This window comes from Globicephala melas, chromosome 2, assembly GCF_963455315.2.
Source record: "Globicephala melas chromosome 2, mGloMel1.2, whole genome shotgun sequence".
Classification (NCBI taxonomy): domain Eukaryota; kingdom Metazoa; phylum Chordata; class Mammalia; order Artiodactyla; family Delphinidae; genus Globicephala; species Globicephala melas.
In genome coordinates this window covers 118714539-118786627 of record NC_083315.2, presented here as the reverse complement: position 1 = coordinate 118786627, position 72089 = coordinate 118714539, and positions in this window count along the sequence as shown.

Genomic DNA, 72089 nt, shown 5'->3' with positions numbered 1-72089 from the left:
TCTTTCTTTCTAATTTTTCTCCCTTTTATTCTGAGCTGTGGGGATGAAAGGCCCTTGGTGCTGCAGCCAGGAGTCAGTGCTGTGCCACTGAGGTGGGAGAGCCAACTTCAGCACACTGGTCCACAAGAGACCTCCCAGTTCCACGTAATATCAAATGGCGAAAATCTCCCAGAGATCTCCATCTCAACACCAACACCCAGCTTCACTCAACGACCAGCAAGCTACAGTGCTGGACACCCTATGCCAAACAACAAACAAGACAGGAACACAACCCCACCCATTAGCAGAGAGTCTGCCTAAAATCATAATAAGTCCACAGACACCCCAAAACACACCACCAGACGTGGACCTGCCCACCAGAAAGACAACATCCAGCCTCATCAACCAGAACACAGGCACTAGTCCCCTCCACCAGGAAGCCTACACAACCCACTGAAACAACTTTAGCCACTGGGAACAGACACCAAAAAAACCGGGAACTACGAACCTGCAGCCTGCAAAAAGGAGATGCCAAACACAGTAAGATAAGCAAAATGAGAAGATAGAAAAACACACAGCAGATGAAGGAGCAAGATAAAAACCTACCAGACCTAACAAATGAAGAGGAACTAGGCAGTCTACATGAAAAAGAATTCAGAATAATGATAGTAAACATGATCCAAAATCTTGGAAATAGAATAGAGAAAATGCAAGAAACCTTTAACAAGGATCTAGAAGAACTAAAGAGGAAACAAGCAAAGATGAACAACACAATAAACGAAATTAAAAATACTCTAGAAGGGATCAATAGCAGAATAACTGAGGCAGAAGAACGGATAAGTGACCTGGAAGATAAAATAGTGGAAATAACTACTGCAGAGCAGAATAAAGAAAAAAGGATGAAAAGAACTGAGGACAGTCTCAGAGACCTCTGGGACAACATTAAATGCACCAACATTCGAATTATAGGGGTTCCAGAAGAAGAAGAGAAAAAGAAAGGGACTGAGAAAATATTTGAAGAGATTATAGTTGAAAACTTCCCTAATATGGGAAAGGAAATAGTTAATCAAGTCCAGGAAGAACAGAGAGTCCAATACAGGATAAATCCAAGGAGAAACATGCCAAGACACATATTCATCAAACTGTCAAAAAGTAAATACAAAGAAAACATATTAAAAGCAGCAAGGGAAAAACAACAACACACAAGGGAATCCCCACAAGGTTAACAGCTGATTTCTCAGCAGAAACTCTGCAAGCCAGAAGGGAGTGGCAGGACATATTTATGGTGATGAAGGAGAAAAACCTACAACCAAGATTACTCTACCCAGCAAGGATCTCATTCAGATTTGATGGAGAAATTAAAACCTTTAGAGACAAGCAAAAGCTGAGAGAGTTCGGCACCACCAAACCAGCTTTACAACAAATGCTAAAGTATCTTCTCTAGGCAAGAAACACAAGAGAAAAAAAAAAAGACCTATAAAACAAACCCAAAACAATTAAGAAAATGGGAATAGGAACATACATATCGATAATTACCTTAAATGTAAATGGAGTAAATGCTCCCACCAAATAACACAGACTGGCTAAATGGATACAAAAATAAGACCCATATATATGCTGTCTACAAGAAACCCATTTCAGACCTAGGGACACATACAGACTGAAAGTGAGGGGATGGAAAAAGATATTCCATGCAAATGGAAATCAAAAGAAAGCCAGAGTAGCAATTCTCATATCAGAAAAAATACACTTTAAAGACTATTACAAGAGACAAAGAAGGCCACTTTATAATGATCAAGGGATTGATCCAAGAAGATATAACAATTGTAAATATTTATGCACCCAACTTAGGAGCACCTCAATACATAAGGCAAATACTAACAGCCATAAAAGGGGAAATCGACAGTAACACAATCATACTAGGGGACTTTAACACTCCACTTTCACCAATGGACATATCATCCAAAATGAAAATAAATAAGGTAAAAAAAGCTTTAAATGATACATTAAACAAGATGGACTTAATTGATAGTATAGGAAATTCCATCCAGAAACAACAGAATACACATTCTTCTCAAGTGCTCATGGAACATTCTCCAGGACAGATCATATTTTGGTTCACAAATCAAGCCTTGGTAAATTTAAGAAAATTGAAATTGTATCAAGTATCTTTTCTGGCCACAATGCTATGAGACTAGATATCAATTACATGAAAAGATCTGTAAAAAATACAAACACGTGGAGGCTAAAAAATACATACTTAATAACGAAGTGATCACTGAAGAAATCAAAGAGGAAATCAAAAAATACATGGAAACAAATGACTATGGAGACCCGATGACCTAAAACCTATGGGATGCAGCAAAAGCAGTTCTAAGAGAGACGTTTATAGCAATGCAATCCTACGTTAAGAAACAGGAAACATCTCGAATAAACAACCTAACCTTGCACCTAAAGCAATTAGAGAAAGAAGAACAAAAACACCCCAAAGTTAGCAGAAGGAAAAACTCATGAAGATCAGATCAGAAGTAAATGAAAAAGAAATGAAGGAAATGATAGCAATGATCAATAAAATTAAAAGCTTGTTTTTTGAGAAGAGAAAAAAAAATTAACAAACCATTAGCCAGACTCATGAAGAAAAAAAGGGAGAAGACTCAAATCAATAGAATTAGAAATGAAAAAGGAGAAGTAACCACTGACAATTCAGAAATACAAAAGATCATGAGAGATTACTACAAGCAACTCTATGACAATATAATGGACAAACTGGAAGAAATGAACAAATTCTTAGAAATGCCTAACCTGCTCAGCCTGAATCAGGAAGAAACAGAAAGTATGAAGAGACCAATCACAAGCACTGAAATTGAAATTGTGATTAAAAATCTTCCAACAAACAAAAGCCCAGGACCAAATGGCTTCACAGGCGAATTCTTTCAAACATTTACAGACGAGCTAACACCTATCCTTCTCAAACTCTTCCAGAATATAGCAGAGGGAGGAACACTCCCAAACTCATTCTACAAGGCCACCATCACCCTGATACCAAACCCAGAAAAGGATGTCACAAAGAAAGAAAACCACAGGCCAATATCACTGTTGAACATAGATGCAAAAATCCTAAACAAACTACTAATAAACAGAATACAACAGCACATTAAAAGGATCACACACCATGATCAAGTGCAGTTTATTCCAGGAATGCAAGGATTCTTCAATATACGTAAATCAATCAATGTGATACACCATATTAACAAATTGAAGGAGAAAAACCATATGGTCATCTCAATAGATGCAGAGAAAGCTTTCAACAAAATTCAACACCCATTTATGATAAAAACCCTGCAGAACGTAGGCATAGAGGGAATTTTCCTCAACATAATAAAGGCCATATATGACAAACCCACAGCCAACACCGTCCTCAATGGTGAAAAACTGAAAGCATTTCCACTAAGATCAGGAACAAGACAAGGTTGCCCACGCTCACCACTCTTATTCAACATAGTTTTGGAAGTTTTAGCCACAGCGATCAGAGGAGAAAAGGAAATAAAAGGAATCCAAATCGGAAAAGAAGAAGTAAAGCTGTCACTCTTTGCAGATGACATGACACTATACATAGAGAATCCTAAAGATGCTACCAGAAAACTGTTAGAGCTAATCAATGAATTTGGTAAAGTAGCAGGATACAAAATTAATGCACACAAATCTCTGGCATTCCTATACACTAATGATGAAATATCTGAAAGTGAAATCAAGAAAACACTCCCATTTGCTTTTGCAACAAAAAATAAAATATCTAGGAATAAACCTACCTAATGAGACAAAAGACCTGTATGCAGAAAATTATAAGACACTGATGAAAGAAATTAAAGATGATAAAAATAGATGGACAGATATACCATGTTCTTCGATTGGAAGAATCAACATTGTGAAAATGACTCTACTATCCAAAGCAATCTACAGATTCAGTGCAATCCCTATCAAACTACCACTGGCATTTTTCACAGAACTAGAACAAGAAATTTCACAATTTGTATGGAAACACAAAAGACCCCGAATAGCCAAAACAATCTTGAGAATGAAAAACGGAGCTGGAGGAATAAGCCTCCCTGACTTCAGACTATACTACAAAGCTACAGTAATCAAGACAGTATGGTACTGGCACAAAAACAGAAATATAGATCAATGGAACAGGATAGAAAGCCCAGAGGTAAACCCATGCACATATCATCACCTTATCTTTGATAAAGGAGGCAGGAATATACAGTGGAGAAAGGACAGCCTCTTCAATAAATGGTGCTGTGAAAACTGGACAGGTACATGTAAAAGTATGAGATTAGATCACTCCCTAACTCCATACAGAAAAATAAGCTCAAAATGGATTAAAGACCTCAATGTAAGGCCAGCAACTATCAAACTCTTAGAGGAAAACATAGGCAGAACACTCTATGACATAAATCACAGCAAGATCTTTTTTGACCCTCCTCCTAGAGAAATGGAAATAAAAACAAAAATAAACAAATGGGACCTAATGAAACTTCAAAGCTTTTGCACAGCAAAGGAAACCATAATCAAGACCAAAAGACAACCCTCAGAATGGGAGAAAATATTTTCAAATGAAGCAACTGAAAAAGGATTAATTTCCAAAATTTACAAGCAGCTCATGCAGCTCAATAAAAAAAAACAAACAACCCAATCCAAAAATGGGCAGAAGTCCTAAATAGACATTTACCCAAAGAAGATATACAGACTGCCAACAAACACATGAAAGAATGCTCAACATCATTAATCATTAGAAAAATGCAAATCATAACTACAATGAGATATTGTCTCACACCAGTCAGAATGGCCATCATCAAAAACTCTAGAAACAATAAATGCTGGAGATGGTGTGGAGAAAAGGGAACACTCTTGCACTGCTGATTGGAATGTGAATTGGTACAGCCACTTGGAGAACAGTATGGAGGTTCCTCAAGAAACTACAAATAGAATTACCATATAACCCAGCAATCCCACTACTGGGCATATACCCTGAGAAAACCATAATTCAAAAAGAGTCATGTACCAAAATGTTCATTGCAGCTCTATTTACAATAGCCCGGAGATGGAAACAACCTAAGTGCCCATCATCGGATGAATGGATAAAGAAGATGTGGCACATATATACAATGGAATATTACTCAGCCATAAAAAGAAATGAAATTGAGCTATTTGTAATGAGGTGGATGGACCTAGAATCTGTCATACAGAGTGAAGTAAGTCAGAAAGAGAAAGACAAATACCATAAGCTAACACATATATATGGAATTAAACAAAAGAAAATGTCATGAAGAACCTAGGGGTAAGACAGGAATAAATACACAGACCTACTAGAGAATGGACTTGAGGATATGGGGAGGGGGAAGGGTGAGCTGTGACAATGTGAGAGAGTAGCATGGACATATATACACTACCAAACATAAAATAGATAGCTAGTGGGAAGCAGCCGCATAGAACAGGGAGATTACTCGGTGCTTTGTGACCACCTAGAAGGGTGGGATAGGGAGGGTTGGAGGGAGGGAGATGCAAGAGGGAAGAGATATGGTAACATATGTATATGTATAACTGATTCAGTTTGCCATAAAGTAGAAACTAACACATCATTGTAAAGCAATTATACTCCAATAAAGCTGTCAAAAAAAAAAAAATGCCCTAACAGTATCAAATGGAACCTCTAAGTTTAGGGATTCAATTTGCATTGTACATTAGCTATGCAGAGGATTAGTATTTGTTTTTCCTAAATCTCTTATTAATTTCCAGCACAAACAAAATTTTCTTTGAAAGAAGGAAAATGTATTTGTGTCATCAGTTAATTCTATCACACATTTAAGGAAGAATTATTACCAATTTTAAACAAGCTTTGAAAACATGGAAAAGGTGATGTTTTTCAACCCATGTTAGAAGGCCAAAATAGCCTAGTCACGTAAGCATACCTAAGAAAGATAAGGGCATTACAAAAAGGAAAAAATAAGAATACAACATATCTCATAAGTATAAATACTAAATCCACAGATATATAGATAAGGACCATTTGGCACTACTATCTTGTCTTTATATTACATTTACAATGCTTTTTTTATATGAAACTCAAATTATGGAATTCACCACATTTAGAAAATAAGAAAAACTACAAGTTTCTTAATAGACATAGAAAAGGCATGTCTTGGAATTCAACATCTAAACTTCCATTCATGAATAAGCTAGAAAGCACAACAGCCAGAACACGGAAACAACCTAAATGTCCAACAATAGATGAATAGATAAAGATGATGTGGTACATATATACAATGGAATATTACTCAGCCATAAAAAGGAATGAAATTGGGTCATTTGTAGAGATGTGGATGGACCTAGAGTCTGTCACACAGAGTGAAGTAAGCCAGAAAGAGAAAAACAAATGTCGTATATTAACACATATATGTAGAATCTAGAAAAATGGTGCAGATGAACCTATTTGCAGGGCAGGAATAGAGACATAGACATAGAGAACAGACATGTGGACATGGTGGGGGGAAGGGGGAGTAGGACGAATTGGGTGATTAGGTTTGACATAAATACACTACCATGTGTAAAATAGATAAGTAGCAGGAAGATTCTGTATAACACAGGGAGCTCACCTCAGTGCTCTGTGATGACCTGGAGGGGTGGGTTGGGGGGAGGCTCAAGAGGGAAGGGATATAGGTATACATATAGCTGATTCACTTCATTGTATAGCAGAAACTAACACATTATTGTAAAGCAATTTTACTCCAATTTAAAGAAAATGAATAAGCTAGAAAGCTAGGAAGAGAGAAAAGTAAAGTTACTAAAAATAGTTGAATTATAATGTTTGAAATGTGTTAACTTTATGATATGTGAAATATACTTCAGTAAGATTGTTTATTTAAAAAGGAAAGAACGTAAACCTAGAAGGAAAATTTCTAATATGATAAATGATATCTATTCTAATAATTTACAACAATCATATTTAATGATAAAATATCAAGAATTGGTATTGCCATAATAATGATGCATGACACCCCTCTCCCCAACCTATTGGCTTAAAATAACAATTATTTATTTGTATTTGAACAACTGTGGATCATCACCAAAAGAACTTGCCTTCAATCTGGGGTTTTGTCTAGGTCTATTCAACATGACATACATACTTCAAAAACCAGGAAGCTGCTTGAGTCATTTTTTTCTCATGATGATGGTAGAAGTACAAGTGGACAAGTTCCACTGAGAAAGCTCTTCTAAAGCTTTTGCTTGTGTCACATCTACTAGTGTTGCATTTGTCAAAACAATTCATAGGACCAACCCCAACATTAATGGAGCAGAAAAGTATAATGAATCCATGGCGGAAAGAGAGTAAAGGTTTGCTTTAAAAAAACCCAGTGCTACATGTAATGCTACCTGTTCACAGCAGCATTAATCACAATAGCCAAAAAGGTGGAAATAACCAAAGGATCCATCAATAGGTAAGTGGATAAACAAAATGTGGTATATACATACAATGGAATATTATTCAGCCTTTAAAAAGAAGTAAATTCTGGACGCTCCTGCTGCCGCCGCTGCTGAAGGCTGTTGCCGGTGAGGGGAGCATTCTGTTCTGCACTGTGGGCTTGGCCCCCCTGCCTCAGCTCTGGGCAGTGTCCCCCGGCCGGGCCCATTCGCGGCTCAAGGCCCCTGGGGCTCATGGAGGGCTGGGCTGCTCAGTCTCTTCGTGGGACTTGCTAAGGAAAGTAGCATATGTGCTTTAAAAATATTAATCCTTTTGAAAAGAATTGAGAAGAGAAATGTATAATTTTATCCCATTTTTAATATTTTGGTCTAGCAACTTGTGATACATAGATGACAATTTTGTGAGTTTTTCAAATGTGTGTACAGATTTTTGTAAATATGACTCTTTTGTAATTAACTCATGTACAGCCTCATCCTGTATAGTTTAACAATGAATGTGCAGGGGACCTGCCCTGGGCGCCTGTGTGGTGCCTGGGCCTACAGCCAGGCTTGTGTGGCGTTCCCATGACTTTGTGACTGGTGTCTTCCCGTGTGGACTGTGGCCTGGCCAGAGACTCTCACACATCCCACTGTGGGGCAGCCAGGACTGTTCCCATCTTCCTAGCATGGGGGAACCTTCCTCATGCCCTGCCCATACCCCTCCTCCAATAAAGACCTATGCCCTCCACGACAGCTCCCCATGTGCTGTTGCTGGGATGTTTATACTAAAAAAAAAAAAAAAAAAAGAAGTAAATTCTGACACATGCTACAACATGCATGAACTTTGAATATATTATGCTAAGTGAAATAAATCAGTCACAAAAAGACAAATACTATTTGATTCCACTTATATAAGTAGGTCAAATTCATAGAGACAGAAAGTAGAATGGTGATTGCCAGGGGCTGAAGGGAGGAAGCAATGGAGAGTTATTGTTTTTTTTCTTTTCTTTTTTTTTTTTTCAGTATGTGGGCCTCTCACTGTTGTGGCCTCTCCCGTTGCAGAGCACAGGCTCCCGACGCGCAGGCTCAGTGGCCATGGCTTACGGGCCCAGCCACTCCACGGCATGTGGGAACCTCCCGGACCGGGGCACGAACCTGCGTCCCCTGCATCGGCAGGCGGACTCTCAACCACTGCGCCACCAGGGAAGCCCAAGAGTTATTGTTTAATGGGTACCGAATTTCAGTTTTGCAAGATGAAATAGTTCTGAAGATTGATGGTGGCGATGGCTGCACAACAACTTAAATGCATTTATCACTACTGTACACTTCAAAAATTATTAATATGGGGCTTCCCTGGTGGCGCAGTGGTTGAGAGTCTGCCTGCCGATGCAGGGGACACGGGTTCGTGTCCCAGTCTAGGAAGATCCCACATGCCATGGAGCGGCTGGGCCCGTGAGCCATGGCCGCTGAGCCTGCGCTCCGCAGCAGGAGAGGCCACAACAGTGAGAGGCCCGCGTACCACAAAAAAAAAAAAATTATTAATATGGTAAATTTTATGTTATGCATATTTCACTACAATTTTAAAAAACACCCAAGGTATCACAATCCATCTTCGCTACTTCTATTTAGGTACTACAGGTCTTTGCTAATGCAAACAGGCAAGAAAAACAGATTAAAGCCAAACAGTTAAGAAAAGAAGTCATAAAAACGTTACTCTAAGTAGAGCATATGATTTGTTCATATAGAAAGTCCAAAAGAATCTACAGATAAACATTAGAATTAGAGTGGATATTGGAAGATTGTTGAATCAAAGGTTGATATACAAAAACCAAATGAATTTCTATATATTAATGACAAAAGATAAAATTATAAAATATACCATTAAAAATAGCATCGATAAATAACAAATATGTAGGAATATAGCTAATAAAAGGTATATAAAACTTTTACATAGAAAATTATTAAGTGAGAGAAAAGTATAAAAAATTAAATAAATGAATGGATAAACTATTTTTATGGATTGAAGTCTCATTACTGTAAAGATGTCAATTCTCCCCCAAATAATTTATAAATTCAGTGCAACCCCCTACCAAATGCTAACAGTGTTTGTGTGTATATTTTTATGCATACATGTGTATGGAAATGGATAATCTGATTCTAAAATTCATATAGAAATGCAAAGCACCACAAAGAGAAAAACAAACAAACTTTGGATAAGAACAAAGTTAGGAGATCTGCCATATCACAAAACAAAATTTACTACAAAAGAACAATGATTAAGACTGTGATGTAGCCAAGGATAGAAATGAACAGAACAGAGAAGAGCATTCAGAAACAGACCCAAATCCATATATTCCCTTCAACTATAATAAAAGGGGTACGATAGAGAAAGTGGGAGAAGTGCAGTTTTTGCAAGAATTGGTGCTGGATCAATTTGAGGTCCACATAGGAAAAATGAAAATTTACTGCTACTTAATTTCACACAAAAATTAATTCCAGGTGGATTACAAATCCAAATGTAAAAGGTAAAATATACAGACTTTAAAAGTTAACACTCTAGAATAACTTCATGACCTTACAGTAGTAAAAGATTTATTAAACAGAACACTGGAAGCACTAAACAAAATGAAAAATATTAATAAATTAGAATATATTAAAATTTTGAACTTCCTGTGACTGACCTCTTTACAAAGAGAATGAAAAGGCAAGGATAAGTTTTTTAGAATAAATATAACTGCCAAAGGGCTTATATCAAGAATTTACAGCAAATTTTTTCAAATCGGTATGAAGAAGGAAAATGGACAAGAAAATTGAATAGAAATGTTTTAAGATTGTATGAACAGGTGACCACAAATTATGTAACTCATAAATTACATAATCCACTCTGATCAACCAACACTAATACAGCTATGGAAGGACAAATTCATGAGATACAATAGGTTTTACTCAGAACCCAAACCTCAAGAAAGAATACAAGACAACATGTACAGTAACAACATACAGGAGGCTTACAACTCCCAGGTATGATTCTTAAGGTCCCACTCCCCATTTGGGTTTCATGTAGTCAAGGGAGAAGAACAACTGGGCCTAGAGTACTTGTAAAGCTATCATTTCTAGACACATTGCTATCCCTTTAGCCCCTTTAGGAGTATATGACTAGCTGCCATTTTCCAGTTTTTCTTTACCTCATCAATTACATGTCACTTGTCAGTAATCTATTATTCAATGAATAGTCTCAACAATGAGGTACAGGTTGGTACATAATATTTATATTGGATGCTATATACACTCCCATAAACTCACTGAGTTCATGTTGCAAGGAGGATTCAATGAATAGTCAAATCCTCAGGTTATCCTTGAGGTGAGAGGAAAGGCTGTTAACATCACGTTCCATTAGTTATTAGGAAATGTAATTTAAACTACAATAAGATACTGTTACACACCCTTCAGAAGAGGTAATTAAAAAGTGTGGAAGATAAAAAACAAGGTCCTACTGTGTAGTAGAAGGAACTATATTCAATATCCTGTGAAAAACCATAATGGAAAAGAATATGAAAAAGAACATATATATGTATAACTGAATCACTCTGCTGTACAGCAGAAATTAACACAACATTGTAAATCAACTATACTTCAATAAAAAATTTTTTTAAAGTGTTGGAGAGGATATGGTACAACTGGAACTCTAACTACCAGTGGGATTTTAAATTTGTGCTAACATTTTGGAAAACTGTTTGGCAGTGTTCACTGAAGTTAAGCACACACATTCTCTATGAGACCTTATTTCCACTTCTAAAATATATTATCCAACAGAAACACATACCTAAGTATATGAGTGTTTATGCGAAATGGTACAGGTCTGGCATAATTCTGACAGAGGAGCTAAAAAAAGATACTGGCAGTCAGACTACAGAGCCATCCTTTTACTTATATATCCATGGTTATATAACCAACATATTCTGAAGAATCCTTAATCAACTGAAATTGGTTTCTTTGGTTATCATTTCAATGTCTAAAGACAGAAAAACATAACTGATCTCTTTACCTACTGCCGGATAAATCAGCATCTTACTGAAGGAAAGGAAAATAAATAAAGTGTGCTATTTTAATTGTAGTTTTTCCTTCTTCATTTCTCTTCTTTCTTATATATAAATTCTGTTTTTGCATTTATTAGGAGAAACCAGTCCAAAATTGTTTTTCTTGAATTAAAGGAAATAGCATGTAAATAATATATATGTATACCTTTGAGTTATTTGCTGACATAAACCAACAGACGTATACAGGAGGCAAAATTCAGGAGACGTTTCTTCTGGGAAGAGGATCAGAATTTATAATTTGGAAGAAACACATGGGATGCCTATGGGTGGTAGTAATGTTCTCTTTTTTTTTTTTGACCTGAGTAAAGATTACAAGAGTGTCAGTGTAGTGATAAATTATGGAGTTGTACATGCTTCTCTATATGTATGTTATATTAAAATTAAAAGATTATGAATACAGAAAAATGTTTTAAAAGATCAAGGAACTTTGTGGATATATTCATCATCTTAGTTAAAAAATTCAAGAAGTGTTTATCTTTTGAAAATGTGTTCCTTATATTTTTTCCTTCTCTTGCTAGAGAAAATTACCTCATTTACTAAATAAGTAGGCAGATTTTGGTATGCCTAATTCTAATATTAAAGGGTAACATTGACTATCAAAGGGATGCTTTTTAAAATGTGTTTTTAGAAACAACTGGAAACTACAGATTCCATGCAATCCCCTATCAAACTACCAATGGCATTCTTCACATAATTAGAACAAAATATTTTACAATTCATATGGAAACACAAAAGACCCCAAATAGCCAAAGCAACCTTGAGAAAGAAAAACAGAGCTGGAGGAATCAGGCTCCCCAACTTCAAAATATACTACAAAGCTATAGTAATCAAGACAGTATTGTACAGGCACGAAAACAGAAATACAGATCAATGGTACAGGATAGAAAACCCACAATTAAACCCATGCACATTTAGTCACCTAATTTATGACAAAGGAGGCACGAATATACAATGGAGAAAAGACAGCCTCTTCAATAAGTGGTGCTGGGAAAACTGGACACCTACATCTAAAAGAATGAAATTAGAAACTCCCTAAGACCATACACAAAAATAAACTCAAAATGAATTAAAGACCTAAATGTAAGACCAGACACTATAAAACTCTTAGAGGAAAACATAGGAAAAACACTCTTTGACATAAACAAGAGCAAGATCTTTTTTGACTCACCTCATAAAGTAATGAAAATAAAAAGAAAAATAAACAAATGGGACCTAATGAAACTTAAAAGCTTTTGCACAGCAAAGGAAACCATAAACAAGACGAAAAGACAACCCTCAGAATGGGAGAAAATATTTGCAAATGAAACAATGGACAAAGGATTAATCTCCAAAATATATAAACAGCTTATGGAGCTCAATATCAAAAAAACAAACAATCCAATTAAAAAATGGGTGGAAGACCTAAATAGACATTTTACCAAAGAAGACATATAGATGGCCAAGAGGTACATGAAAAGATGCTCAACATCACTAATTATTGGAGAAATGCAAATCAAAACTACAATGAGGTATCACCTCACACCAGTCAGAATGGCCATTATCAAAAAATCTAGAAACAATAAATGCTGGAAAGTGAGTGGTGAAAAGGGAACCCTCCTGCACTGTTGGTGGGAATGTAAGTTGATACAACCACTTTGGAGAACAGTATGGAGGTTCCTTAAAAAACTAAAAATAGAACTACCATATGACCCAGCAATCCCACTATTGGGCATACACCCTAAGAAAACCATAATTCAAAAAGAGACATGTATCACAATGTTCACTGCAGCACTATTTACAATAGCCAGGACATGGAAGCAATGTAAGTGTCCACTGACAGATGAATGGATAGAGAAGATGTGGCACATGTATACAATAGAATATTATGCAGCCATAAAAAGAAACGAAATTTAGTTAGTTGTAGTGAGGTGAATGGACCTAGAGTCTGTAATACAGAGTGAAGTAAGTCAGAAAGAGAAAAACAAATACTGTATGCTAACGTATATATATATATATATATATATATATATATATATACACACACACAGAATCTAAAAAAAAAAAAAAGAAGAAAAGAAATGGTACTGATGAACCTAATGGCAGGGCAGGAATAAAGACGTAGACATAGAGGATGGACTTGAGGACATAGAGGGGGAGGGGGAAGCTTGGGTGAAGTGAAAGTAGCATCGACATATATACACTACCAAATGTAAAATAGATATTTAGTGGGAAGCAGCAGCATAGCACAAGGAGATGAGCTCAGTGCTTTGTGACGACCTAGAGGGGTGGGATTGGGAGGGTGGCAGGAGGCTCAAGTGGGAGGGGATAAGGGGATATATGTATGCATGTGGCTGATTCATTTTGTTGTACAACAGAAACCAACACAGCATTGTGAAGCAATTATACTCCAATAAAGATGTATTAAAAAATAAACTGGAAAAATACAAGCACATTCTTGATAGAAATAATGGTTTGAGATGAGTGTCAAATAATTGGATTTACAGACAGAGAAATAAAGAAAGAAGTATTTTCTTACACTTGAAGATTATTAAAATGCCAAGAACAAAATTCATGCAATGTTAATAACGATAGGTTCACACCTTCTATATTTTAGACACACATTTATCTGATACAAATGAAATATCCATGTTCTGTATGCCTTGTTTGACTGCTTTTCATTACAAGTCCTTCACTTGTACAGAAACTTTGACTGCACAATTATATGGCTCAGTGGTGTAATGAAATGCTGTTACAGTACTATAGGAGCTGTATCACAATTTCATAGGTTATACTACAACTGAAAAAATTTATAACGATACACTTAATGGGCATAAAGTATGATATATCTTACTTGTAGTTATTGTCAGCTAATACCTTTCTCTAATTTAACACATATATATCCATGCTGTATACCTGAGATTTTTCTGTAAGATTTTTACATGTTACTGTTTGACAAGTAATGATGTATTCAATAAATACCCCTAACACAGTTTTACAGTACTGAGGAATTAATATATTAAAAAAAATAAGCATCTTTAAAATCCTGAAATAAAGTGATAAAATATCCCAGACATAAATATATGTATCTCTCTATATAAATATAGACCTTTTCAAGTTATGTTCCCCGAAAAATATACATGGAATTAATGCATAGATTTTTTTTCATATCACATTTTCCAGAAAACTTTGTATACTCTAAAAGAGTGATTTTCCCACTTTAATGTGCATAAGAATCTTTTGATGTTGCTTATTATAACACATATTCTTATGCCCTGCATGCAGAAATTCTCTTTCAGTTCATCAGCAGTTGGATCTAAAACTCCACCCTTTAATAAGCAGCTTAGGTCGTTGTGAACCATATTTTGAGAAACACTGTTCTAAGGATTCAGCCTGTATTCACAAGGAACAATGTCTCTTTAAAATATAATCCTAAAAATAAGAAGAAAACTTGAATTCTCATTAGCGTTTAGAAGAAGTGAAACAATATCACAAAAAGAAGCTCATTTTTCATTGGCCAGATTCTCAACCTGTGAAGCCAAATTAGAATTGGTTCATAATCATATATCCCTAAGAAAGATTCAAATAATTCTATGTAAATAAAAATACAGCTTACAAGAAAGTAAAGATTTTTCAAAAGTAAAGATTTAAATAAAACAGGATCATGAATGGAGCATTCTAATTTTTAAACTTGTCTTCAGTTAGCTCTTTGACTTAAAAGGAACATATAGATGACATAGAAATGAACAAAAAGGTATTTCTTCCTAGTTCTTCATTAGTTTTCCCTATGACTCTTAGAATATTCCTTACTGTATCGGGCTATTCTTAAAAAGCAAAACAAACAAACAAACAAAACAAAAAAACACAACGAAACAAACAAAAAAAAAACCACCACCACCTATGTCACTAGGATGCTAAAAGGCTTACCTAAGTTTTATATAGCCAAAAACCTTGTAATTTATAACGTATCATAAATGATAATCAAAAAGACATGTTTCACTAACCTTACGATATGATCTATATACTGCAACTAACAGAGGTCCTTCTCTTGACTCTCATCCATTATTCTGGGTATTCAGGTCAGTAAGGCTAGCACCTTATTCACCTAAGTTCAGGAGTTTAGAAGCATTGTTAATTTTATTTCACTTTATCCGCATATTTGGAAACTATCGCCTGCTTCTTTCAATTATATGTATAGGTTCATTCAGTGCAACTCCTGCGGGTCGTGTAATGCTGACAAGACTGCAAGAGTGCTAACTTCAGGTCCGTAGAGGAACTGTGATTATAGGCCATGACTGTTAAATAATATTTAGAAAATATATACATTGGTCTTTGCCCCTAGTTCCTGGCACAGAAATCCTAAAACCTGTGTAATTTCCTAAGTGATAAGAGCACTCAGAGCATCTTTTGTTCTAAAATTGGTCTTTGTCCCCAGGTGCTGACACAGAGCTCCTAAATTCCTCGGAATTTCCTGGGTAATAAGAGTGTGTTTTGTTCTAAAGAGGTGGTATGGGCTCCTGGATGGAACCAGAAATACCAAACCATGATTAGAAGCTTGGAACTTTCAAGCCCTACTCCCCATTCTCCAGGAAAGGGAGAGCTGGAAATTGAGTTAATGATGGATCATGCCTACAGGATGAAGCCTCCATAAAAAGTTCAATAGTATTGGAGTTTGTTGAGTCTCCAGGTTGGGGAATACATTCAAGTGCCAGGAGAGTGGTATACCTCAACTCCACGGGGACAGAAGCTCCTGTGCTTGGGACCCTCCCAGACCTCACCCTATGTAACTCTTCATCTGACTTTTCATCTGTATTCTTTATCATACCCTTTATTATATAATAAATTGGTAAACATAAGTAAGTGTTTCCCTGAGTTCATGAGCCATTATAGCAAATAATCAAATCTAAGGGGGAGGAGGTCATAGAAACTTCTGATTTATAGCCAAGTTGGAAGGCTGTGGGTAACCTGGGGATCTACTACTTGTAATTGGCATATGAAGTGGGAAGCAGTCTTGGGAGACTGAGCCCTTAACCTGTGGGATCTGACACTATCTACCTGGAGACAGTGTCAGAATTTAGTTAAATTGTAGGACACCCTGCTGCTATCAAAGAGAACTGCTTGATGTGGGGAAAAAAACCTAGGCATTTGGTGTCAGAAGTGTTGTGAGTGTGGTAACAGCGTGAGAATAAAGGAGAGACAAACAGGAGAAGTGGGGTTTTCCTACTTAATAACCTACATAAATATGCTATAAACTTAACAAGTCATATAACATGATTTGCAGCCTCTCAGCTTCTGCAAGTATTTATATACCATAACCACTTCAGATAAAGCTTTTAATATTACAGTAAGTAGCTACAAAATCAATTCTGATATTGTACTATAGATTTAGTCTACAAGAGAAAAGTACGGTTATGTTAAAAGCAGTAAGAAATGCTTACAAGAAAATAAAGGTTTTATTTCCATAAGTTTCCATAAAGTCTCTTTTAGACATCCCTTGTATTCTGAGTATTGATTTCTGGCTTGGCAATCTCCAAAATGAAAATACGCCACCAAGAATAAAAGAATTTTAGGATTAACCCAAATACGTATGTCAATTTATAAATCATTTACATAATACTACATTAATATATTAAGCTTATTTTAAAACATTCAAAGGTATTTTAATGATATGTTAAAAATACAGGCAGTTCTAATACCCCTCCAGCACAATATGCATCAGCACAGGCAAGAGCCACACCACTTTGGTGATCACCATTGTCACTACCATAAAGCTTCCTATTGAGCTTCCCAGGTTTTTCTTTCTTGCTGTCCTAATCTAACTCTAAGAGATATCTTCTTGAAGCTCAAATCTTTAAAAATTATTCCCACACTTTAGCATTGTCTATACTAGATGGTTCATGACAAACACTATGCATTTGGAAATATAAAATATTTCATGAATTTTAACATGCATTTATTGACCCTTCTCCAGTAATATTTAAGGTATATAATTTTTTGAAGTTTTTTCTAATTTAAGAGAGGTTTTTTTTAAATTATAAGTGTTACATCTCATTGCCTTGTGACTCTTTTAAAGAATGAGTTCTGGAAACTGTAAGTGAATCAAGTAAAGACATGAAAAAGAGGACATATAAACGTTGCTGAAATAATGACAGTAAGTTTCCTTTGGAAAAATAAAGAGAAGAATACAAATAAACACATTTAATATGGGGACCTCTGTGAACATACAAATGGAACAAGGAAAAATGATACAGCACTACATTCCATCCAGTGGAATCCCATCTCATACAGGGTAAATGTTCTAAAATCAGTTAATTCCTAAGTCGTATGTAATCAAATCATACACAAGGGAGTAATCCCTTTGACCATCCCATGAAAATTTTGTAATAAGAGATCATACTGCAATAATGCTACCAAAGCTAGCTTTTCCTCTAACAATGGATCAGACAGATGTTTTGTCAGCTGGCAACAGATGGAAGTTTTGACTGGCACTTAGAGTCATTAGTATCTCAATTTTGAGTCCTCAAACACTAAAATTACACTCAGGCTACAAGACACTTAAACAATGAGAGGGCTTCTGAAACTGACATTAAGCCCGCACTCATCCCAGCCCTCATCCCCAACAGCAAAAACCTCACTTTCTTCCTTAGGTTCACCTTGGGGCATAAGGGCCTTGAGTACAAAAGCAGTTGAATTTCTTTCATTATTTAATTTTCTCCACAACCTCTTCCCCTTCTCTTTCTCTCCCTCCAAGAACACATTGTTCATTCTGAAATTCAAAGAATGTAAATACATGCATGATGTAATTTCACACTCCATTGTGAGGTATGCAAAAGACAAGTGTTCCAGGGCAAATTTGGAATGGAAACTATAGAAATGATGAAATACAAGAAAGTATTTAATGATTACAATCTGTTGGGCATTCTGCTTATATTTCTTAGGGATGCCTAAATGTAGGTATATTTTTAAAATCTCTAAACAGCATTTAAATTTTTTATTTAATAAAGTTATTAATGCTAAAATCTTCACAATAATGTACACAGACCTGATTTTTTTTCAGTCACTTGCCTCCCTCTTCTGTACTTTAGTCCCTACAGCTTTTCATTTGTATAATGCATATAATTAGGGTATCAAGTTAGAATATTCAAATTTCGAGCATGATGCCCCAGTTTCTAACAAAACCCACTCTTTTTAGATGTTAACTTATTAAAGGAAAGAAAACTACCTCTTGTTTTATGCAATTTCAGGAATTCAGGGTGAATCATAACTATAATGACTAGTAATTTTGTATACCTAGAGTCACTAGAAGAATTCAAATAGATGTTCAAGGGAAAATAATTGTCATACTTGTGTCACAGGATGAGGGAGACATTTATGTTTCTTTTGCTATTTTTTTATAGTTCAAATTTTATTTTGTTTCCATATGCATGGAAACAAATAAGAAAAACTTTGTATGTGTATGATTTTCATCTTCTGCTCAGGTTATTTACTTGTCTTATATGTTTGCGTAGGAGGGATGGGGGAGTGGGGAGCAAAATAAGAGAGCAGAGATAAAACTGGAAAAATGTTTTGATCTTTTTCTCCCACTTTAATGAATGAGGAAAATGCAAGTTTTTGATTAGCTACATAGATTCCTGTCCCCTTATTTGCTATTAGTATTTTAGGAGTTATTTTTGGAAAATAGACCTCTATTAAATTAAAATTTTCTCCATATTAGGAATACTAAATATCAATGTAAATTTGTTATTCATATTTGTCTTTATGCAAAGCATGTTTTTTCTCAGTTCTGTCATAAACTGGATTTCTCTTATTTATTAAAAGATGTTCAGATAAATCTAGCAATATGCTTTATATCTACTTGGTTCATCATTTACAGAACTTAAACACTTAATAAATGATAATTTCTCAAACTTCCAACACCAAAAATAAATGAAGAAGATTACTTCCAAAAGGTTTATTTCACCATACTCCTATGTAGACAAAAATTATTATTTTCATACTGTATTCAATCAGTGTGTGAACTAGAATTAGGTAGTTTTAAAGCCCATAAGAGTTTACATTAGAAAATGTGGCAGAAACCTGCAAACTGTCTGTCTAACCTCTTATTTCCAGGCCCACAGCTAGACTAAATTTCCCCAACTCCTTTATAGTTAGCTGAGTTCAGGTCAACCATACAACAAAGCACTAGCCAACAAAATGTGAGAATAATGTATACCATTGCCTAAATAGTACCATTAAAATCTCCTTCATCTATGCTGCATGACCTTGACCTTCTGGCTAGCTTAATGATGACCAAAGTAATTTCAGAAGCTGCATGTTGATTGACAGATCCACAAGAGGTCATGAGCCTGGATCCCTGAATTACTGCATGAACTTTTCACAAATTAGAAATAAACTGTTTTTTTTTTTTCCCAGCTTCATTGGGAAATAATAGACAATACAATTGTATTTAAAGTGTACAACATGATATGATATGATACGATATACATTGTGGAATGATTGCCAAGATCAAGATAATTAATACATTCATCACCACCACACCACACACAGTTAATTCTCTTTATGTGTGTGGCGAGAACACTTAAGGTTTATTCTCAGCAAATTTCAAGTATACAATACCATATTGTTAATCATTTTCACCATGCTAGACATTAGAATCTCAGAACTTATTTATCTTACAACTGACAGTGTGTACACTTTGATGTACATCTCCCTATTTCCCACTCTTCCCAGCCCCAGGCAACCACTATTCTATTTACTATTTCTACAAAATCAGCTTTTTTTTTTTTTTTAAAGATTTTACATGTAGGCGATACCAGTCAGTATTTCCTCTTCTCTATCTGGCTCATTTCACTTAGCATAATGCCCTCCAGCTTCATCCATGTTGTTGCAAGTGGCAGGATTTCCTTCCTTTTTATGGCTGAATAATATTCTATTATTCTATTTTATATAAAAATTATATATATATAAAATTATATCTATCACATTTTCTTTATATATATATATCTCACATTTTGTTTACCCATTCATCCTTTAAAGGACATTTAAGTTGTTTCCATATCTTGGATATTGTGAATAATGCTGCAATTATCATGGGAGTACAGATATTTCTTAGAGATACTTATTTCATTTCTTTTAGATTTATAACCAGGAGTGGGATTGCTGGGTCATATGGTAGTTCTATTTTTAATTTTGTGAGGAATTTACACACTGCTTTCCATAGTGGCTGCACCAACTTACATTCCCACCAACAATACACAGGCTTCCCTTTTCTCTACAATCTCGTCAGCATTTATTATCTCTTATCTTTTGATAATAGACATTGTAACAAATATGAGGGGATCTCTTGCATTTCCCTGATGATGAGTAGTGTTGAGCAACTTTTCAGGTAACTACTGGCCATTCATATGTCTTCTTTGGAAAAATGTCTATTCAGGTCCTTTGCCCATTTTTAATTGAACTAGTTGCTTTTTTTCCATTTAGTTGTATGAGTTTTGTTTATATATTTTGGATATTAACCCCTTCTGAGATATACAGTGTACAAATAATTTCTCCTATTCTGTAGGCTGCCTTTTCAATTTATTGTTTCCTATGCAGAAGCTCTTTAGTTTGATGTAGTCCTAACTTACTTGTTTTAGATTTGGTTGCCTGTGCCTTTGGCATCTTAGCCAAGAAATTATTGCAAAGACCAATGTCAAGGGGCTTTTCCCCTGTGATTTCTTCTAGGAGTTTTATGGTTTTAGGTCTTACATTTAAGACTTTATATAATTTTTTGTGAGTGGTGTAAGATAGTGGTCTTGTTTCATTCTTTTGCATGTGGATATCCAGTTTTCCAAACATAATTTATTAGAGACTATCCTTAGCCTGTCATATATTCTTGGTCCCTTGTTGAAAAGTAGTTGATTGTTAACATGTCAGTTTACTTCTGGGCTCTCTATTCTGTTCCTAAGTATCTTAGTCTATGTGAATGTTTGTATGCCTGTAGCATATGGTTATGATAGCTTTGTAATGTAGTTTGAAGTCAGAAGTGTGATGTCTCCAACTTTGTTCTTCTTGCTCAGGATTACTTTAGCTAGTAAGGGTCTTCTGTGGTTCCACTTGAATTTTAGAGTTGTTTTTTCTATTTATGTGAGAAATGCCATTAGAATTTCAGTAGGGAATGCATTGAATCTATAGATCACTTTGAGTAGTATAGACATTAATTATTCTAATCCAAGAACATGGAGGGCTATCTTTCCATTTATCTGTATCCTCAATTTCTTTTATGAATATCTTATCAGTGTACAGGTCTTTCACCTCCTTGTTTAAATGTATTGCTAAGTATTTTGTTGTTTGCATTGCTATTATAAATAGAACTGATTTCTTGATTTTTCTTTCAGATAGCTTGTTGTCAGTATATAAAAGTGCAATATATTTTTATGTTGATTTCTTACCTACAACTTTACTGAAATAATTTGTCAGTTATAACCGTTTTTTAGTGGAGTCACTAGGGTTTTCTACATATAAGATGATGTCATCTACAAATAATCTTTCATCTTCCTTTCCAATTTTGATGCTTTTCTTTTTCTTGCCTAATCACTGTGGCTACCCCTACAGTACTATGTTGAATAGAAGTAGTGAGAATGGGCATTCTTATCTTATGCCCAATCTTAGAGAAAAGGTATACAATTTTTCATCAAGTATGATGTTAGTTGTGGGCTTATCATATATGGCCTTTGTTATATTGAGGTACATTCCTTCCACACCTAATTTGTTGAGAGTTTCTATTATGAAAGGATGTTGAATTTTGTTAAATGCTTGTCTGCATCTATTGAGATGACTCTATGATTTTTATCTTTCATTCTGTTAATGTGGTGTATCATATTGATTGACTTATGGATTTTGAAACATCCTTGCATCCCAAGAGTAAATCCCACTGAATCATTGTGTATGATTCTGTTAATTTGCTCTTGAATTTGGTTTGCTGGTATTTTTTTTTTTTTGAAGATTTTCACATCAATGTTCATCAAAATTATTGTCCTAGAATTTTCTTTTCTTGTAGTGTCCTTATCTGGCTTTGGTATTGGGGTAACATTGGCCTCATAAAATGAGTTTGGGAGTGTTCCTTTCTCTTTAATTTTTAAGAAAATTTTGAGAAGGATTGGTATTACCACAGGGGCAGTAAATCTATCTGGTACAGGGCTTTTATTTGTCAGGAGTTTTTTGATTACTGATTCAATTCCCTTGCTTGCTATTGCTGTGTCCAGATTGTCTATTAATTCATGATTCAGTCTTGGTAAGTTGTAAATGATTAAGAATTTATCCATTGCTTTTTTTAAAAATTTTTATTAGAGTTGATTTACCATGTTGTGTTAGTTTCTGCTGTACAGCAAAGTGAATCAGTTATATATATATATATCTCCACTCTTTTTTAGATTCTTTTCCCAAATAGGCCATTTCAGAGTACTGAGTAGAGGTCCCTGTGCTATACAGTAGGTTCTTATTAGTTATCTATTTTATATATAGTAGTGTGTATATGTCAATCCCAATCTCCCATTTTATCCCCCCTCCTGCTTATCCCCTGGTAACCATAAGTTTGTTATCTACATCTGTTACTCTACTTCTGTTTTGTAAATAAGTTTATTTGTACCCTCTTTTTAGATTCCACATATAAGCAATATATTATGATATTTGTCTTTCTCTGTCTTACTTCACTCAGTATAACAATCTCTAGATCCATCCATGTTGCTGCAAATGGCAGTATTTTGTTCTTTTTTACGGCTGAGTAATATTCCATGTATATATGTACCACATCTTCTTTATCCATTCCTCTGCTGATGGACATTTAGGTTGCTTCCATGTCCTGGCTATTGTAAATAGTGCCACAGTGAACACTGGGGTGCATGTATCATTTTGAATTATGGTTTTCTCCAGGAATATGCCTAAGAGTGGGATTGCTGGGTCATATGGTAGGTCTATTTTTAGTTTTTTAAGGAACCTCCATACTCTTCTCCATAGTGGCTGTACCAATTAACATTCCCACCAACAGTGTAGGAGGGTTCCCTTTTCTACACACCTTCACAAGCATTTATAGTTTGCAGATTTTTTGATGATGGCCATTCTGACCATCCATTTCTTCTAAGTTATCTAGTTTGTTGGTATATAATTGTTTATAGTTGTCTGTTAGTATCCTTTGTGTTTCTGTGGTATCACTTTACTGTCTCCTTTTTCATTTCTGGAGTTGTTGTTTTTCTTGTGTTTTTCTTTTTGATTCATCATTCTTTTCTCCTTAGTCTAGCTAAAGCTTTGCCCATTTTATCTTTAAAAATGCAACTCTTAATTTCATTGATTATTTCTATTGTCACTCTAGACTCTGTTTTATTTCTGCTCCAGTCTTTATTATTTTCTTCCTTCTGTTAAATTTTGACTTAGTTTGTTCTTTTTCTAGTTCTTTGAGGTTTAATGTTACATTGTTTATTTGAAGTCTTTATTTTTTTATGTAGGGCTTTATCATTATAAACTACCCTCCTAGAACTGTTTGTACTTCATGCCATAAATTTTGGTTTCAATTTTTGTCTCAAAATATTTTTAATTTCTTCTTTGACTCTGTTCATAAGTGTATTGTTTAATTTCTATATATTTGTGACTTTTCCAGTCTTCCTCCTGTTATGATTTCTGGTTTCATACCATTGTATTTGAAAATGATACTTAATAAAATTTTAATCATCATAAATTTGTTAAGACTTATTTTGTGAACTAACATATGATTTATCCTGGGAAATATTCCATGTGCAGTTGAGAAGAATGTGTATTCTGTTGAGGTTGGAGGGAATGTTCTATATGTCTGTTAGATCCAATTGGTCTAAGTTATAGCTTAATTTCATTATTTACTTATTGATTTTCTACTTGGACGATCTTTCCATTGTTAATAGTGGGATATTATAGTCCCCTACTATTATTGCATTGCTGTATATTTTTGCCTTAAGATCTGTTAATAATTGTTTAGTATATTAAGATGCTTTGGGTACATATATAATTTTATATCCTCTTGATGAATTGACCTCTTTATAATTATATAATGACCTTCTTTGTTGTTTGTTACCCTCCTTTTGACTTAAAGTATATTCTGTCTGACTTAAGTATAGCTACCCCTCTCCTTTTCTGGCCTCCAGTTGCATGGAATATCTTTTTCCATCCCTTCACTTTCAGTCTGTGAGTATCCTTAAACCTTAAATGAGTCTCTGTGTGTAGCATATAGTTGAGTCTTTTTTTCAATCCATTTACATTATATGTATTCTAATTGGAGAATTTAAACTCTATTTACATTTAGAGTATTTATTAATATGTAAAGCCTTGCTATTTTGATTTTAAAAATTGTTTTCTGATTGTTTTCTAGTTTCTTTGTTCCTTTCTTCCTCTCGTGTTGTCTTTCTTTGTGAACTGATGATCTTGAAGTGGTATGCTTTGAATTTTTCTCTTTATCATTTGTGCACCTATTATAGGATTTTGCTTTGTGATTACAATGAGGCTTTCATAATATATCTTATAGTTATAACAGTCTCTTTTAAGCTGGTAACAACTTAATTGAAAGTGCACATAAATGTTCTACACTTTTACTTGCCCCACACACATATTTTATGTTGCTGATGTCACAATTTATGTATTTTTATACTGTGTATCCATTAACAAAATATTGTAACTATAGTTATTTTTAACACTTTTATCAAGATTCCAACATATATACATTCAATTACCTAAAATTTATCCCTATTTAGATATTCTGCAAACACCTTAAACTCAAACCATTCATTTTAGAAAGGCATTAGTCAGAAGTGGGTGGTATAATGGCCTTTCTCAATGTTCTCAGTGTTCTAGAGCTATACCTATAGCAGGATAGAGCAAATGCATAGTTCCTCAGTAATCTTATTTTCCTTAACTACTGGCCTGAACAAGTCAGTGAAAATTATACTCTCCAAAGCCATATTGTCTTTGAATGACTTACATCTCTTTCCAGATGCCATGTACCTGCTTATCTAATATTGTTATATGTGGTATAAAGACCCTAACACCAACAGATCTTGCAAAGTTGGCATTTTCTTCACTTTTTAGAGTTTGATGATGGATGCTGAAGGTAAGATGACAAGACTTACCAAAAGAAAATAGGAATGAAATCCAAGGATAAACAGCAAAAAGTTATCCTTTTTCTCTAGTGAATCATCCCTCTACATCCCTTGTCACACAATATTGGTGGACTCAATATATGTTATACAAAGCTAAATTTGGGAGGGAACATTGTGTAATGTGGTATTAGGAGAGAAATGGTATAATGAGCTATGTAAGTCCTGGTATAAAATAGAGATATTTTGTAAAGTCTTGAAATTCAAAGTATTAGCTAATGAGATTAATAAAAACTCACCAATAACTTTCTGCCAAATTAATCTTTGTGTTATTTAAACTCACACCATAATCCCAATCAATGCATCTACTCAAAAAAAAAAAAAAAAGATCAGAAATAAATGGGTGTCATGTTGGACATAAAAATCTAAAGTGTAAGTCACCATCTCCTCACACAAATATATCCCTTGCATCTGTGCCATTATGGATAGACATCATCAGCATTAACACATTTATCTGAGCTATTCTTTGATAGGAACCACTATGAAACTTCTACACTAGATTATTATTATACCCAATATGGTATAATCTGCTGTATTAGTCTAACAAACAATGAATATTTCCTAAGTAATTATTGATACTATCAGAAAAGTCTTACTAGAGTAGCAATAAAAACAAAAAAAGAATGACCACTTTCCTATATTTTTAATATAGTTGAAAAAGTATTTGATGTATGGAGGTAGTTTATAAATAAGACTTTATGAAAAGCATAAAATGAATAGCAGAGACTATAAACCATATGTGAGTTCAGAAGAGGGAAGGAGTCAAAATACAATATCATAAAGGTGATATTTGAGTTGAATACAAAAAATGCTTAAGATTTATGTCAGATGAGAGGAAAAGAAAGAATTTTCCAAGTAAGTAATAGAAGTCAAGTCATAAATAATGGATATGTAAGATTAATTGCTTAGAGGAAAGGTTAATTTCAAATTAGGACACAGTTGTGAAGGATTATGAATGAACAATGAAGGTGTTTGGATTATATCTAAGGCACAATTTTTTAAAAAATCACTCAAGGTTTTTGATCAGATGAATTATATTAGAAAAGGAGCAGTTTAAAAGATACAATTTTGGGAAAGGTTTACAAGTCATATAAAGAGGGACTATGATCCCTATATACATACTTTAGTCCATTACCTTAGAACAGAATGAGGATCCCCAGATGGTAAGATATTTTCAACAAACAAGGGCAGTGAGCCATGTACAACTTAACCAGGAAAAAAAAAGTGTAATTAATTCAATTTACTATGCTATTTTCCATAACCATCTAAAAATAGGAAATCCTGAAGGAATAAATGGAGAGCAAAAAATAAAAAACAAAGTACAGAATAATACATGGGAATTTAGTCAATTGACCAGAATAAAAAGAAGCAAAAAATGCTCTGAAAGGACACAAAATGAAAAAAGAATTTAAGTCACATGATAAGGCAAGGTAAGCCAGTGAAGGTGAGAACAACTGTGTTTAACAATTAAGTAAAATTCAGTTTCACCTTTTTTTTTTTTAATTCACTAACTGTAAACATGCTTGTATCTCTGGGCATTAGTATGTGTTGTTCCTTTCCAGGCAGATGAGTTATTTATAAATGCATTCATTCTTAGGCATTTCTGTCAAGAATCTACTCTGGCTGATGCCAAAATATCACTGCTACTAAAATGTTTTTGGTAGGCATGGCCAGAGCAACTGAAGGATCAATGTGTTATTAAAAATATTAGAGTACCAGTTATGTAACTGTGGCTCAGCAACAACTGCCTTATTTGGTGGTGGATAGAGCCTAGAGTAATTGGCATATGCCCTTACTATCCATATAAAGGGCAAGAAGTTTCTGGTTTCTTTCTACCTCCAATTTAAGTCTTTTTTTTTCCTTTCTAGGAACAGGCTACAGTAGTTTTCTGATTAAGAACAACAGCACCTCCAAGAAGAACTAGGGAACATAAAAAGTAACAAAAGAATGCAGGAGAGGTCAATCATTTTGTGTCTGCTCATTTATTGTTATGCAGTATGTATCTTTTATTCTAAGTATTTGCTTCCCATAGTAACCCAAAGGAAAATAAATCTTAAAAAGAGACAAGTCGGGCTTCCCTGGTGGCGCAGTGGTTGAGAGTCCCCCTGCCGATGCAGGGGACAAGGGTTCGTGCCCCGGTCCGGGAAGATCCTACATGCCGCGGAGCGGCTGGGCCCGTGAGCCATGGCTGCTGAGCCTGCGCGTCCGGAGCCTGTGCTCCGCAACGGGAGAGGCCACAACAGTGAGAGGCCCACATACCAAAAAAACAAACAAACAAAAAAGAGACAAGTCATCTTTCTTGCAAAACTGCCGTCAGACCAGCGCTTTGTGGTCTGACCTAGCTCATCTATATGTTCTACTCTGTCATAGTGAAAGGAAGCACAGAGGAAGTGAATTCCAGAGTGATTTTCATTGCCAGTAAATAGACCACAAACTGGAGATTATCTAACAGCTGAATTGTTGCTGCCCTACTCATCTGCCTCTCAAAATAACTTCCTTACCAAATAGATTGGGCAAGATGCACTGGAATTGGTCATGACATAATCCAGCAAGGTAAGAGTTAGCTTGAGCTAGCTTCAAAAATTTATTAGGCTTTTGAAACAAAGAAAAGATGAGAATGAAACAAAGAACATTACACATCAAAGAAAGAATATGAGGAGAGGCAGAGTAAGGCTCAAAGATCACCAAAGCCTAGCGAGACCTGTTTCGTGAGAAGGATGGTAGGACTAAAAAATAAACATTATCCATAGTGTGAGAACCTTAGAATGTGAAGAGATCAATTTAGCTGCTTTATATGTAGTGCAAACTCTTCACTAAATCCTATGTGACTTGTGCAGATTAGGAAAGAAAATTGTATCCATAAAGTCTCTTTCCCATCACCTACAGTACAATGAATCTTGGTACCCTATTTAATACTGATCTATTTTTAATCTTATTGAGTCTTTAAGAGGTTTTGTATTTTATCATACATTTCAAAGAAGGAAATAAACTGGTGCTAGCTCTTTGGAAGAAAGGAATTAAATCTTGTGTTGTATGAAAGAAGCAATTTATGTAACTACTGTAAAAGCACCCATATGAGGTTCCCTGACGTCTGCTGTACCTGTTTTAACTCATACTTTGGGGGGACTCATTTCTCTTACTCCCCCATTCCATTTGCCTCTAAATTACCATATCAAACAAGTTGTAATTGGGGTAATTTAGCACCCTGTAGTAATACTGTTCACTTGGGAAAGGTAAAAACCACTTTCAACTTCATTATTTAGTAGAGTTAGTGAATAAATCATTTGGAGATTCTATTATTATAGGATTTTAAGCATTTTCTATCTTCTACTTTATCTGATCTCTATTATACATGTTATTTTAAATATGACTCTACTGATACGTATTGATGCATGCTAATATTTTTTTTAAATCCCCTGATGTTATGCCTAGCTAGTCAAATGACTACCTGCCAATATAACATGTTGATTTCCCCAAGGTCAAGGACAAATGGGCAATCATATATTTCATATTTAACAAAAGCCACCCTCCCATTTAGTGTTCACTTCTTTAGAATATCTCTGAGGGACCGATCTCTATTTAAGTGAATTGCTTAAACACATTTCATTCAGGGCTGGAGACTCACATCTCATACTTCCAAAAAACTTCTTTTAACAGTTCTTTCTGCAAATAACATCTTAGTTCCACTTGGCTTTTGGTAGAGCTACACAGTACGTAAGAGAAAACACATGATGTCGAGGGACTGTCAACCTAAAGGAAAAAAACCAAACTGGAAAGTTATGGATCAACTAAATATACTCTTTGGTAAAGGCAAGTGGGTATTTAACTAAGAATCTGAGCCTGGGGAACAAAAATCAGGCAGATTCTTGAGGTACTGAAAGGTTAGGTGGCATAGAAGGTTAGGCTGAAACAGATTTGTGTGATGGAAAGCTTCACAATAAAGTGGATTTGGAAAGTGACTAGGTTCAATATTAGTATATCTGGAGGAGAAATATATATTCCCCATGTCCCTGTTGACACAATTCTCTCAGCCCTTACTTACAATTTGTAGTCTTTTCTAAAAATGAAATAATCTTGATAAGTGCTTTACAAATGTTTTAGAATCTCAGACTTGTTTCTAATTTTTTTCTACCATGTGTAATTTATTAGGAGAATATCAATAAATTATACACATATCTCTATATTGTCACTTCTCCTCCCCACAAAACATCATGTCAATGTTAAAAAAGGACAATATCTCAATTCCAGTTTGAACGATCATTCATGTTATTCTTTCCTTTCTGCTTCAAATGAGCCCTTGAATCAGCTGTTAGCCATTTGACTTTACACAAATAAATGTTTTTCTATTCTCAATTACTAAAATACAAAGCTACAGTCTGAGGACAGACTAAAATATTATGTGTTATTTGTTGTTTAAAAATATTTCTAGAACTCTCTAAATTAAATTGGAAGTTTTTAGTTTATGAATTTGATTCCTTTTTTTCACTTTTCAAAAAGGCAAAGGAATTTTAATATCTTATAAAGCCACTATTTTTGTTTTGGTTTGGTTTGGTTTGTTGTGGAATGTTGGATGCGTACTAAGGAAATGAAGAGTTTGCTGGTTGATCTGCTCTGCTTAGGTTATAGGAATTATTTATTTCAAGAAAAGAAAGATATTGTTTCTTGCCTTGCATTCAACTTCAAGATGAAAAACTGCCCTCCATATAGTAATAACACCTAGCTTTCCAACTTTAGCATGTTTCCTTTATTTAAATTCTATCATTAGGCTTCGGATATGTGAGAAACTTCTCTTAGATCTATGATGTCCTATTGTACAATTTCTTAGCAGTACTTATCTTGGCTCTCAGAATCGGTCTCTTCATGTTAACTTGGAAGAACAGAAAGTCATTGAAAAGATAGAGAAGATGTGTCTATCTGAGGAAGTAACTAGCTCCAGCAAATAACACATTTTGAAGTTTTTAGAAAGGTTCCCTCTCTATCAGATACTTATAAAATTTTCTTTGAAAATTACAAGAAAAATTCTGTGGGTTTTTTTTTTGTTGTTGTTCCTAGATTCGACCCAGACCCAAGGCACTAATGTGGATTCATATTTCTTTAAGTTTTAACTTTCTGCAAAGTGAAAGTAATAAATAAAATGAAATCTGTTTTATTTGTCAAAGAATTCTTGGGACAAGAGGTGCATTAAAATTGTTCTCCTTCACTTTATTTTCCCATAGTAGAAAGAGGATAGGCTTGGCACCAGGCAGAACTTTATTTTCACTAAACCAATAACTATCCTAGCTACATAATCTTAGGCCAATTGTTTAAACTTGATGAGACTCATTCTTCTGAGCTTGAAAAACTGTCATCATGACAGCTATTGTGGAGACTTCTTGTGACAATCGAGTAATATATTGGAAAACACCTGTCTCTGAATCTAGCCTGTGGGGAGATAACATGCCCTTACATTTCTCAGGGCTCTTGTGACAAGCCCTGACCTCCTGAGACAGTGAAATGTATATAAGATAGGGAATGTGTGCTTTCAATTCCCCAGAAGCATTTTGTTCTTAACACACCATAAGAATTAGTTCTGCAGCCATTTGTGTAGTTAATTGCTTTGATCCAAAAGTGCCAGATGCTCTGGACTAGGTCCTTAGGTTAAGTCCCAAGGTGCCAGAAGGACAGGAGCACTATCTCTCTAGGTGTTTACATTTCAAGAGGTATGAAACCTACAACTTGGTGATATCTTTAGGTCTTAAAAGTAGGAGACCCATGGTTTATATGACTCTTAGAAAGACACATTTATGGTTCAAAGATTAGAATGAAAACCTAAGATTCTTTCCATCCCATCTCAGGTTAAAGAAAGGGTCAGTTGTCTCTTTCCCATAGATAAATGGAGAAAATCCAATGTTCTCTGTTCCTCAGCTATGATATACTTTGAAATTTGTATGCATAGATGTTTGACCTGTCTACACAGAGTTGCCCCTGGGGTAATTACAAGAGTGTGGGGAACAACATGATAATTATTTACTTTTTAAATAGATAATAATGTGACTCTGGTTCTGAATGCCTTGTGTGTGCACTCAACATAAAATTAATAAAAAATGAGTTTAAAAATCCAACAACGTTAATATCAGGGTTTCAAAACATTTTGCTCTAAAATGATTGGATTCAATCACCAGGTTGAGAGAAGTTCTCAAGCGAGGTTTGCAGTCATGTGTTCCTAGCGGGGAGGAACCACATTTCTATTTCTAAAATGTCTACAATATTGAGCAGGTGATGAACAGAGAACACAGGTTTCAACATCGTTACCACCAACACACATATACACAGAGATACAATAGGTCAATAATATTACCTGGGTGGAGAAAAAACCACTTAATTAGATGCAAGATAAATTAATCAATATTAATTGATTTGACTTAGAGTGCCTAGTAAATGAAAGTCACATCTATCTATCCATAGGTTTCTGTCACCTAGATATAGTTTTCAAACCATCAGTATTATACAGTGATGCACAGTGTCACTGGCATCACTTCTTCTATGCTTTAGGAGGTGGTTGAATAGGGGATATCATTTCCCAAGGTCATAAAATCTCACTGCTTTAAAAACTTAAGCAGTCTAGGAGGTGACATCCTGATGTAGAATCATATTCCCAGAAGCCTTAAAAATGCAAATTGTGGGGTGTTGCAGTGACCTTTCAGCTACACCTGTAACTTCCACCATACTGACTGGGAAACAGACAAGCAGCATGTTTAGTCTGTTGCTGACCTTGAGCTATTTACTCATTCACCAAAGCTCTATTTGAATTCAGTGTTGGCATTCATACTTGAACTTAGAGTAGGAAGAGAAACACTGCATACATATAAAAATGATTCATTTCTGAATTCAATTAACTAATAAACTGTTTCATTGTTCTTTTAGGTGTTTTTCTGTCTCTGGTTTGACAATTAAGTCCTTTTAAAATAATTTTTACTAAAATTGCTTAAATCAACCTTCTAAGAGAATTTTTCCTAATGGTATCTGTTTTTCTTAGCTTATAGCAAATTTCTGCCTATCCATTCAAAAAAATATATATTGACTACATTTTGTGTTTATAACATGCTAGACACTGGTGGGAACAAGAAGGGAGAAAAACTATTGAGAATTTTATAATTTCATTGGCAAAGAAAGTGAGTGCCAAAAGGGTGTGGTTCTGAGTACAAATTCTATAGTTTCAGAAAAGGTGAGATGATTATGGACTTCCATGGTCCTGGAAGTGTTCATACTAATGCAGAAAAATATTCCGAGCATGTGGAAATGGATTAAAAAAACAAAGGGACTGCCACAGTGGGGGTGGGGGGGGTGAGATGAGTGAAGGCGGTCAAAAGGTACAAAATTCCAGTTATAAGATAATCATGTGGATGTAATGTCCAGGATGGTGACTATAGTTAATAATACTGTCTCGCATATTTGAAAGTTGCTAAGATATCAACACAGACCAAGGCAGGACCCATTGCCTCACATAGCCCTGAGAGAAGGCCCTCTCAATTCATGGTACCACTCACATTAAGAGTAGCCTAACTTCTGGGGCCAGACTGTACAAACATAAGTAATGTACCAACCTTTTCAAAACACGCTGAAAACTATGCTCTAACATTTGAAACATGAAATTGTTTCCTCAATTAAGACACTGCATTGTAATGAAAGTGTACCATTCAGCTTTGTATTAAGCCTATAGGTAACAGAATTTCTTGTTCCTAAAAAATGGCTTAGACCTTTTATTTGTTTCATTCTCTCTAACTGCTTGAAACAGGGTTAATTAAATTAATAAGTTAACCTTTTTAAATTAGAGAGAATTTTAAAATATATGATCACATTTGAAAATCTTTTTCCACCAATTTTTATGAGTACCTGCTATATACTAGGTACTGCTGTAGGTACTGCAGATTTTTCGGGCTTCTTTGAAATAAACCTTACTAACGCCATCTCTCTCAGTTTTCAGAACTTGAGTCAAAAAGAAAAAAAGATGAAGTAACTAATGCATAATCACACAACAGGGAAGTAATGAAATTAGGACATGGACACAGATCCTATGACATTAAATCTTGTGTTGTTTGAATTTCACAAGGCTCTTTTCCTAGCAAAAGTTCAATAAGTATATGCTAAACAGGAAAGTGGGGGACAGTTGAGGAAGATGGCAGAAGAGTAAGACGCGGAGATCACCTTCCTCCCCACAGATACATCAGAAATACATCTACACATGGAACTGCTCCTATAGAACACCTACTGAACGCTGGCAGAAGACCTCAGACCTCCCAAAAGGCAAGAAACTCCCCACATACCTGGGTAGGGCAAAAGAAAAAGGAAAAAAACAGAGACAAAAGAATAGGGACGGGACCTGCACCAGTGGGAGGGAGCCGTGAAGGAGGAAAGGTTTCCACACACTAGGAAGCCCCTTCGCGGGCGGAGACTGCGGGTGGTGGAGGGGGGAAGCTGCGGAGCCACAGAGGAGAGCACAGCAAAAGGGGTGCAGAGGGCAAAGTGGAGAGATTCCCGCACAGAGGATCGGTGCCGACCAGCACTCGCCAGCCCAAGAGGCTCGTCTGCTCACCCGCCAGGGCGGGCGGGGGCTGGGAGCTGAGGTTCGGGCTTAGGTCGGATCGCAGGGAGAGAACAGGGGTTGGCAGCGTGAACACAGACTGAAGGGGTTAATGCCCCCCGGCTAGCCGGGAGGGAATCCGGGAAAAAGTCTGGAGCTGCCGAAGAGGCAAGAGACTTTTTCTTCCCTCTTTGTTTCCTGGTGTGCGAGGAGAGGGGATTCAGAGCACTGCTTAAGGAGCTCCAGAGACGGGAGCAAGCCGAGGCTATCAGCGCGCACCCCAGAGACGGGCACGAGCCGCGGCTAAAAGCGCAGACCCCAGAGATGGGCATGAGACGCAAAGGCTGCTGCTGCCGCAACCAAGAAGCCTGTGTGCAAGCACAGGTCACTATCCCCACCTTCCCTCCCAGGAGCCTGTGCAGCCCGCCACTGCCAGGGTCCCGGGATCCAGGGACAACTTCCCGCGGAGAAGTACAGCGCGCCTCAGGCTGCTGCAATGTCACGCTGGCCTCTGCCGCCGCAGGCTCGCCCCACACTCGGTACCCCTCCCTTCCCCACGCGTGAGTGACCAGAGCCCCCGAATATGCTGCTCCTTTAACCACGTCCTGTCTGAGCAAAGAACAGACGCCCTAAGGTGACCTACACGAAGGGGCGGGGCCAAATCCAAAGCTGAACCCTGGGAACTGTGCGAACAAAGAAGAGAAAAGGAAATTGCTTCCAGCAGACTCGGGAGCAGCAGATTAAATCTCCACAATCAACTTGATGTACCCTGCATCTGTGGAGTACCTGAATAGACAACGAATCATCCCAAATTGAGGAGGTGGACTTTGAGAGCAAGATTTATTATTTTTTCCCCTTACCCTCTTTTTGTCATTAGTTATGTGTATGCTTCTGTGTGAGATTTTGTCTGTATACCTTTGCTTTCACCATTTGTCCTAGCGTTCTGTCCGTCCATTTATGTTTGTTTTTACCTATAAAAAATTTTTTTTCTTAATAATTATTTTTTATTTTAATTATTTTATTTTATTTTATCTTACTGTATTTTATTTTATGCTCTTTCTTTCTTTCTACTTTTTCTCCCTTTTATTCTGAGCCGTGTGGATGAAAGGCTCTTGGTGCTCCAGCCAGGAGTCAGTGCTGGGCCTCTGAGGTGGGAGAGCCAACTTCAGGACACTGGTCCACAAGACACCTCCCAGCTCCACGAAATATTAAACGGCGAAAATCTCCCAGAGATCTCCATCTCAACACCAACACCCAGCTTCACTCAACGACCGGCAGGCTACAGTGCTGGACACCCTATGCCAAACAATTAGCAAGACAGAAACACAACCCCACCCATTAGCAAAGAGGCTGCCTAAAATCATAATAAGTCCACATACACCCCAAAACACACCACCAGACATGAACCGGCCCACCAGAGAGACAAGATCCAGCTTCATCCACCAGAACACAGGCACTAGTCCCCTCTGCCAGGAAGCCTACACAACCCACTGAACCAACCTTACCCACTGGGCACAGACACCAAAAACAATGGAAACTACAAACCTGCAGCATGCAAAAAGGAGACCCCAAACACAGTAAGATAAGCAAAATGAGAAGACAGAAAAACACACAGCAGATGAAGGAGTAAGGTAAAAACCCACCAGACCTAACAAATGAAGAGGAAATAGGGGGGCTTCCCTGGTGGCGCAGTGGTTGGGAATCTGCCTGCCAATGTAGGGGACACGGGTACGGGCCCTGGTCTGGGAAGATCCCACATGCCACGGAGCAACTGGGCCTGTGAGGCACAAGTACTGAGCCTGTGCGGCTGGAGCCTGTGCTCCACAACAAGAGAGGCTGTGATAGTAAGAGGCCCGCACACTGCGATGAAGAGTGGCCCCTGCTCGCTGCAGCTGGGGAGGGCCCTCACACAGAAATGAGGAACCAACACAGCCTAAATAAATAAATTAAAAAAAAAAAAAGGGGAAATAGGCAGTCTACCTGAAAAAGAATTCAGAATAATGATAGTAAACATGATCCAAAATCTTGGAAACAGAATAGAGAAAATGCAAGAAACATTTAACAAGGACGTAGAAGAACTAAAGAGGAAACAAGCAATGATGAACAACACAATAAATGAAATTAAAATTACTCTAGAAGGGATCAATAGCAGATTAACAGGCAGGAGAACGGATAAGTGACCTGGAAGATAAAATAGTGGAAATAATTACTACAGAGCAGAATGAAGAAAAAAGGATGAAAAGAACTGAGGAGAGCCTCAGAGACCTCTGGGACAACATTAAATGCACTAACATTCGAATTATAGGGGTTCCAGAAGAAGAGAAAAAGAAAGGAACTGAGAAAATATCTGAAGTGATTACAGTTGAAAACTTCCCTAATATGGGAAAGGAAATAGTTAATCAAGTACAGGAAGCACAGAGAGTCCCATACAGGATAAATCCAAGGAGAAACACGCCAAGACACATATTCATCAAACTATCAAAAATTAAATACAAAGAAAACATATTAAAAGCAGCAAGGTAAAAAAACCAAATAACACACAAGGGAATCCCCATAAGGTTAACAGCTGATCTTTCAGCAGAAACTGCAAGCAGAAGGGACTGGCAGAACATATTTAAAGTGATGAAGGAGAAAAACTTACAACAAAGTTTACTGTACCCAGCAAGGATCTCATTCAGATTTGATGGAGAAATTAAAACCTTTACAGACAAGCAAAAGCTGAGAGAGTTTAGCACCACCAAAACAGCTTTACAACAAATGCTAAAGGAACTTTTCTAGGCTAGAAACACAAGAGAAGGAAAAGACCTACAATAACAAACCCAAAACAATTAAGAAAATGGGAATAGGAACATACATATCGATAACTACCTTAAATGTACATGGATTAAATGCTTCCACCAAATGCCACAGACTGGCTGAATTGATATAAAAACAAGACCCATATATATGCTGTCTACAATAGACGCACTTCAGACCTAGGGACACATACAGACTGAAAGTGAGGGGATGGAAAAAGATATTCCATGCAAATGGAAATCAAAAGAAAGCCAGAGTAGCAATTCTCATATCAGACAAAATAGACTTTAAGATAAAGGCTATGACAAGAGACAAAGGAGGACACTATATAATGATCAAGGGATCAAACCAAGAAGATATAACAATTGTAAATATTTATGCACCCAATGAAGGAGCACCACAATACATAAGGCTAATGGTAACAGCCATAAAATTGGAAATCGACAGTAACACAATCATACTAGGGGACTTTAACACTCCACTTTCACCAATGGACAGATCATCCAAAATGAAAATAAATAAGGTAAAAAAAGCTTTAAATGATACATTAAACAAGATGGACTTAATTGATGTTTGTAGGACATTCCATCCAAAAACAACAGGATACACATTTTTCTCAAGTGCTCATGGAACATTCTCCAGGATAGATCATATCTTGGGTCACAAATCAAGCCTTGGTAAATTTAAGAAAATTGAAATCGTATCAAGTATCTTTTCTGACCACAACGCTATGAGACTAGATATCAATTACAGGAGAAGATCTGTAAAAAATACAAACACATGGGGGCTAAACAATACACTACTTAATAACGAAGTGATCACTGAGGAAATCAAAGAGGAAATCAAAACATACCTAGAAACAAATGACAATGGAGACATGATGACCCAAAACCTATGGGATGCAGCAAAAGCATTTCTAAGACGGAAGTTTATAGAAATACAATCCTACCTTAAGAAACAAGAAACATCTCAAATAAACAACATAATCTTAAACCTAAAGCATTTAGAGAAAGAAGAACAAAAAAACCCCCAAAAGATAGCAGAAGAGGGCTTCTCTGGTGGCGCAGTGGTTGCGAGTCTGCCTGCCAATGCAGGGGACACGGTTTGTGCCCCAGTCCCGGAAGATCCCACGTGCTGCGGAGCAGCTGGGCCCGTGAGCCATGGCTGCTGAGCCTGCACATCCAGAGCCTGTGCTCCGCAACAGGAGAGGCCACAACAGTGAGAGGCCTGCATACCTAAAAAAATAAAAAAGTTAGCAGAAGAAAAGAAATCATAAAGATCAGATCAGAAATAAAAGAAAAAGAAATGAAGGAAACAATAGCAAAGATCAATAAAACTAATAGCTGGTTCTTTGAGAAGATAAACAAAATTGATAAACCATTGGCCAGACTCATCAAGAAAAATAGGGAGAAGACTCAAATCAACAGAACTAGAAATGAAAAAGGAGAAGTAACAACTGACACTGCAGAAATACAAAAGATCATGAGAGATTACTACAAGCAACTCTATGCCAATAAAATGGACAACCTGGAAGAAATGGACAAATTCTTAGAAATGCACAACATGCCAAGACTGAATCAGGAAGAAATAGAAAATATGAACAGACCAATCACAAGCAGTGAAATTGAAACTGTGATTACAAGTCTTCCAACAAACAAAAGCCCAGGAACAGATGGCTTCACAGGTGAATTCTATCAGACATTTAGAGAAGAGCTAACACCTACCTTCTGAAACGCTTCCAAAATATAGCAGAGAGTGCAACACTCCCAAACTCGTTCTATGAGGCCACCATCACCCTGATATGAAAACCAGACAAAGATGTCACAAAGAAAGAAAAATACAGGCCAATAAAACTGATGAAAATAGATGCAAAAATCCTCAACAAAATACTAGCAAACAGAATACAACAGCACATTAAAAGGATCACACACCATGATCAAGTGGGGTTTATTCCAGAAATGCAAGCATTCTTCAATATTCACAAATCAATCAACGTGATACACCATATTAACAAACTGAAGGAGAAAAACCATATGGTCATCTCAATAATGCAGAGAAAGCTTTCAACAAAATTCAGCACCCATTTATGATAAAACCCCTGCAGAACGTAGGTATAGAGGGAACTTTCCTCAACATAATAAAGGTCATATATGACAAACCCACAGCCAACATCATTCTCAATGGTGAAAAACTGAAACCATTTCCACTAAGATCAGGAATAAAACAAGGTTTCCACACTCACCCCTCTTATTCAACATAGTTTTGGAAGTTCTGGCCACAGCAATCAGAGAAGAAAATGAAATAAAAGGAATACAAATTGGAAAAGAAGAAGTAAAGCTGTCACTGTTTGCAGATGACATGATACTATACATAGAGAATCCTAAAGATGCTACCAGAAAACTACTAGATCTAATCAATGAATTTGGTAAAGTAGCAGGATACAAAATTAATGCACACAAATCTCTGGCATTCCTATACACTAATGAAGAAATATCTGAAAGTGAAATCAAGAAAACACTCCCATTTTCCATTGCAACAAAAAGAATAAAATATCTAGGAATAAACCTATGTAAGGAGACAAAAGACCTGTGTGCAGAAAATTATAAGACACTGATGAAAGAAACTAAAGATGATACAAATAGATGGAGAGATGTACCATGTTCTTGGATTGGAAGAATCAACATTGTGAAAATGACTCTACTACCCAAAGCAATCTACAGATTCAATGCAATCCCTATCAAGTTACCACTGGCACTTTTCACAGAACTAGAGCAAAAAATTTAACAATTTGTATGGAAACACAAAAGACCCCTAATAGCCAAATCAATCTTGAGAACGAAAAATGGAGCTGGTGGAATAAGACTCCCTGACTTCAGACAATGATACAAAGGTACAGTAATGAAGACAGTATGGTACTGGCACAAAACAGAAATATAGATCAAAGGAACAGGATAGAAAGCCCAGAGATAAACCCACGCACATATGGTCACCTTATCTTTGATAAATGAGGCAAGAATATACAGTGGAGAAAAGACAGCCTCTTCAATAAGTGGTGCTGGGAAAACTGGACAGATACATATAAAAGTATGAAATTAGAACACTCCCTAACACCATACACAAAAATAAACTCAAATTGGATTTAAGACCTAAATGTAAGGCCAGACACTATCAAACTCTTAGAGGAAAACATACGCAGACACTCTAAGACATAAATCACAGCAAGATCCGTTTTGACCCACCTCCTAGAGAAATGGAAATAAAAACAAAAATAAACAAATGGGACCTAATAAAACTTAAAAGCTTTTGCACAACAAAGGAAACCATAAACAAGACCAAAAGAAAACCCTCAGAATGGGAGAAAGTATTTGCCAATGAAGCAACTGACAATGGATTAATCTCCAAAATTTACAAGCAGCTCATGCAGCCCAATAACAAAGAAACAAACAACCCAATCCAAACATGGGCAGAAGACCTAAATAGACATTTCTCCAAAGTAGATATACAGATTGCCAACAAACACATGAAAGAATGCTCAACATCTTTAATCATTAGAGAAATACAAATCAAAACTACAATGAGATATCATCTCACACCGGTCAGAATGGCCATCATCAAAAAATCTAGAAACAATAAATGCTGGAGAGGACGTGGAGAAAAGGGAACACTTTCACTGTTGGTAGGAATGTATATAGATACATTCACTATGGAGAACAGTATGGAGGTTCCTTAAAAAACTACAACTAGGGGCTTCCCTGGTGGTGCGGTGGTTGAGAATCCGCCTGCCGATGCAGGGGATATGGGTTCGTGCCCCGGTCCGGGAAGATCCCAAATGTCGCGGAGCGGCTGGGCCTGTGAGCCATGGCCGCTGAGCCTGCATGTCCGGAGCCTGTGCTCCACAACGGGAGAAGCCACAACAGTGAGAGGCCTGCGTACCACAAAACAAACAAACAAACAAACAAAAACTACAAATAGAACTACCATACGACCCAGCAATTCCACTACTGGACATATACCCTGAGGAAACCATAATTCCGGAAGACTCATGTACCAAAATGTTCATTGCAACTCTATTTACAGTAGCCAGGACATGGAAGCAACCTAAGTGTCCATCAACAGATGAATGGATAAAGAAGATGTGGCACATATATACAATGGAATATTACACAGCCATAAAAAGAAACGAAATTGAGTTATTTGTGGTGAGGTGGATGGACCTAGATTCTGTCATACAGAGTGAAGTAAGTCAGAAAGAGAGAAACAAATACCGTATGCTAACACATATATATAGAATCTAAGAAAAAATAAAAGGTCATGAAGAACCTAGGGGTAAGACAGGAATAAAGACACAGACCTACTACCGAATGGACTTGAGGATATGGGGAGGGGGAAGGGTAAGCTGTGATAAAGTGAGTGAGTGCCATGCACGTATATACACTACCAAACGTAAAATAGATAGCTAGTGGGAAGCAGCCGCATAGCAGAGGGAGATCAGCTTGTAGTTTGTAACCACCTAGAGGGGTGGGATAGGGAGGGTGGGAGGGAGAAAGATGCAAGAGGGAAGAGATATGGGAACATATGTATATGTATAACTGATTCACTTTGTTATAAAGCAGAAACTAACACACCATTGTAAAGCACATATACTCCAATAAAGATGTTAAAAAATAAACAGGAAAGTGATATTTGAAGAATATGAAATTAGAGGTTTCACAGCTTTGGGGGAAACACTTGGAAGCAAGTCTGAGGAATTAAATGCCTGGATAGTCTATAGGAGAATGGAGAGAAGGTAAACTGATACATCCAGTCATTAAATCACTCATTCATTCAAACAGCATATGACAAACACCCACATGCTAGGCACTGAATAGGTAGGGTTACAGAAAGTATGAGGTTTGGGGGAGAATAACAGTGTCTGTGATGTCACATATTTTGATAAAAATAAGAAATGAAGACAAGCAAGCTAGCTGAAAAAAAGTCAACAGTTCTCCTTTAGGTATTTAAATTGAACTAAGAATGATTTATAGAGAATGTGCATTTGTCAACTCAATGCTGAAGTTCAGAAGTTATGTCTAGATATAAATGATTGAGAAATTGGCATTGTAATGTCATTTAAAATCATTACTATAAAGCGAGTCACAAAGGACACCATATTGTGTGATCAATTAAAAGAAATTCCCAAAATAGGCAAATATAGACAAACAAAGTAGATTAGTGTTGTGTCTAGGACTGGGGGAAAGGAGGTGGGAAGATTGAAGGGTGATGGCTAAGGTGTACAGGGTTTCTTTACTGGGGAATGAAAATCTTATTAAAATAATTGTGGTGATAGATATATATTCTGTGACTATACTAAAAGCCATTGAATTGTACACGTTATTTTTTTTCTTTTGAACTGTACACTTTAAATGGGTAAATTGTATGGCATCTGAATTATATCTTAATAAAGCAGCTAAAAACAAAAGCATAACTATAGTTGAGTTACCAGAGGGATAAGAAAGAAAGAAAATTCAAAGGACAAAAGAGACTGACTTTCAAGGAACAGTTATAATTAAAGGGCAAGAGGAAGAAGAATTAAAGGGCAAGTGATAGATAAGAAGGCAACAAATATATTCAAAAATCTCATTGAACAAATGTGCTAGATTTGAAAGCTCAAAGATTATTGAGATAATTGATAGTGCCCATAAGAATACTTGTAGTGTCAGGAGCTAAAAGTTTCAGGCAAATAAGGCATAAAGGGGAAGTAAGTAAACTGAGTAAAAGGCATGTATCCAAGAATTTCCTAAGGGAAACAGAGAATGGCAGTTCTAAGTAGCAACAAGGATCTGCCCAAATTCTGGAATTTTGGTGGACTGGGTGAACTATCTAGTCTACAAGTTCTCAGAATAGAGTATCAGAGGGAAAATCCAAATCAAGTCCTTAGAAGAGTGCACAGAGTCAAGAACCAGTGAGAACAGAAGAAAAAGCCATGACCAAAGGGTCAAAAGCAGGATCATAACAGACGAATGGAGTCAAGAGCTACAAACTCTCCAGAAAGCAGCTGAAAACTAATGCAAGGAAGCATTTATTAAGACACAATAAATAATTGCTTGACCATTAATTATATAATGATAAAGAACAAAAATCTTAATGTCTTTCTTTATTGAGCTGATAGTTGAGTAGCAAAGGTAGATATTTAATAATCACTAATAAAAACACAAAGTTCTAACCAGAGGAAGTGCTAAAAACAAGAGTTATCAGGCTCCTGAAAGACTATCATGGGGTGAATGATTCTAACATGGAGATAGGAAAGGCTACCTTAAGAAAGCAGTGCTTGAATTGCAATTTGAAATTAAATAGTCAAATAAAGAGGTATTTGGGGAAAGTATTTTGGATACAAAGGATTGAAGAGTGCAGTGTGACGGGAGTAAAGAAACCAAGAGTTTCTCTGGTGGTTACAGACCATGTAGGGTCTTACAGGTCATATCAAAGGAATCATCTTTAGCCAGAGAACAATGAGAAATTATCAAAGGATTTTAAGGATGGGAGGCATAGTAACATGATCAAATTAACATTTGCAATACAGAGAACTAATTAAAGAAAGGCTGAATGAATACATATAAACAGGACACTGGTATCATCCAGGTAACATATCTTAATACCTTGAATAAGAGTGGTGGAGACTGTAGTGGAGGCAAAGAATAAAGGGACAAGTTCAAGTACTATTTAAGAGGAAATTCTGGCAGGATTTGTTAAAGCACTAAATAAGGATGAGAAGGGAAAGAGAAAAGGATGTCAGGCTTGTTCCTGTGCTTTTGCAGCTGGATGCTGACATTTTTTAGTTAAGTAACAATAGGAGGGGTAGGATTGGAAGAGAAAGATAATGAGTCCAGTCTTCATCTCCATATAGGTGGGTAATCAGAGCACTGGATATGGATCAAATCAACAAGGGAATAGTGAGTGTAGAGTGAGAAAGTAAGAAACCCCAGAACTGTGCCTTGAGATAACATGCAAAGAAGAAAGAGAAGGAATGGATACAGATTCAGATGAAAAGGTAGAGGGGAAGAAAAGTGTTTTCGCATGGAAACTCGGAAAAGGTAGTTTTCAAGAAGGGTGGTGATCAGTTTCACGTGATTCTGAAATGATGAATGAGATGTTACTGTAAATAGACATCAGGATAGGTAGCAGAGAGGTCATTGGTGAACTTACTGAGTACTGTACCAGGGCAGCGAATGGGCATGAAGCTAGACTGCAATGAGGCAGGAGTCAGATATAATGAATAACGAAATTCTGAAAAAATATAAATAATAATGTTTTTTTTCTTGTGGTAAAAACCTTTTTTTTTTTTTTTTACCCTTCTGGCAAATTTCATCAAGAAAATAAGATAATATGGAGAATAATAAAACCATCTCTGCTCATTTAAAAAAAACTAGATAAAATAAACAATTTCTATGAATAAAGAGACCAAAATTAATTCAACATAAAGCAGAAGATATATACAAAACAATGACAATAAGAAGACACTAGAAAAGTCACAGACATAAATTCATTGAAAGACATTTATGAGTGATTTATAGGCGATTTCTTTCAAATTTACAAGGAAGATACACTTTTCATGATATCTAAACCACTCAAGAGTGTAGAAAATGAAAGAAATCTAATATCTCCTATTAGCTTTTTTCTCTTACACTGGAGTATAATTGATTTACATTGTTGTGTGAGTTTCTGCTGTATAACAAAGTGAATCAGATATACTATACATATATCCCCATATGCCCTCCCTCTTGTGTCTCCTTCCCACCCTCTCTATCCCACCCTTCCAGGTGGTCACAAAGCACCGAGCTGATCTCCCTGTGCTATGCAGCTGCTTCCCACTAGCTATCTATTTTACATTTGGTAGGGTATATGTGTCAACCCCACTCTCTCACTTTGTGCCAGCTTACACTTTCCCTGCCCCGTGTCCTTAAGTCCATTCTCTACATCTGAGTCATTATTGCTATCCTGCTGCTAGGTTCTTCAGAACCACTTTTTGACTTTTTTAGATTCCATATATATGTGTAAGCATATGGCGTTTCTTTTTCTCTTTCTGACTTACTTCACTCTGTATGGTAGACTCTAGGTCCACCCACCCCACTACAAATAACTCAATTTTGTTTCTTTTTATGGCTGAGTAATATTCCATTGTATATAAGTGCCACATCTTCTTTATCCATTCATCTGTCGAAGGACACTTAACAATGCTTCCATGTCATGGTTATTGTAACTAGTGCTGTAATGAACATTGTGGCACATGTCTCTTTTTGAATTATGGTTTTCTCAGGGTATATGCCCAGTAGTGGGATTGCTGGGTCATATGATAGTTCTATTTTTAGTTTTTTAAGGAACCTCCACACTGTTCTCCATAGTGGCTGTATCAATTTACATTCCCACTAACAGTGCAAGAAGGTTCCCTTTTCTCCACACCCTCTCCAACATGTACTATTTGTATATTTTTTGATGATGGCCATTCTGACTGGTGTGAGGTGATACCTCATTGTAGTTTAACATGTAGTTTTACATGTAGTTTTTCGGCAGGTCCAGACTTTTTCCTGGACTCCCTCCCGGCTAGCTGTGGCCCACTATCCCCCTTCAGTCTGTGTTCATGCAGCCAACCCCAGTCCTCTCTCTGGAATCTGACCTTTGAAGCCCGAGCTTTAGCTCCCCACCCTCACCCTCCCCAGCGGGTGAGCAGACAAGCCTCTCAGGCTGGTGAGTGTTGGTCGGCACTGATCCTGTGTACAGTAATCTCTCCGCTTCGCCCTCTGCACCCCTGTTGCTGTGCTCTCCTCCGTGGCTCTGAAACATCCCCCCACCCTCCATCCACCCCCTGTCTCCACCAGTGAAGGGGCTTCCTAGTGTGTGGAAACTTTTCCTCCTTCACAGCTCCCTCCCAGAGGGGCAGGTGCCATCCCTATTCTTTTTTCTGTTTTTTCTTTTGCCCTACCCATGAACATGGGGAGTTTCTTGCCTTTTGGGAGGTCTGAGGTCTTCTGCCAGCATGCAGTAAGGGTTCTGTAGGAGTTGTTCCACATGTAGGTGTATTTCTGATGTATTTGTGGGGAGGAAGGTGACCTCCACATCTTACTCCTCTGCCATCTTGAAGCTGAAACCTCCTTGTGGTAAAAACTTTTAAGATCAACTCTCTCAGCAACTTTCAAATATGCTATACAGTATTATTAACTATAGTTGCCATGCTGTGCTTTAATTCTCCATGACTTTATTTTGTAACTGGAAGTTTGTACCTTTTGACTCCCTGCACCCATTTGGCCCACCCTCCAACCCCTGTCTCTGGCATCCACAAAACTGTTCTCTGTATCTATGGGCTTAGCTTTGTTGTTGTTATTTGTTTGTTTTTTAGATTCCACATATAAGTGAGGTGCTACAAGATTTGTCTTTCTCTGGCTTGTTTCATTTACATAATACCTGCAAGGTCCATCCATGCTACCTCAGATGGCATGTTTTCATTCTTTTTATGGCTGATTAATATTCCACAGTATATACATACACCACGTCTTCTTTATCCATTCATCCATTGATGGACACTTAGGTTGTTTCCATATCTTGGTAATTGTAAATAAGGTTGCAATGACTCTGAGTGTCCATATATACTTTTGAATTAGTGTTTCCATTTTCTTCAAATAAGTGTCCAGAAGTGGAATTCCTGGATCATATGGTAGCTGTATTTTTAATTTTTTGAGTTACTTCCATATTTTTTTCCACAGTGGTTGCACCAATTTACATTCCCCCCAAGGGTGTACAAGGGTTCTCTCTTCTATACATCCTCTCCAACACTTGTTATTTCTTGTCTTTTTGATAGTAGCCATTCTGACAGGTGAGAGGTGATATCTCACTGTGGTTTTGATTTGCATTTCCTTGATGATTAGTGATCTTGTTGGCCACCTGTGTGTCTTCTGTGGAAAATGTCTATTCAGATTCTCTGTTCACTTTTTTTTTTGCAGTACGCAGACCTCTCACTGTTGTGGCCTTTCCTGTTGCAGAGCACAGGCTCCGGACGTGCAGGCTCAGCAGCCATGGTTCACGGGCCCAGCCGCTCCGCGGCATGTGGGATCTTCCCGGACCGGGGCATGAACCCGTGTCCCCTGCATTGGCAGGCGGACTCTCAACCACTGCGCCACCAGGGAAGCCCTCTGCTCACTTTTTAATTAAATTGTGTGTGGGTTTTTTTTTTTTTTTTTTTTTTTTGCTATTCAGTTGTATGAATTATTTATATATTTTGGACATTAACCTCTTATCAGATATATAATTTGCAAATATTTTCTCTTATTTGGCAGGTTGTCTTTTCATTTTGTTGATGATTTCCTTTGCTATACAGAAGCTTTTTAGTTCAATGTAGTCTCACTTGTTTATTTTTGCTTTTGCTGCATTTGATTTTGGTGTCAAATGCAAAAATGCCGTCACCAAATCTGATGTCAAGGAGCTTACAACCTATAATTTATGGTTTCAGGTCTTACATTTAAATCATTAATGCCTTTTGAGTCGATTTTTGTATATGGCGTAAGAGAGTATTCCACTTTCATCCTGTTGCTGTGATTTGTGTGTCCAGTTTTCCCAGTGTGATTTATTAATGAGACAAAAATGATAAATCTCAAAACATATTTGATTCTTAAAGGAAGGAGATGATATAGTAGCTAGTAGTGATAGGGGGTTGGTAGTAAACTAAGGGAATTTTATTCATGTATAATTTGATTTTTTTAAATTAAAGTACAGTTGATTTACAATACTGGATTAGTTTCAGGTGTATGACATAGTAAGTCAATATTTTTATTGAATATACTCCATTTAAAGTTATTATAAAATATTGGCTATATTCCCTGTGCTGTACAATATATCCTGGTAGCTTATTTATTTTATATGTAGTACTCTGTATCTCTTCATCCCCTATTCCAGTTGGGGAGAGGGCTGGGGGGAGGAGCACAATAGGGAAAGGGATTAAGATGTGTTGTTTGATTTTTAATGGGCACAAACATGAAAATTTTTTTTTAACTACTGGGGGGAAAATTCCACTTGAAAAAAAAAAAAAGGATTGAGTACATAAGACAGAGAAAAGGTAGTGACAATTCCTGAATGTGAAGATGGAAAATGAGATCCAAAACACAGATGCAGGGCTTGACATTGGTTATTTAGCTTTGAATAGCCAGGGCTGTTTAAGACATTTATGAACCTGGGGGTGTATGGTATATGAATGTAAAGTTCTCATTTAATGACAGAGGTTGTGATAGGCAAGATCAGGTAAAAGTTTCCTCATTTAAGATAAAGGATGTCTCTGAATGTTCCTAAGCAGGGAAAATGAATCAACCACAGAGAAAGGATGGAGGAGGTATGCAATATCTGTAGTTGCTACTCTGTGGAATAAGGTAAGCAATAAAGAAGAGAAGAAAGGGGAAAGGACTACTGAGCTGCATAAACTAATTGAAGTTCTTTTCTATTATTTTGGGGTTTTGTATGTCTCACCTACCAAGTCCACAACTTTCTACATTTGTCTAGTTCGCAATTTGTTAAATAAGTATAGGAAACTGATATCCCCAGATCAAGATTTACTTACTTTGAAAAGTAAACATTAACAAGAATATTCAATTCATAATCCTAATTCAGATGTATTTTTTTTCCATAGAACTTAGAATAAAATCCTGGAAACCTAGACATATGGTGCTAGAAGATCTTTTTTCACAATCCTTTATAATTTCTTTCCTGACCAAAATGTAGTAAAATTATATACTTCTAGTAACTGAACTGCTGCTTTATTACAAATCTATTCAGTATTCCACATAAAATCGTTTAGATACAGTAGTTGTACAATGACCTTCTTATAATATTATATTGTGCAAAAATGAGGCATTTTCCCATTTGCTGTAATATGGATGGACCTAGAGATTGTGATACTGATTGAAGTCAGACAGAGAAAGACAAATATCATATGATATTTCCTATATGTGGAATCTAAAATAATGGTACAAATGAACTTATTTACAAAACAGAAATAGAGTCACAGAGGTAGAAAACAAACCTATGGTTACCACAATGGAAAGGTGGGGGAGGGATAAATTGGGAGATTGGGATTGACATATACACACTACTATATATAAAACAGATAAATAACAAGGACCTACTGTATAGCACAGGGAACTCCACTCAATACTTTGTAATGAGCTATATGGTAAAAGAATCTAAAAAAGAGTGGATATATGTATATATATAACTGATTCACTTTGCTATATATGTGAAACTAACACAATGTTGTAAATCAACTACACTCCAATAAAAATTTTTTAAAAAGGAATGAAGCATTTTCCTTCTCTATGAAAAATGGGTAAAATAACATAATTATGTGATTATACTATTTATTTTCTAAAGTTAAATTGACCTTTTTTGATAGACATAAAATACTTTGTGGCATTTACATTGGACTCTGAGGTATAAACAGGAATATGAAATACATTAGAATTAATGAATTACAAATAAGAGTAAAGAAATATAAATCTCTCTTGAACATAATTCTCAATATCTTTTATAATGTGTCTTAGTCTGTTCAGGCTGCTATATCAAAATACTACATACTGGGTTGCCTATAAACAATAGAAATTTATTTCTCACAGTTCTGAAGGCAGGTGGATTCAGAGATCAGGGTGCCAGCATGGTCAGGTGAGATCCCTCTTCCAGGTCACAGACTTCTCATTGCATCTTCACACAGCAGACGTGGCAAGGTAGTTGGCTCTCTGGACCTCTTTTATAAGGGCACTAATCCCACTCATGAGAGTTCTACCTTAATGACCTAATCACCTCCCAAAGACCCCACCTCCTAATACTATTGCACTGGCAGTAGCTTTTCAACATATGAATTTGGGGGGATACAAACATCTAGTCCATAGCACACTATAACATGTCTTCACCTATACAAGTTCAAATGTAAAAGGCAGCTTCATTTCTTTATGCCAAATAAATAAATTTGTATATACTGAACTATACTATTTGCAAGAAACAGCAAAGTTGATGGAGCATCTATTGTGCTAATTAGCTGGCAGACCTTCTCTTCTCTAATGGCACATCTTTCCCCATTCAATATAACCAAAACAAGATAGGAGTTAATCACATCTGTCAACTGTTAAGACTGTCATAATATTCTGGTTAAAAATGCCTTCACAAGTGTTATTATATTCCCTGGACAGTTTAGAAAGGCAGAGACATGATATTTTCCTATCTAGTAGCTTTAAATTTTTCATAACTGACCAAAAAATGCATGAGCCAATATGTACATACTGCATCTCTGTTATAATTGGTCAAATAAGATGGAGGTTTAAATGTAATATACTCCTTTCTTCCTTCTTAGAAATGGTACACCCAATTACTCCAGCAAGTTGTTTCAACTAGCTTTGATGCTCTCTATAAATTGTAAGGGTCTTTTGGAAACTGTATAAACTAAGGTAACTTCTAATATCACATATAATTTCTATTGCAATTTCTGGATGTAAACCTTTGTACAGAATATTTTTGAAGTTCAACTATATAAAACTACTAGTAAAAATTTCTGAGATTTTTCTTGAAAGTGATAATGACTTGCTTTTTCCTACATAAACATCCTGAATTGCCCCTTAGACAGCAAGGAGAGGTGAAAAAACTATGGGAAGAATGAGACCTGAAATTTAACCCCCACTCAACCATTAACCTACTTAGAGAACTGGTCTAGTGGATAGTGGACTTCAATGATGAGAGCTATCCTTAAATATCTGACAGGATGTCTTATGCAAAAGATATTAATCTATGTGCTTCCAAAGGTCTTTTAATTCAAGATGAAGATGCTTTCTAGATATCAAGCCTAAAATGGCTTTTTAAAAGGTAGTGAAATCTTTAATATTCAAAGAATGTCACATGAGGGTTCTGGTGACATAAACCAGGAGAAGAGTAGTCTAGATGACCTCTGTATTCTATTCCAAATATGAGATTCTATGATTCTGTGAGGTTCTCTGAGCCTCAGTTTCCTCATCTGAGAAAGAAGTCATTTTAGTTAAGGAGTAAGACAGTCAAGATTCAAATTGAGATAAGGAGATGAAGAGAGAAAAAATACGAGCTCTGTCCAAGAAGCCCTACTAGGTACATGTACTATAAAACTTAATCTTCAAGTTTAACTATTGTTAACTCATGCTTCCCTTACTCTAGTAGCAAAAGGTACCTGGGCTCATTTCTGCAGAACTGTTAAATTAAAAAGGGGAAAGCACAATAATAATTTATTTCTTTTGGCTTGGTATTCGAATATTATTGTCATATGTCAGGAATTTGTTAAAATTTTCATCACTGAATTTTTTCTTGCTGTGTCTTTTCTACAGATTTTAAATTTAAATGATTCACAGTGCAATAAGAAATAGATGTATTTCAGGACTTCTCTGGTGGCTCAGTGGTTAAGAATCCTCCTGCCTCCTTCCTGGTCCAGGAAGATCCCACATGACACGGAGCAACTAAGCCCAGGTGCCTCAACTACTGAGCCTGCACTCTAGAGCCTGTGAGCTACAACTACTGAAGCCTGCACATGTAGAGCCCATGCTCCACAACAGGAGAAGCCACCACGATGAGAAGCCCATGCACTGCAACAAAAAGTATCCCCCATTCACTACAACTAGAGAAAGCCTGCACGCAGCAATGAAGACCCAATGCAACCAAAAATAAAATAAATTAATTTAAAAAAAGAAATAGAAGTATTTCAAACTTCCTGTTTAATCTGAAATGACTTTCTTATGCATTATGATTAAATAATGAATTCCCTTATAATTGACATGAAATGTGCAAATGTAGAATAATCTTATTATGGGTTATGACATGTTTTTTAAAATTTTTATTTTATACTGGAGTATAGTTGATTAACAATGTTCTGTTAGTTTCAGGTACATAGCAGAGTGATTCAGTTGCACATATACACGTATCTATTCTTTTTCAAATTCTTTTTCCATTTAGGTTATTACAGAATATTGAGCAGAGTTCATTGTGCTATACAGTAGGTTCTTGTTATTTATCTATTTTACATAAAGCAGTATGAATATGTCAATCCCAAACTCCCAATTTATCCCTCCCCCCACAAATATGATATGATACCCACTTCCACATACAAATATGATATCAAAACTAGCAATCGTGAGAATAGGAGAGTATGAGTGCAGGACATTGGAAATGCATTTGAAATTTAAAAAACAGCAAAGTAAAACAATCTCGTTTATATATAGACTGCTATAGCAAAACCTCACATTGACCACAAACCAAAAATCTACAATAGACACACACACACAAAAGAAAAAGGAATCCCAACACAGCACTAATGATAGTCATCAAGTCACAAGAGAACAAAACAGGAAAGGAAGAAAAAAGACCTATAAAAGCAAATCCAAAACAATTAACAAAATGACAATAAGAACATACATATTGATGATTACGTTAAATGTAAATGGATTAAATGCTCCAATCAAAAGACATAGACTGGCTGAATGGATACAAAAAAAGAACCATCTATATGCTGTCTAAAAGAGGTCAACGTCAGATCTAGAGACACATACAGACTGGAAATGAGGGGATGGAAAAAGGTATTACATGCAAATAGAAATCAAAAGAAACCTGGAGTAACAATACTCACATCAGACAAAATAGACTTTAAAATAAATACTGTTAGACAAGGAAGGACACTACATAATGATCAAGGGATCAATCCAAGAAGAAAATATAACACTTGTAAATATATATGCACCCAACATAGAAGCACCTCAACAAATAAGGCAAATACTAACAGCCATAAAGGGAGAAACTGACAGTAACACAATAATAGTGGGGGATTTTAACATCCCACTTTCATCAATGGACAGATCACCCAGACAGAAAATCAATAAAGAAACACATGCCTTAAATGACACATTAGACCAGATGGACTTAATTGATATTTATAGAACAGTCCATCCCAAAGCAGCAGAATACACATTATTTTCAAGTGCACATGGAGCATTCTCCAGGATTGATCACATTGGGGGCCAGAAAACGAGACATGATAAATTTGAGAAAATTGAAATCATATCAAGCATCTTTTCCCACCACAACCCTATGAGATTAGAAATCAATTATAAGAAAAAACTGTAAAAAACACAAACACGTGGAGACTAAACAGTATGTTGCTAAATAATCAATGGATCACTAAAGAAATCAAAGGTGAAATAAAAAAATACTTAGAGACAAATGAAAATGAAAGCAAGATGATCCAAAACCTATGGGATGCAGCAAAAGCAGTCCTAAGAGGGAAGTTTATAGCAATACTTTCTTACTTCAGGAAACAAGAAAAGTCCAAATAAACAACCTAAACTTCCCCCTAAAGCAACTAGAGAAAGAAGAACAAACAAAACCCAAAGTTAGTAGAAGGAAAGAAATCATAAAGATCAGAGCAGATATCAAGAAAATAGAAAGGAAGAAAACAATAGAAAATATCAATGAATCTAAAATCTGGTTCTTTGAAAAGATAAACAAAATTGATAAACCTTTAGCCAGACTCATCAGAAAAAAATGGGAAAGGGCTCAAATCAATAAAATTAGAAATGAGAAAGGAGAAGTTACAACTGACACCACAGAAATACAAAGGATCATAAGAGACCGCTACAAGAAACTGTATGCCAATAAAATCAACAACCTAGAAGAAATGGACAAATACTTAGAAAGGTACAACCTCCTAAGACTGAAACAGGGAGAAATAGAAAATACGAACAAACCAATCACAAGTACTGAAATTGAAAATGTGATTTAAAAACTCACAATGAAAAAAAGTCCAGGACCAGATGGCTTCACAGGTGAATTTTATCATTTAGAGAAGAGTTAACACCTATCCTTCTGAAATGATTCCAAAAAACTGCAGAGAAACACTCCCAAGCTCATTCTATGAGGCCAGCATTACCCTGATACCAAAACCAGACAAAGATACCACCAAAAAAAAGAAAATTACAGGCCAATATCACTGAGGAACATAGACGCAAAAATCCTCAATAAAATACTAGCAAACAGAATCCAACAATATATTAAAAGGATCATACACCACCACAATCAAGTGGGATTTATCCCAGGAATGCAAGGATGTTTCAATATCCACAAATGAATCAGTGTGATACAGCACATCAACAAATTAAAGAATAGAAACCATATGATCATCTCAATAGGTGCAGAAAAAAAGCTTTTGACAAAATTCAACACTCATTTATGATGAAAACTCTCCAGAAAGTAGGCATAGAGGGAATATACCACAACATAATAAAAGCCATATATGACAAAGCTACAGCCAACATCACACACAACAGCTGAAAAGCTGAAAGCATTTCCTCTAAGATCAGGAAGAAGACAAGCATATCCACTCTCACCACGTTTGTTCAACATAGATTTGGAAGTCCTAACCACAGCAATAAGAGAATATAAAGAAGTAAAAGGAATCCAAACAGGAAAAAAAGAAGTAAAACTGTCACTGTTTGCAGATGACATGATACTATACATACGTACCAGGAAACTACTAGAGCTCATCAAAGAATTTGGTAAAGTTGCAGGATACAAAATACACAGAAAGCTGTTGCATTTCTAGACACTAATAACAAAAGATCAGAAAGAGAAATTAAGGAAACAATGCCATTTACCATCACATCAAAAAGAATAAAATACCTAGGAATAAAACTACCTATGGAGGCAAAAGACCTGTACTCAGAAAACTATAAGACACTGATGAAAGAAATAGAAGATGACACAAACAGATGGAAAGATATACCGTGTTCTTGGATTGGAAGAATCAATATTGTCAAAATGACTATACTACCCAAGGCAATCTACATATTCAATGCAATCCCTATCAAATTACCAATGGCATTTTTCACAGAATTAGAACAAAAAAATCTTAAAATTTTTATGGAGACACAAAAGACCCTGAATAGCCAAAGCAATCTTGAGAAAGAAAAACAGAGCTGGAGGAATCAGGCTCCCTGGCTTCAGACTATACTACAAAGCTACAGTCATCAAAAGAGTATGGTAGTGGCACAAAAACAGAAATATAGATCAATGGAACAGGATAGAAATCCCAGAAATAAACCCACGCACCTATGGTCAGTTAATCTATGACAAAGGAGACAAGAGTATGCATTGGAGAAAAGATAGTCTCTTCAATAAATGTGCTGGGAAAACTGGGCAGCTACATGTAAAAGAATGAAATTAGATCATTCTTTAACACCATACACAAAAATAAACTCAAAATGGATTAAAGGCCTAAATGTAAGACCTGATACTATAAAACTCTTCGAGGTAAACTGGCAGAACCCTCTTTGACATAAATTTCAACAATATCTTTTTCGATCCAGCTCCTAGAATAATGGAAATAAAAGCAAAAATAAACAAATGGACCTAATTAAACTCAAAAGCTTTTGCACAGCAAAGGACACCACAAACAAAACCAAAAGACAACCCACAGAATGGGAGAAAATATTTGCAAACAATGTGACCATAAAGAGATTAATGTCCAAAATTTACAAACAGTTCATGGGGCTCAATATTAAAAAAACAAACAACCCAATCAAAATACAGTATGTTTAAACAGACTATGTATAATTTAATATTGACAACATAAAACATTTTAAACATAAAGTAGTATATCCTATGCCATTAATCTCATGATTTCTTATAAAACTTTTTAACAGTACAGCATATATATCTCTATAAAATATGCAGCCCTTTAAAGTTGGATATAAATATCATTTGTATGAAGACTGTTCTCATAGCTGAGAAAATATTTATTATTTCTATTTCCAAATTCTTTAACCTGTCCAGCTTGACACTTTAGGTGATATTAACTGATAAGAAAGTCCAGAAACACAGAGATTGATTTTAATCTTTCCAAACGCTTTTTTTTTCCCGAAAGGTATCCACATTTTGAAAAGAAGTTATTTTTATCCATAAAATCAAACAAAATATTGTATCCTCTAAAATTAGACTCTTTGTGGTAAAGGTAACTATACATTAAGATCACCTTAATGCTCAGTGTGTTTCTTCTCCATAATCCCAAGCATTTAACTTTTGCTCAGGGGAACAACTCATGCTGTTCATCCTAGAATGTCCTTCCCTCCTTTGTCAGCTTGGCCAGCTGTTACTCATCCTTCAAAGCCTAGTTCAAATGTCAACATGATGCAGCTTGCCTCAAAATCTTCGAGAATAAGCAACTGCTTCATCATCTGTGTTTTCAAAGATCATTATATTTATCCCTAAGAGTACTTTTGTTCTACTTTAGAAACATTTAGCACTTAAATAGTGGGTAACTATTTATAGGATAGTGCAATGAATTTTTTTTTTTTTCTTGGTACACGGGCCTCTCACTGTTGTGGCCTCTCCCATTGCAGAGCACAGGCTCCGGACGCACAGCCTCAGCGGCCATGGCTCATGGGCCCAGCCGCTCCGTGGCATGTGGGATCTTCCCATACCGGGGCACGAACCCGTGTCCCCTGCATCGGCAGGCGGACTCTCAACCACTGTGCCACCAGGGAAGCCCTGCAATGAATTTTATAGTATACCATCATTCCACATTTCTTAACCATCATCCCATACAAAACCATAGCATAACAAAATATAAACCAAATGTATTATTTTTCTATTGATGTGTACCAAATTAAACAAATTCAGTGGCTTGAAAAAACACCCACTTGTTATCTCACAATATCTGTATGTCAGGCTTTCTTTTCAGGTGTCACCAAGCTTAAATCACATGGCTCTCACAGGCACTTCACAGCAGGAATGTATTTCTTCAAGGTGAGCAGAATTGCATCTCTACTTCTGTCCAATTTCTAGATACACTTTTCCTGTCTTAGGAGCTCATGTGATTAGATCAGCCCCACTCAGGATATTACTTCTTTGAATAACTCAACTGATTAGAGACCTTAATTATATCCACAAAATCCCTTTTACCATATAACGTAATCATGGGAGTAATGGAGTAGAATGCCCCAGCAGAGAAGCATTTTCTCAGTGACATTGTTTACAATTGCCACTCAATGGTGATTAAATAGAGAATAAATTTTAGCTAGTTTCAGTATTATTTTTAAATTCTCCACAGACAATGTACTCCCTCATTGCCTACACTCTGGGTAGATGATTCTATTTCCCCCTTGGTACATTACTTGGTACTTTTGGTATCAAAAATTTACCTAATAAGATATTTGATATAGCTCAGGAGATTTTTTTTTTCTGGCAGAATATCACAAGTTTATCAACTGGCTTATTTTATTTTAGCTGCGTATTATTGGGGAGGAAGAAATTGTCCTCTACTCTTCTAAGTTCTTCTGGCTGGTCTAAGAATTAAATTGACATGAGATAGAATAACAGGACAATATCAAACGAGTTTAATGACATATATATGGTTGACCCTTGAACAATGCAGGGGTTAGGGGTGCCAACCTTCCACAAAATCGCAAATCTGCATGCAATTTATAGTTGGCCCTCTGTATATGCAGTTCCTTTATATGCAATTCCTCTGCATCCATGGTTGTACATCCATGGATTCAAACAACCACATATGGTGTAATACTATAGTATTCTCTATTGAAAAAAATCTATGCATAAGTGGACCCACACAATTCAAACCTGTGTTGTCCAAGGGTCAGCTGTACATGGGAGAGACTTAGGAAAACTGAGTAACTCACCAAAATGGTCAAAGTCCTCACCTTAAATATCATCTTCAGCTAAAGACAAAAGAGGATATTGGGGTAGTGGTTTGGGACTTCAGAGAGGGGGAAAGCAATTAACATAGAGATGGAAAAGTAAATGTTTGGTAAAGAAATGTTTGCTAGGCCATACAGAAACGGTGAGACACAGAGCGAAATTTTAACAGACTTTTCTGGGCTCCTTCCTGTTTATCACACCTAGTTCATATTTTACTAATACTTATCTATGGTGATAGCTCCCTTCCTGGAACAGGTCCTCTATCTAAATTCTTTTAGATGGTTGGAGGAGAGTCAAATGTTCTTCCTGAGTCCTTTGGGCTTTAATTGTTTTCAGGTTGAAATAATCCACATGCCAAAGAGACATATTCTCGGATGGCAAATTTTACTCTCCTACAATATGAAAAAATAGAGAAAATGGAGCTTCAGAAGGCACTGTTAAATTTTTTATCAGAATTTAAAGGAAGTATAAGAAACAAGGACTTGCTTGCTTAAAATATAAAACTGTTTCTCAAACCTAGTCTTTCTAGACAGCAGAAGTTTCTCAAAGTAAGAAATGGCATCTGGGTAAAGATCAAATTCAGGGCTCTTTTTGTAAAATGTGGCCTCAAGATAAATTTAAGACTGAGAGAGCATCTGTAAGACCCTTTGTTGAGACTTCAGAAAGATTTAAGGCAGTTCCTTGTAGACCTTCTCAACTAGAAAAAATAGGACTTCTAAGAATAATAAGCGCATGCCTTCTAGACCCTCTCAGCTAGCTAAAATGTTTTCCAAAGATCTTAAGGGTATGCTTCCTAGATTTTTCTTGCCTAGGAAAAAAGATCTGCTATGAATCTGAGAGATTGCCTTTTAGACCCTCTTAGTAGACAGGGACTCTTAAAAATCATGAGGGTGATGCAGGATAGAGAAGAAACTATCTCCGAAAGAAATGTGGGTGTGAGTCTATCTAATGGAGCCGACTTATAAAAGTACATAATACTATGATGTATAAAAACAAACATAATATTAACATAATTGTACCAACTTTTACTGAAAGAGACAGTCAAAATGAAAAGATGTCTCAGGCCCTTCAAATTTCTGTGAGCAGTAAGCAGACTGTGAAAGCTACTCAGCTAAGAGTCTGGGGCATGTCTTATGAAAAAGAAGGAATGACTCAGTTTGAAGCCAAGAGCCCAGAGCATAAAGCCAAAACCAGAGGTAAATAAATCCCAGGGAGCAGAACTGGGACTTAAGCAGCCTATGTTACCTACACCCAAAGTAGGGTGAATTATCACCTGAGCCCAGCTGGATTTCAGAATTGCTGTACAACAATAACTTCTATGTGCTTTCTATTTACTGTTTTAGATGGATATGCCTGTGGCATTAATCATGTCCCCCTATTCTGTGCTGGGTGTGTGGGAGGCAGATAAATTGTATCTGATTTACAGACCTTCAGATTAAGAAGCATCTTATTGGACCAGTCTCATTCATACCTGGACCTGATGTAGATAATGAAATTCTAGACTTTAAACCTGATCCTGATAACCTGATAAGATAAAACTTTGGGAGTCTTGGGAAGGGCTGAGTATATTTTGCACTTGCAAAGGAAGAGAATCATTGGGATTCAAAGGGAGGCATATGAAAGTTAATCTCCAAGAAAGCCAGCTCCCCCAGTAAACCACACTTCCCAGTACATTCCCTACCCAATGTGATAGATAACTCCTACATTGGATTTTAGCTGATGCTATATATTCAATACATTGCAGCAGATATTACACTCCATGACTTCCAAAACAACCTTGCAGCTTCTGCATAGATCTCTTAGAATATTTAACAATGGGATGCTCCACTTAAGAATCCAGATGCCATGTTGTAAGAATATGAAGTACAAGCCACATAGAAAGGCCAAGTGTAAGTTTCTGTGTTCCCAGGTGACAGCACACATCATCTGAATGAACAGTCAGTCAAGGTCGAGCATGTAGCCCCAGTCAGGAGCTGACTGTTGCTACATGAAAGACTCAAAGCAAGAATCACTTATCTGAACTGTGAGAGGTAATAATAAATGTTGCTTAAGCCAGGAGACAAACCTTTTTTTTCTTTAAGAGGCCTATAATAAATATTTTAGTCTTTGCAAGTTACATACAGTCTGTCACATATTCTTCTTTCCTTTTTTTAAAATAAACAATTATTTAAATGTAAAGATGGTTCTTAACTCACAGGTCATACAAAAACAAGCCAGGGACCAGATGTGACCTATGGGTTATCATTTATGAACGCTGCTTTAATCTAATATTATAGAGTGTTTTATTACACAGCAAGAAATAAATGGATATTAAATGGTATGCTAAATTAGCCCATATGTTTTTCTATAGAGTCAGCTTCAGGGAAATAGGTATGATGTCTTAAATATCTATACAATTCCATTGTTCAAAACAGGGTATACTATGAATATTTGTTACCTATAATTCCTTTTAATTATCAAGCATGACTCAGTTGTAGTTCAAAATCCTCTTAAATATTTTCAAAGGTATTCTCTAAAATATTTCATATTCATAAAATAAATCTTCATGTAGTACACGTATAATGTTTTGAAAATAAATTGACAAAAATATCCCGCTAGTGGTAACTATTAATTTTAGGTTGATTTAGAATGCACAGTAGAGCAATTAAAAGGAACAGACTATCAATTATGCTACCATATGGATAAACCTCAAAAATACCATACTAAATGAAAGAATTCAAATGTAGATGATTACATATTTTATGTTTTTATCTTTATGGAATTTCCAGAAAAGTCAAATCTAGAGATAGAAACTAGATTAAGGGTTACCCAAGACTGGGGATGAGAGTAGAGTTAACTGCAAACTGGCATGAGAGAATTTAGAGGATAATGAAAGTGTTCTAAAATTAGAATGTAATGATGGTTGCACAACTCTATAAAGTTAGTAAAAATCGGTAAATTGGTCAATTAAAATGCATGAATTTTATGGTATGTAAATCAAGTTATGCCTCAATAAATGTGTCAAAATATACAAAAGATCCATATTTTAATTTCAGCAATACAGTTAAAAAGGCCAAATTCCTTTGTGTCAACTTGAGAATAAAAAAAGGTTTTAAGAAAGATATTTTTAGTACAAAGACATGTTCTGTGAAACTCTGCCAAAATAGATTTAATATTCTTCACTGCAACCATTTTTTCAGTTAACAAATTACTTCCTTTAAATTGATATGACTTTCACACTAACAAATATCACCACTATATCATCATTACTAGAGGAAAAGCATATTGCAGAAATTTTTTTTTCTAGTTACCTCACCCTGAATAATACTGAGATTTCAGAGAAGTAACAGAAATTTTTGATGAGGCTTGAGAATTCTAGTGAAAACTACAATTTCTAGTTATTTCTTTCCAGGCATTATTCCAAATCATTCTTTAAAATAATAGCAGGGATTACATTCTAATGGAAGTTAAAAAAAAAAAAAAACTGTCATTTTCTCTGAAGCCTTGAGTAAGATTAACAGGCCCTGAAAGCTGCAAATCAAATCATTTCTTTGTAATTACAAATTCTAAATATATAGAATTTTTTTTCAAACAATCAAGCAGAGTAGAAAAGGAAAAGATAAAGTAAAATCAATAAATTCATTAAAAAAAATTTTAGTAGTTCCTTCAGATCAGAAATATGTGCATAAAAAATAGCTAGGTTATAATCTATAATCTCATTTGCAATTCCTAAAACATTTTTTATATCATTGGGTCTTGTACCACTACAGAAAAGTATAGAATATACATACACAAAATGTTCCATCAATTTGCAAGGTTCCAATTTGCAAGTAGCCCCAAAATGCATCCATGGACCATGTCCAGACTAAGAATCCATGGACTGTGTCCAGAATAAAAACCACTGACAAAATGTGAGTTGATGCTTGATTATTTTAAAAAGGTCAACACTGTGCATCAAGAGAGGTACATAGCACTAAGTAAGGCATAAATATTGAAACCAAAGACTTTTTCCTTTAAACATATTCAGGCAGGGAAAAAATAGCCTTTGACTTTTTAAAATTGCTTAACCTCAGTAAGAACATATATAGAATTATGATGTCAGTCCTTGAAAGAGTCTCTGATAATAATCTGATATGTGTTTTCACTTGAGTTGTTCAGAATTTTCATTATTTTTCAAAATTAATGATCCTTTATCCCTGATACCATGATCTTTTTGGATATACAGCCTAGATCCTAGAAAGCAAAAAACACGCCAATAATTAAATAAGAAGAAAAACTAAGAACTGAATAGACTGTGAATTATCAATCATAGAAAATTTTAAACAGAATTATGACATAAGAAGGATTAAAGAAAAATGAAAGTTAATAGTAGAATTCAAATGGATTTTGGAGGACTTTTGCTTCCAACAAACTTGGAGGGACAGAAATTGGATTTACATTCCTACCTTAGACAACTAGAAAACTGGACAAATATATAAAACAATGATTTTCAAACATTAGACAATAAGCAATTAAGGAGTGTTCTCGTGAGAAGGAAAATCAATAAGATAAGACCTAAAATTATACCAGTTTATTGCCCAGAGTTACTTTCCAGTCCTCAACAAAGGGAGGAAGAAACTAACATAGAGCCTGAGGTCTCATTGAGTGGAGGGGACAAAGATCTGATTTTGAGAGGTCAAACTACTTAGAATATGTGGTGCAGAGCACCAAAGAATAGGGAACTAGCTTCATAGAGAGAGTTCTGGAAATCTTCAGTCCACTCAATTCTTTGGCTGAGTACAAATCTGCACATTCATAAGTGGAAACTACATAATCTGAGAAACAACCAACATGAGGAGACATAATTCTCAGAGCTCACACAAAGCTGGGAGTAGTTTGCTTTCTTATAAGCCAGAATAGTGGGGCTTAAGACATAAGACATGGGGCATCAAGTTAAGTTCACAGAAGGCTATTTCTTTGTAGTGGAGTTTAATGACACCACAAGCCAAGAGTAAAGTCTTCAAAGCAGACCACAACTGACCTAAGTAACTGCATGCCAGAACAATATCCAACATTACTTAAACATAACAAAATCCCTAACACACAAAACAAAAATTCCAGCACCTTGGATCTGAGCAAATATTTTGAAACATGCAAGGAAGCAGAAAATATAATCCATAACCAGGAGATAAGTCAAGAAATAGAAACAGAGACACAAATGACTGAGGTAATGGTATTAGCAGGTAAGGATATTAAAACAACTATTACAAATATTCTTCACATGTTTAAGAATGTAGTATAGAAATGACCATGATGAAGAGAAAAATGGAAGATATTTAAAGAGACCCAAATATAATCTAGGGATTTAAAAAATCAATACCTGAGATGAAAATACACTGGATGGGTTTAACCACAGATTGAAAGGTGTGGAAGAAAAAAATCAGTGAAGCAACAGAAATAGAAACTATACAAAATAAAATATGGACAGTAAAAACACCAAAACAAGAAAAAACAGAGGCTAAGTAGACAATATCAAGCAGTCAACATACTTACAATTTTAGTCCTGGAGAAATGGAAGGCAGATAAAAAATGAAGAAATAAAGGCCCCAAACTACAAAAGTGTGAAAACTATAAGCCCATAGATCCCAAAGCAGGATAAACACAAAATAAAATATAATAAGGCTCACCATAATCAGAATGCTAAAAACCAGAGATAAAGAAAAAATTCCTCAGAGTAGACAGGGAAAATATATTACATAGAACGGAACAAAGATAAGAATGATTACAGGATTTTCAGGAAACTCACACTAAAAGGCAATGAATGCTATCTTTAATGTGCTAAATTTTCTTAATAAATCTGTTTGCTCAGAATTTTATATTCAGAGAAAAAAATCTTACAAAAATGAACATGAAAAATAATTTCAGGAAAAAAAATTTAAGCTGAAACTATTTGTTTCCAGAAGACCTGCACTGCAATACATGTTTAAAAAAGCTTTTAAGGTAGAAGAAAATGGATATTAGATGAAAATTTGGATTTATCCAAGGAAATAGAAAGCACAGGATACTGTAAATATTATATGCTAGTAGATGTAAATGTTTTCTCACATTAAAATTATTTAAAAGATAACTGACATCTTGAAGCAAAAATAATAACAGTGAATTGTGTAGTTTGTAACATGTAAAAGAAAAATGTATGACAGCAAAAGCACAAGTATGAGAAGAGGTATAGGATATTACTGTAAGGTTCCTATAACACATAAAGTTGTATTATATTATCTCAAGGTAGACTGCAATAAGTTAAAAAATGGTAGTGTAAACTTTTAGAACAAACTCCAAAAACAAAGTTATTAAATAATAGATATAAAATGTAACATGAAATAATATTAAACTAATCAAACGGAAGGCAGGAAACCCAATCACATCAATAATTACATTAAATGTAAATGATCCAAACACTCCCAAAAATGACAGCAATTGTCAGACCTGATAAAAAGCAGAACCCAGATACATGCATTATATAAATAACTCACTTTAAAGTAAAAGAAAGAAAAAAATAAATGGATGGAAAAAGATGTACCAGACTAAGTAAAAGGAGGTTGAAATGACTATTTTACTATCTAGTAAAATAGATTTCAACAAAGAATATTAACAGGGATAATGAAGGAAATTAGTTAATGATAACAGAGTAAATTCATTAAGAAGACATGGCAATATTAAATGTGTATGCAGCCAATAGCCGAGCTTCAAAATACATGAAGCAAAAATGGACAGACTTTAATGAAGAAAAACATAAAATTATAGTTGAAGATTTCAACACTGCTCTCTCCATAACTGATAGAAGTAGACAAAAAATTAGTGAGGATGAGGAATAAATAAACAACACTATATTAACAAACTTATCCTGACGTTTACAGAACACACCAGTAAAGCACACTTACCAAGCAAAGCACAGTAAACTTTCAAGTACACATGAACATTCACCAATATTGACCATATTTTGAGCCATAACATAAAACTACATAATTTGAAAGAAATGAAGTCATAAAAAGTATAAAAATAAACACAAAAACATAAGTATAAAAACACAAAATTTTTGGAATGAAGCCAAAGCAGTCTTCAGAGTGAAATTTGTAACATTCAATGCTTATATCACAAAATGAATAAGGCTCACAAATCAAAGATCTACATGTCCATCTTAAGAAATTAGTAAGTGAAAAGCAAACTGAACCCACTAGGAAGAAGAAATTAATAAAGATAGACATAGAAATCAATAAATTAAAAAGATGAAACATCAGTATAAATCCTACTGACATAAAAGGAACAAAAAGAGAATGTTATATACAACCTAATTCAGTAATTCAACAACTCAGATGAATGGAAAAACAACCCAAAACATGAAAATTACCGAAGAAAGTGTATCCATTGTCCTATTCCTTACGAAATACAAAGTAAACATAGATGTGGAATACTGTGTCCAGAAACTCCCTATCTGAAGCTATGCATTTGGGTTGAAATATCAAAGCTGTTTCTCTATGTCAAAGTGACTTAGAGGCTCCTGGCAAGAATGATATGTTTCCTTCATACTGATGTCATTTCAAACAGCAAAGTTTCTAACAGCTTAGGATTTTGGAGAACGACAGTTCTCAGTAAGAGTAATAGTCATTCAAAAAAGGAGTAGTTATGATACTTAATAGCTGTAGCATGTTCTTGGGAGAAATTGTCTCATACTAACTTTGCAGCCGGCTTTATCTATGTGTATTACTCCAGCTTGTCAATAAGAAAGTTGATTTTTAGTTTCTCAGTTCCCCCCTTTGAGCCAGCAGTATATAAATTCCACTATTCAGTCTATTATCCTGGCAGAGATAAAATAATTAAAGTCCAGCATTCATGAGAAAACTTTAAAGCCATAAGTCAATGATTTTTCTAATGTTATGTCCTGCACTCCAATTGCCTAATCCTCTCAAGACTAAAGATGGGACAGAAACTGGAGGCCAACCTAAAGCTTCCTTTAAACATCTTCAAATGGATTTGACCTTAGTAATAGAATATAAATATGTTTGAACATTATATGTCAATTTTCAGGATGGATTAAAGCTTGGGGGAAAAAAAGTTGCTTCACTTTGTGTTTCACATCTGAGTTATCCCTAACTGTCTACCTAGTGATGAAGAAGATTACTCCATAAAATTGTTACTAAGTGTATATATGTCCATGCCTCTTTATCGCTTTGTCACCGTTTACCCTTCCCACTCCCCATAGTCTCAAGTCCATTCTCTAGTAAGTCTGTGTCTTTATTCCTGTTTCACCCCTAGGTTTTTCATGACATTTTTTTTTTTTTAAATTCCATATATATGTGTTAGCATACGGTATTTGTCTCTCTCTTTCTGACTTACTTCACTCTGTATGACAGACTCTAGGTCTATCCACCTCATTACAAATAGCTCAATTTCGTCTCTTTTTATGGCTGAGTAATATTCCATTGTATATATGTGCCACATCTTCTTTATCCATTCATCCGATGATGGACACTTAGGTTGTTTCCATCTCTGGGCTATTGTAAATAGAGCTGCAATGAACATTTTGGTACATGACTCTTTTTGAATTATGGTTTTCTCAGGGTATATGCCCAGTAGTGGGATTGCTGGGTCATATGGTAGTTCTATTTGTAGCTTTTTAAGGAACCTCCATACTGTTCTCCACAGTGGCTGTATCAATTTACATTCCCACCAACAGTGTAAGAGGGTTCCCTTTTCTCCACACCCTCTCCAGCATTTATTGTTTCTAGATTTTTTGATGATGGCCATTCTGACTGGTGTGAGATGATATCTCATTGTACCAAACGTAAGGTAGATAGCTAGTGGGAAGCAGCCGCATAGCACAGGGAGATCAGCTCGGTGCTTTGTGACCGCCTGGAGGGGTGGGATAGGGAGGGTGGGAGGGAGGGAGATGCAAGCGGGAAGAGATATGGGAATATATGTATATATATAACTGATTCATTTTGTTGTGAAGCTGAAACTAACATACCATTGTAAAGCAATTATACTCCAATAAAGATGTTAAAAAAAAAAAAAAAAGAAGTATACAGCCTTTCCTGCCTGGCTCACCAAGAACTCTCTGCAAAGATTATGATGCCAATAGTAAAGAACTTTGTCTTTAAAAAAAAAAAAAAAAAAATTGTTACTAAGGAGATTTGTAAAATACTACTCATTATTCAAAATGTCTATTGCCCATATTATTCTCAGTCTTCAGGTAAGATAAAAAGGACAAATAGAACTTTCAAACTCAAGTCACCTGAACTTATACATGGAAGGTCCTGGAGTTCTGTTAATTCCCCCACTATTCAAACTGTACTCTTACTCCCAGGATAATGTTTTGTACTCTATCCTCACCAAAACTGAGCACTGCCACTTTTTAAAAAATCTCTGCCAATAGATCAAAAATGTACTTACTTTCCATATTTCTAACCAGTGAGGCCGAATTTTCACTTTCATTTTATCTTTTGTGAATAGCCTATTTGTGATTTTTCCAATTTTACTATTGGTGAGTTGATTTCTATAATTTTTAACATATTATAGATATTAAAACTTTCTTCAAAGGCATTTTAACAAAATTTACTATTTCTACCAACATATAATAAAATCTCAAAATACAAAATAGTTTAAAATGGATACAACAATAACACTTCAGGTATTAAAATGAATTAAGTTTTAAGCACTGGGATGTTTCTGCCTGAATATTTCCAACCAGAGTTACCGTAAAAATCAATAATGATAAGCAATTACAAAAAACATAGTGCTGGATTTTATTTTACCTCTCAAATATGTTGAAACAGAACAGTTATTAGAGAGGCATAAAAAGGAAAAGTAACCCCACCTATGTCTTGCTGACTGACCATTTCTAACTAAACATTCACAGCATTGAGCACAACAAATAAAAATTCCCTAAAATTTTCTTCTTCGCTTTACCTCAAATTCCTAGAAATCTGAATCTACCCTTTATTCTTTTCCTCCAGGCTCAGGAGAAATTGGATGTCCTGCCTCAGACCGCTCCGCCATCCCCATCTCTACCCCCAAATAGCCTCTATCCAGACATTTTTTCCTCCTTGTCTTCTCCTGGATTTGTTCATATTTCCCTCCTGGTGTTCAATCACTCCCTTTTCACTGGGTTCTTAGGCCTACCTCCTAATTCTCATTTTCACCCATTATCCCCCAAATTACTGAACCTGCTCAAAATCCTGTCCATTCCCTTTCATTTTCCTCAACATGAAAATTACTGACAGTGCATACTGCATTTATAACTTCTGCTTCTTCTATTTCTCTTCTCTCTTCCACTCATGAAGTTGAGTTCTGATCATACCTTTATAAAAGTATTATCTCACCTCTACAGCATCACATACCTTCAGCAACCACACATCATATTTCCCTTTTCTCTACGCTTTTCTGAGTCATGGTTATCTTTCTTTAAATCTGGTTGCTTTTGCACAGACCTTTGTCTTGGCTCCTCCTACTCTGCTTATCATTTTCTTTTTTCTTCCCCCTCTTTTTTATACTGAGGTATAGTTGATGTACATGCTCATCCTCTTCCAAATCTTAACAATCAGATCTCTCTTTTCTTTCACCACTTAACTCCTTGCAAAATCACCAATCAGATGCAAGTCCTGTATGATTGCTTCCCTCATTTTATATTTTTACCACTATCTTCTTTTCTGAGCTCTTAGTTTCTGGTTACATAATACTCTCAAATCTACTCAATACATTATTGTCAGAGCTATGTTCCTTATGCATATAGCATGAAGTTCAGACTCTCTTCCTGGTATTCAAAGTTATTTTTAGTGGAGGTATCTACATGCTTCGTTAATATTCCCTAACTCTCATCCCTTCTTCTCTATACAGTTATTCCCACAATAGAGCTAGTGATCTTCAAGGTTTTGGTTTTGTTCACAGTCTGTTACTTTAAAGTTTTCCATAACATTCACCTCTCATCCTCTTATCTGTCAGTCAGTTCTTCAAAACTCAACCATAAATTTCTTTCTCTAAGATGTCTATCTAGTTTTCCCTAGTCAATTATAAAATGCTCCTTTCAAAATACTCTGTTAGTATTCTTTTTTATATCTGTGGAAACACCTGGTATTTCATTGTACTTGAATTCTGTTTTAAAAGGTTTATTTCCTCTTTGATTTTAGCTCCCTGAAAGGCCAGTTCATGATGAACTGTTTATTTTTCCAAATTCCTGGATATGTTCTTTTGCATCATACAAGCACAATCAAATTTTAAATGAGTTGAGTACTAATGCTGAAAACGTTGCTAAATGATCTTTTTTTATGTCATTTGGATGACCCTGGAAGTTATAACTAAATAATCATTTGGAGCAATTAAAGGTATCTAAAATGTAATCATTTATTAGAAAATCTGTAAAATCAGTGTGATTCTAGAAATAATAATAAAGATTTCAACTAGGGCAAATGTCTATAGAATTTGCTGGAAAATATATTTACATATTTTAAGAACTGAAAAAAGAATCAAGTCACAGGAGTAATTTATATGAGTCTATGGGTAGACAAAAGAATTATGTAATTAATCTGCAACTTGAATGCAAATCTGTGACCACCTGCATCTGGAAGTTGTAGAGTAACTTTAATAAGAATCCAGTCTTTGTCCTTGAATTTGCATTATCTCCAGAAAATTGAGAGGTTATCCCCAAAATTATATAGGAGGTACTCCCAACATTGGTTGAAATGATACATATATATTGTCTATAGTAGTTAAGCATCCAAAGGAAGATTTATAATTAACTATAAAATCAAAGCAATAATATTAATATTTGGGTAAAGAAATATATGAATATTTTGGCTTGTATATTTATAAAATTTGAGAATTTTTAATATTCATCATTTTAATAACTATAAGTTAAAATGCGTAATTGAATTATTACTTTAAACTTGTGATTTTAAGTTGAAATTGAACCCATTATGGCTATTAGCATATTAAGTGAATTTTACCATATCTATAGGTTCTATATATTAGAGTTATAAGAATTATTTAGTGCTTTAGAGTTTATCAGTCAGAAAATTGAAATATTTAAAAGAGAAATTCAATATACTATATTTATACATGATATTTAAATTATTTGAAGTTTTAAGGAACTAAGTTTTTGAGTGGAACCAAATATTATTCAGCCAACTTTGGCAGTGGTTACTAGGATATGCTTCATTTTAGAAGTAGAAAAATAAAAATTTTATCCAGTGGGAATGTAAATGGATGCAGCCACTATGGAGAATGGTATGGAGGTTCCTTAAAAAAACTAAAAATAGAGCTACCATATGATCCTACAATCCCACTCCTGGGCATATATCCAGAAAAGACAAAAACTCTAATTTGAAAAGATACATGCACCCCAATGTTAATAGCAACACTATGTATAATAACCAAGACATGGAAGCAACATAAATGTCCATCGACAGATGAATGGATAAAGAAGATGTGGTATATATATATGTAAAATATATAATGGAATACTACTCAGCCATAAAAAAGACTGAAATAATGCCATTTGCAGCAACATGGATGGACCTAGAGATTATCATACTAAGTGAAGTAAGTCAGACAGAGAAAGACAAATATCATATGATATCACTTATATATGGAATTTAAAAAAACAATGCAAATTAACTTATTTAAAGAACAGAAGCAGACTCACAGACTTAGAAAACAAAATTATGGTTACAAAAGAGGAAAGGCGGGGGAAGAAGGGATAAATTAAGAGTATGCGATTAACAGATATACACTACTATATATAAAATAAACAACAAGGACCTACTCTATAGTACAGGGAACTATATTCAATATCTTGTAATAACCTATAATGGAAAAGAATCTGAAAAAGAATATACATATATAGGCATGTATAAATGAATCACGCTACTGTGTACCTGAAACTAACATATTATAAATCAAGTATACTTCAATTTAAAAAGTTTTCTTAAACAAAAAATTTTGTCCAAACTAGTTTAAGAATTAGCTTTTTGTTTAGAACTTCAGTAATTGAAGATTGATTTCTTAAACCTAAATTCCTACTCAGTAATTTTTACATGCAAGACCACCCTCAAGGACACATACACATACACACAGGGCTTCACAATTAATATTTTACTAAAGATTTGAAAACACAGGCCACTAAATATGAAAAGATTTATTCCAGGTCACTCAAGCATCAGAGTCATAAGTGGTACTTAGACCTAAGGAAGTCTATGTCAATATTAAAGTGCACTAATTTACAAAAGTTCTAGGTAACATGTATAGCAATTTAAATGAGTTACCTCATTAATGAGGGAAACATCTCTAAGTGAGGTTACAGAATGAGGAACTGAAATTATTTATGATTTCATACACCTAACTTAGTGGACAAACACCTCCTCAGCTTCTGTGCATTATACCTCTTTTTGGCTTGTTTCAAATAGGGTGACCTGTTCTTGAGGAAAAGCAGTTGTTGTATTACAGAAAATTTTTTCAGAACCAGAGGCACCACTTGAATGAATTATTTAATATATACTGACTGAAACCACATAGTGCTACTTCATAAAAAAAAATGGTCAGCATGACAGAAGCATTTCACCTGAAGGAAAGAACTGTCTGCAAGTACTTGAAGAGTAATTTCAAGGGGACTCTGCTGCTATTTCCTAGCCCCATAAAGCTCAGAGTTAAAGGAAAACAGTTTAGCCTAAAACACAGATTTTTAAAATATCAGATGCAAAGATGAAAATATACATACCTCACACATAAGGGTGATTAAGGTAATGAAATTACTATTGAAAATGATTATATATAAAATTTCTGTCCCAGAGATCTTGAAGGGAAAACAGTCATCTGTTTTGGAAATTGAATGTAAAATCCTCCTTATCTGCATAAGGGTGAATTAGATGACATTTCATGTCAGAGTGTTTTTTCTTCTGTACGAAAGAAATGGGGTACAGAGAAATTAAAGGACTCACAAAAGCTTACAAAGAATGCTAATTAATGTATGGGGATATTTGGGAATGGCGTGAGAAACAGGACATTTTCACCTCGATCAATTTAAATTGCCACTTTTAAATAGGAGAGACCTCAGATCTTATATATGACAAATACAATGCAAATCACTTTCATTTATACACATTTTTTTATAAAATGTGTGACAAATTTTTCTTACTTTAATAATTTAGATTACCTCTAATTGGTTACTCATTCATATTTTTTCATAGCAAATGTATAGCTTCCTGAGAAAACCAATGAGTTTTTGTTTTATGCCTTTAAAAACTATCTTGCCAATAAAAAAGGATTGTGATTTCATCCACTGTGTTTTCACCTTTTCATTTCAGCTAAAATTGTTTCTTATCAAAATTTCATTAAACATCATCA